We start from the raw sequence: 72,089 nt of genomic DNA on the forward strand, positions 1-72,089 counted from the left end.
TTCAACAAAGTACCCCTGGAAAGTGGAGTCTGACAAGCTTACATGCCAATGCTTTACTGAGAGGGTCTATCCTTGGCTAACAAGAGCGAGGTGGAGTGACACATAAGACACTGTGATTCTAGGTAGTCACTGCTACACTGCACCGGGTGTCAAGAAAGCAAGCACTGTTTGAGCAGCTCTGCATCTTTGGCCACGTGAGACGCTATCAGTGAGTTACATGGAGAAATCATGCCTTAGCACAAGCCAATGACAGAGCAATTCACAAAATCTGGGTAAGGTGTCACAAGCTTTTAATCTCAGCACCTGGAAGGTGGCAGAGGCAGACAGATTTAGTGAGTTCTAGGCCACTTGGGTCTATAGAGTGACACCCTTTAAAAAGCAGATGGAGGAACAAAAGAAAGAAAATTATCTTCTGCTTTTTATCAGTGTCTGCATCTCTGAAAGCTAACTCCCTTCTGTGTCTAGGTTGTTCTTTAACCTTAGCAGCTACCAGAGAAGTCAATTTCCTTGTGTGACAGGCACTTCTGAGTTTGGGAATGATGGATGGAACCAGACTCTGGGTGCTAGAATTGGGCTGCAGACCTTCATATAACATGGGATTCCCCCAGAGAAACAGTGGCAGTGGGGCAAGCAACTGAAGGTCTGAGAGCATATGAAGAAACATACAAGATAAGTCTGCTCCAGTACCACCAGACTTCTTATTACAGCTTATTAACAAGGTCTGTGTCACTGAGCCACCTTAGTGGAGAAAGCTTGCTTTAGAACTGTGTACATGATTGATTTTTCAGAAATCTGATTTGATTGAAAGGATGGTAGAGAAACTGGTATTGGTAAATAATAGTTGGGGCATACATTGACTGTACAAAACAATAGTGTTGACTCTAAATGTTTAGAGTTATCATTGCTGTGATGAGATACCATGAGTCAAAGCAACTTGGTGAGGAAAGCGTTTATTTCACTCACAGTTCCATATAACAGTTCATCATCAGAAGCAGTAAGGGCAGGAACTCAAGCAGGACAGGAACGTGGAGGCAGAGGCTGATGCAGAGGCCATGGAGAAGTGCTGCTTACTGGCTTGCTACTCATAGTTTTCTCAGCCTGCTCTCTTATAAAATCCAGGACCATCAGCCCAGGGATGGCACCACCCACAATGGACTGGGCCCTCCCACATTAAACATTAATTAATAAAATCCCCATGAGGCTTGTCTACAGCCCGATCTTCTGGAGGCATTTTCTCCATTGAGGCTCTCTCCTCTTCAGTGACTCTAGCCTGTGTCAAGTTGACATAAAAACCAGCTGGCACAAATGGTTTTCATTGTGGCTTTTTATCCATCCGTATAACATACTTTGTTCAAATTTACTCCCCATTACCACCCCCATCTCTAACAATCACTCTTCTGTTTCACCCCTCCCCTCTGCCTTCGGATTTCCCATAGGAGAGAAAACACTTATCTTTCAGAGTTCAGCTTGTTTTGCTTAACATGATGAACTCTAGTTCCATCAGTTTTCCTGTACACTGGATAGTCTCATTCCTCCTTGGCTCATTGTGTATATATATATATATATATCCCCTTTCTTATCCACTCATCCACTGATGGGCCTGGGCTAAGTCTATAACTCAGCTGACTCCCCTTCTTTGGGTGTATATCCAGATAGAGATAGCTGGATCACATGGCAGTTCTACTTTTAGTTTTTAGGAACATCAGTGCTGGCTTCTACCCTGATGGGGACACTTTCTTATCTACAGCAGTAACCAGTTTTCCAAATTAAGGGGGAAAGAAATCTGTTGGCAGAATAGCAGCTGTTCTGTGGCTTGACAGGAAGACTAAAGACAAGGTTATTGCTTATTTGTAGAAAAGGTGAGAACTATAGAAATCCAAGCAGGCAGAGCCACGTCAGAGTCAGGCCATATCCAGAGAGTAGTACAGTAATGCTCTTATTACTCCATCCCTTGACGTGGGATACGATGCTGTTACTGGTACCTGTGTGCTGCCATCCTTATCAGAGGGATGACTTACATGCTGAGTCACAGTTGGTCAGAGCTAAATTCCTAGCAAGAACATAGAACTACATGCTCACCCTCAGTGGATGGGCTGTGGAGAAAATCATTTGGTACTTTCAGGTTCCATCAAGCTGGACAAAAGCCTGGCTCCTCCCACTCCATGGTTGCTGCCATTCTACTCTTCCTGATGGCTTCACATCTTGAAGAGTCAAAGGATGTGAAAATTACTGTGGTGGTCTGTTAGTTTGACTATCCAGTATTCACTTTCATGCGACTCCAAACTAATCACATCCCTGAGTGTTCATAGTAAATTTGTCCCAAATAATCACACTCTGCTCTCAAGGGGAAGTATCCAAAGGCCAAACACAGGCCTGTAATCCCAGAACACAGAACTCTGAAACCAAAAGATATCTATGACTTTGAAGCCAGTTTGGGCTACATAGTGAGACCTTGTCTCTAAAAATTATATGTACAGTAAGAGTTCTCCTAGGCACCATGCCCCATCCAGGTCTGATACAGAACTGTTTCAGTAGTCTATGCCATATGGGCTATATCATAAATTATATACCTACTAATCTATCCTCCTGTGATATTTGTATGTGAAAGCATATACTCATATATTTGAATTTTGCTTTGATCCTGGTGGCTGGAACCATTTTTTTGGAAAGATTAGGAGGTGTGGCCTTGTTGAAGGAGGTGTGTCACTGGGGATGGAATTAGAGGTTTCAAAAGCCCATGCCAGTCCCAGGATCACTCTCTGCTTCCTGCTTGTGGACCAGGCATAAAATCTTAGCTACTGCTCCAGCACCATGCCTGCCTGCCTGCCTGCTGTGTGCCACCACACTCCCTGACATGGTGGCCATGGACTCACCTCTGAAACTGTAAGCAAGCCCCCAGTTGAATGCTGTCTTTTATAAATTGCCTTGGTCTTGATGTCTCTTCATAGTGACAGAACAAACAGTATGTAAGATACCATTTTATAGATGACATTTCTTTTGAATCTCTTTATATTCTCTTAATTTCAGGTCCCATTGGCCATATGCTTTGTCTTGATGTTTGCCTATCTGGGAGACAAACTGTGGGTGGGCGCAGTGAGTAGCATGTAGTGTAGGTCTATAGAGTTTCTGAGCATTGCCGAGTGGCATAGCTTATTGGTCAGAGACCTAAAGGGAATAAGAATAGGTCAGGTAAGAGGAGACCAGAGAGAGTGTTCATAAAAGCACATGGGTGTTTATGATTCATATTTAAATCCACAAGAGCATGCACAATAAAAGAGGCTCTCAAGCTTGACCATTCATTAGTTCTTTTTCACTGGAAATCTTAATGGGTTTATGTAAGGAGCCGTTACAAGCTAGTGCGCATGCGCACTAGGTAACTTTGTAACTTTCCAGCCCTTGGTCTCCGCCTCTCCCGTGACGTCATATGGTCCGATCAGCTGATGTCATATGGTTCGATGAGCTTCAGCCAGTCAGGGAGTAACACGTCCGAGGCGGTGGTTGCCAGCCTATATAAGGGATGGGTTTTTGGGTGTTCGGGGTCTCTGCTCTGTAAGCTTATGCTCTCCCTCTCAAGACGCATTAAAGCTTTACTGCAGAAGGATCCTGAGGAGTGTGCCGCGTCGTTTTTGCTGGCGAGACGGTAGCGCGGGACAGGTTTACCTTCAAATTACATTTAGATTCCAGTTACTTTTCATGCCTTCCTGTGACTACTCCAGTAAAAACAAACATAATTTCTCTCCTGGGCCATTTAATGGCTTAATGTATTAATGTATTAAATGTATTAAATCCTTAATGATATTAATGACCCCAAATGTGCCAGCTACTTTTATCCTTCAATAGAGTGGACAGTTGAACTTCATTGTAACATGCAAGTCAGATTTCACTTGCCTTCTCTTCAGAAACTTCTAGTGGCTTTTTATTCCAGCAAGAACCAGTCAGCAGGCTAACCCCAACCCCTAAGGCTCTGATGCTGGGCTCCCTCCTTCCCTTCTTTATCCCATGCCTTTTCCAAGTTCACTCTGCTGTTCCTCTGACATGCCTACTTTCCACCTCTGGGCTTCCACACTGCCCTTCCTGGGGTGTGCTGCTGGCTCTCTCCTTCTCCTTCAAGCTGTGATCAGAAAGTCAGCATTGCAGTGAAGTCCAGCCTGAATCTACTGTTGGAACTGGAATCCCTGCTGAGACAGCTGCCCTGTTTTCAGAGTTGCTAGCTCCTTCTGTACACTTTACCTGTTTGTGCATGGCAACGCAGATCCCTAAAACGGAGGGAGTTTTCTGTTTTACTGGTGCTGGGTCTTTGGCATTTAATGCCCAGTATGTAGTAAATGTCCGCAGGTATTTGTCAGAGGAATGAGTTTACTTCAAGGGGTTATAAACTTTCGGCAGCCCCCCTCGTGCTTGTGTAAGTGTATTGAATGAATGTCTCACAAGCTCAGTCACCTGCTTAGAGAAGTCATCAGTGAGCACTGCTGAGGCAGGTGTGGCCTGAGAAGACCCATGAAAGAGAGATAGGTGTGTGTGTGTGTGTGTGTGTGTGTGTGTGTGTGTGTGTGTGTGTGTGTGTGCACAGCCTCACTTTACTTGAAATTTGTTGAACTGTTACTGTAGAATCGGGGATACACAGTGGTTGTGGAAACTGAGTCCCGGAAAGTTGAGGGACTCTGGTCCATTACCCAGAGAAGTCAGAGCAGGAACTCAGCAGGGCAAGGACCTGGAGGCCATGGAAGAGTGGTGCTCACTGCTGTTTTCTTCTTGGCTTGCTCATCCTGCTTTCCTATAGCTCCTGGACCACCAGCCCAGGAGCCGCAGCACCCACATGGAGCCAGGCCCTCCCATATTAATCATCAACCAAGAAAATGCACCACCAGCTTGCCCATAGGCCACTCTGGGGTGGGGGATTTTCTCAGTTGAGGTTCCCTTTTCCAAAATGTCTCTAACTTGTGTCAAGCTGACACAAAACTAGGCGGCGCAAATGGAAAAATGAAAATGGTTTTAGAAATACATAAAGAGCCTGACATGTGGGTGTACATATTAAAAATCCCCTAAAACATCACATCCTCTACAGTTTCCAGGGTTATGCATTGCTGTCTTGTGAGTCTCACGACAAAATCAGATGGCTGTGGCAGCTAAGAAAAACAGAGGAGACACGAAGCATGGAAAAAAGACACCATCACAACTAAGGCTGACTTTCCTTATCAGTGTGAACCCACGAACCCACTGAGCACCCCCAAATCTCCATCGCTGATGATGCCATGAGTCACTCCATGACTCATGGCTCCTGACCACTACAAAACCAAAACATGAGGAATAATTTACTGCCTAGGCCAAAAGGACTTGAAAGAGTGTTCCCACCCACCACATGAGTGATATATCAAATTAGAGGAAGACGCCATCCTTTCTTCTTCTTGGAGTGGATTAGTTCTTCTTGGTGTATCTCCCCCAGAGACCCACAGCCAGATAAGCCTCTGGTTTCACTAATAAGCTCCCAGTGAACCGGTCTATTCCTGTACCTGTCTACTCAGGCTCCTTCTGCATAGCACAACCCGTAAGAATGCCTCAGCACACAAAAATGTACTTCATCACTCCTCAGAGCAAGATGGCTTCTTGGATCAATGTTTTATTTCTTCCCTCCCTTGGCCGTGACACTAAACAGACTCAGAATAAACTGTCTCCGACTGAACAAGCAAGAAATTATTCTCAGGCCAAGACACTTTGTTCTTCAAAGCTGTTTCACTCTTTTGCTTGTAAGAATCAAAGACTCAGAGACCACATTTAGGAGCATAAAGATGAGCGTTCAGGTTTGTGAAGGGAAAAAGCCTCTCCTTCCTCAATGCCTTTTCAGTGTGGCTTCTGTTTTAATAAATGATCCATGTGCATGGGATGGTGACGTTTCTGATCTCCTCAGGAGCATGGGGCACTGTTTCCGGTCACTGTTTGGCCTGCTCAGAAGCTGGAAAATTCCCACTTTTAAGTTCCTCCTACTCCTGGGCTATGCCAACACCTGTCCAGGTCATCTTTCAAAGTTAACCATGCCACAGTGTAAGACTCTGTCTGACTTCTGGATTTTCTCTCATTCTGTAGGCAGCACTGTGAAAAATGGTCTTTTACATTCCTCAGATGTGCCCCTCTTTATGTATCCACAGGAAGAAACTGAGAGGAATATTCTTCCCTTGTTAATCTGGGTCTGCCACACTAATAGCTCTTCATGGCACCAAGAAGGCATCTTCTGCATGGGGGCCCTAGTGCTGCAAAAAGATCAACTCACTGGCAATGAGGTAAAGTGGGAACTCTGAGACACCTTGGTTCCACTCATGCAGGGACTGCCCCGGTTCATATGCAGAGTCCTAGGTCATTTGACTGAACTCAGGGGTGGAGAACAATTATGTAGTCTGCATGACGAGAAGAACCCCAGGACAGGTGATGTGTTTCTTCCTTCATCGTGATTCTTTCCTCATAACTTCTTATGGAAGTGTCAATTGATTTCTTACTTTGAGCAGGAATTACGCTTGTCTTGTAGATAATAATACAGAGATAATTACTGTCTGAAATACCTAAAAAGAACCAAAGAGCCCAGGTAAGTCTACCTCTGTTGAGAGCAGACTGAATGCAAAAGGCAAAAGTTAAAAATAAACAACAACCAAAAATCCTAAAACAAAGCTCAAAAGGTGTGTGTGTGTGTGTGTGTGTGTGTGTGTGTGTGTGTGTGTGTGTGTGTGTAGGCACAGACGGAAGTCCCACACTCAGCGCTTCCTAAGGCTGGAACTGAGGTTTCTGGTTTGAGGTCTTCATTGGCATGGACAGTTTCCTGCTGAAAGATAAAATAGTGTCTGGGTTATGGTCAGCTCAGTGGGAACATTTTTAAAACACAGATTGTTATTTATTGTCATTTTTAATTGTCGAAAGACCTCCTTTCAAATTGGTAACATTTTATTCATAGTTTAAAATGGCATTCTTTTTTTTTCTTTTTTTAAAATTTGAATTACAAACAAAATTTAATTACATGAGAATCCCAGTTCTCTTCTCCCTCCCTTCCTCCCCTACCACCCTCCCAACAAAAATCCCTACCTATCACAAATCCTTTCTTCTAATCTACACCTGACTCAACCTTTCTGCTCCCTCATGACCTCTGCATCCTTCCTCTTCTTCCCTTCTCATTCTCCTAGCTCCCTCCCCCCTCTTCCCATGTTCTCAATTTGCTCAGGGGATGGTGACCCTTTCCCCTTCTCCAGGGGACAAAGTTTGTCTCTTGTAGGGTCCTCCTTGTTTACTAGTTTCTCTGGCAGTGTGGATTGTAGGCTGGTAATTCCTTACTCTATGTCTAAAATCCACATATGAGTGAGTACATATCATGTTTGTCTTTTTGTGATTGGGTTACCTTGCTCAGAATGGTTTCTTCGAGTTCCATCCATTTTCCTTCAAATTTCAAGATTCCATTTTTTTTTTCCACTGAGTAGTACTCCATTGTGTAAATGTACCACATTTTCTCTATCCATTCTTCTGTTGAGGGGCATCTAGGCTGCTTCCAGTTTCTGGCTATTACAAAAAATGCTGCTGTGAACATTGTTGAACAGATGTGCTTGTTGTATGAATGTGCTTCTTTTGGGTATATGCCTAGGAGTGGAATTGCTGGATCTTGTGGTAGACTCATTCCCATTTTCCTGAGGAGTCACCATACTGATTTCCAGAGTGGCTGTACAAGTTGGCACTCCCACCAGCAGTGGAGGAGTGTTCCCCTTTCTCCACATCCTCTCCAGGATAAACTGTCATTGGTGTTTTTGATTTTAGCCATTCTGATAGGAGTAAGATGGTATCTCAGAGTTGTTTTGATTTGCATTTCCCTGATGGCTAAGGATGTTGAACACTTTCTTATGTGTCTTTCAGCCATAAATTGGCATTCTTTTTAAAACCTAATTAATCTAAACTATCAACTGTTTTTCAACTGGAAAATTTGTTGTTTATGAAGTGATTTTTTTCAGGGTTTGTTTCAGAGTAACTTGATAGGAGGAAGAGATGGGGTGTGGATGGAGCAAAAGCAGCTTCCCACTGAGAACTGTCCAAGCTGAGCGCCATGAGGCTCCCTTGTTTCCTTCTGTCTGTTCCCTTAAGTATATGCTTGATAATGTTTATGCCTTTAGAAACTGGTCCCAAATATATCCAAGTCATGTGGCCATTTCAAAGGAGCCAAGTCTGGTTCTGCTATGATCTGATTGCATGAAACTGGATGAATTCTTAACTATTCTATGTCTGCATGTTGATTGTAATTGGTAATTAGTTGAGATTAATGCCTTGTAGACTTTGGGGGAAAATGTGGTATTCTAGAGCAATATTCTAATCAGTAATGGGATTCATATTTTACTTTACCTTGCCTTTTGTGTAGGCAAAATAAATAAAAGGATGTATTAAATATTCACTGTTAAGCAAAGGCTGGAGATATTTGCACGTCTGTGTGCATATGTGTTTGATCCAGAGCAGTAGGAGAACAGGAATAAAGCATGTGATGAAACATTGATGGCAATTCTAAAGCATTAGTAACTGAACAGACACCAAAGAATGATTTGGTGCACACTTTAGTGCACACTTACAAGGTGACTGTCTTAGTGTTTCTATTGCTGCAATGAAACACCATGACCAAAAAGCAAGTTGGGCAGGAAAGGGTTTATTTGGTTTACATTTCTGCATCACTGCTCGTCACTGAAGGAAGTCAGAGCAGGAACTCACACAGGGAAGGATCCTGGATGTAGGAGCTGATGCAGAGGCCATGGAAGAATGCTGCTTACTGGCTTGCTCCTCATGGCTTGCTCAGTCCACCATCTTATAGAACCCAGGGCCACCAGCCCAGAAACCAACTTACCACCGTGGACTGCCCACCCCCATTGGTCATTAATTGAGAAAACACCTTACAGCTGGATCTCAGGGAGGCATTTCCTTAGCTGAGGCTCCGTCTTCTGCTGACTCAACTTGAACCACAAAAGCAGTCAGGGTGACTTTGAATCAGGTAAAAACCATACAGAAAAAACACAAGCTAACAGCAAGGAGATGTTAAAAGTCTGCTGAATGAGACCCCGAGACAGAAAAATGAAATTGTGGGTTTTGGGGAGCAGGAAGTGATGTTCTCTTAGGACCTGGTGACAAGACCTGTCTTATGCAAGCAGTGAAGAAGGCAGGAGCTGACCTGGTTTCCATGGAGTCCCAGGACCTCTGGGGTGGTCCCCATGAGAGTCCTCTGAGTAGAGAGTGAATGAAAAGGTTCCAAGAATTATCCAGGGCTTAGATCCCCCCTACACACATTCTGATAAGCTAGTCATTCCTGTGCTTTGTAACTGTGTTCTCTTCAACAGAGACAAGCAGGTGGAGCCTTTGTCATAATTAAACTTGAAGTACTGTACAGAAAAATGGGAGGTTTAGATACTATTTGCCAATATTCTGAGCTCTCTCTCTTCCATCATGTACAAGAGCATTGGTTTGAACTATTCAAGAAGGAGATCAGAATCCCACCACTACACACACACACTCACAAAGACTCACACATGAATACAACTGTGTTAAGAAGAGATAGCTAAAGATATTTGAAATTTTAGTCATTTCAACAGCATAACAGGCCATAACACAGTTCAGCATAAGCAAGCCCACACTTGGAGGCTTTTAGTGCCCCTATTTTGAGCATGAATATTAATCAATGAATATCAGATAGATGAAGCTATGTATAGAAATCAAAATAAGCAGAAAAAACAATATTGAGGAAATATAAGTTTTGTTTTGGTTTTATGATTAGAAAAGTATTATATTATGAATTTGTTTGTGTGAAGTTTTGCCACATGGGGGCAGGCACCCAAGGAGGCCAGAAGGGGATGTTGGATGTCCTGGAGCTGGAGCGACAGGCAGTTGCAGTCTTCTGATGTGGGTGCTGGGAACTGAAATCAAGCGTTCCTAATGGCTGAGCCATTTCTTTAGCTCTAAAACAAGGGCCTTTAAAAAACTATAAACAGAATATTTAATACTTCTTAAATCAAAATTAAAAATCTAATTCTTCTGGTGCTAAATATGACTATAGTGTCTCTCTGAAGAAAGTGCCAGACTGTGTCTTAGGAAAAGGAATTCAGGCCAATGCTAGTGACTGCCCTCAAGAGGCAGAATGCAGGAGAGGAGGAGCTGCCCCTAAAGAGCACTGTGGGATGGTAATTGTTTAACAAAGCTTACTGGGAAAGACTAAAAGTCATAGGGAATCAGGTAGGCTTCAAGGATGGCTTTGCTCCAGGGGCAATACAAACTTAGCTGTCAGTCAAATGAGTCTATGGTATCATCTAGCAAAGTCCCAAAGCATAACCTGGAAGGATGCACTTGTTTCTAAGTCACTTTAATGAATCCTAGAGGGAAGTATGGCAAGAGAAATATTTGAATAAATAATGATTAAAATTTTCAGACGGGTTAAAAGTATAAACTGCCAAGTTCAGGAAGAGAAGTAAACTTCAAGAAAGAAAGACAGAAAGAAAACCACTATAACTAGTACACCTCAAGTTGAAATCTTAAATGGCTTAAAATTTAAAAGTAGCCAAAAAACCAAGATGCATGTGTAGAAGATTAAAGATAATGGAAAAATCATATTTGTTTAACAAATAACAAAAGCCACATAACAATGGAGCAGTGTTCTTAACTTATAAAAAGAAAAAAGTTGTCAGCTTGCCACTTGCCAGCAAAGATAGATTACAAAAGGGCCCAGGAGATGGCTCAACAGTCAAGAGCATGTACTACTCCCAGCACCCATACCAGGCAGCTCACAACCGCCAGTAACTCCAGCTCCAGGGGATATGACAAACTCTGCTGGCCTCTGCAGGTACTGCTCACACAACGAAGACTGAAATAATGAAAGTATTTTTAAGATCCTAATCCAAGCACTGAGTTAAATAATTGAGAGTTGTGGGCTAACTAGGAGAGACTATAAAAGAAAAAAAGAAAAAAAAACTCAATCCATACAGAAAGCAAAGAGAGAGAGAGAGAGAGAGAGAGAGAGAGAGAGAGAGAGAGAGAAACAAAGAAAGAGCAGAAAAAGATGGCATGGTCCTCTAGGCAAAAGGAACATGTTTGTTCTTTGTTTAAAGTCAATCATATAAAATGTATGTTTAAATATATGCATGCCTATATATATATATATATATATATATATATATATATATATATATATAGTACACATGTGTGTTTAAACCCATCCACATATAAAATTCACATTAAATATAAATGGTTTAAATACCTCAACTGAGAGGCAGAGATCACAGAAAAAGCAAGAGCCTAAAGATGAATATATTTGGTTTTCTCCAGCCTTGTACTCAACACTGTAATGGGATTTCTAACATTAGATACAGAAAACAAACAGAAGATATATAAATTGGAGAGGAGAAAGTAAAATCACTTTTATTTGCAGATGGCATGATTTATCATGTGAACAGTCGTAAAGAATTTCCTCAGAACCAATTAGATCTAATAAATGAGTTCTGCAGAATTTCAGGATACAAGAGCAATCTGAAATAAATCTATTCTATTTCTATACTCTAGCAATGAAAATCTAAAATGGAAATTACAAAAACAATTTAAAAGTGAATTAAATATATAGGAATGAATTTACATAAAAAGTGAAATAATTATCGAAACTATAACACATAATTGAATAAATTAAGGAAGCCTTAGGAAAATGGAAATGTACCACATGAAATGGATGCTTTAATATTGCCAATATGGTACTAATGCTAAAGTTATTGACAGATTCAGCACAAATTTCATAAATTTTTCTTCTGTTTATTAAATAAAAGTTGTCATACAGATCTCAAAACTCACAAGGCAATGAGGAAATCCAAGTAGCCAAAACAATTTTGAAAACAAAGAAGAGCATAGTTCTCATACCTACACTGGTGACCTGGTCCATTTTTAGACTAATACTGATCAAGGTTGTGGGTTAGAGTACTACTGACTGGGAAACACTTTGAGAATGTTTTGTGAGCTTTGCTTGGACAAAATACCACTAGATACTAATTGGATTAGTATTATGTTAATATAATAATTAATAATTTCTAGTTGTTATTCTTCATACCGGAACTTCTGAAAAGGATAAGAGCACCTTCCTCAGAAACTGGTATAGTTACCAGCCATTCTTACAGCTCTTAAGAGAAATAGGGCAAGGCAACCCACAGTACCAAAATGTGTACACTGCCATATTTGAGAGTTAATGTGACATCCTAGCATCTTCTTTTCCCAGATGATATTTGCAAGCAGCCACTGGGAAACCACAGGTAAAGATGAGGTACATACAGGCACAAATACCAGAGGGATAAAATACCTTTTAATAACAAAATACCTTTGGTCTCTGTGAACAGTATTTCCCCCAGATTTATAGACTTTCCAATTGGTATTTTCACAAGTTTCTTTAGCCTGAGGCTATCCCTATACATCATCATTTCCTTTTACTGAAGCACTACAGCTCTTTGCTATGCCTTAAAAGTCACATCTTTCTTTCTCTAGTCTTCGTTTTTATTTTGAAGCTGAACACAGTAAGTTGAGTCACGTTACTCACTGTCACAAGACCCTTCTCAGCATAGCCTTGAAGAAGAGGGGAGTGTGTCAGGTGAAATTTATAAACTAGAAAAGCACATCAACCGTAGCTAACCTAACCTTTGTGTTAGGCATATGCTTTCTTCACTTACCACAGCAGTTGGGGATTCTCCATGACTGTGTTGAAATTCCTCTGGTCCTTTGGTAAAGGCAGTTAGTTCATTAATGACAAGCTGGTGAGCTGGCTTTACTCAGAGTGGTAGAGACTGTTGGCTGAGAAAAGTGTGAATGTTGAAGCTAAGGAGAGAGTTGGCTCATGCAACATTTTATCTGTTTTCTGAGTTTCTTGTCCCAGTACATCATCAAATTTGTTTTTGCTTAAAGATTTTCCCACAAGAACATTTGCCAAATTCAGATGACACTTTTTTATCTTGATCTTGATTTCTTTGGAACCAGCGTTGAGATTATATAAGCTCGATTGGTCTCAGTGAGAAAACACTGGGAGATCCTATTTCTAAATACGTTAGTCTACATAGAGAAGAGAGGAAGACCTAGAATTCAGAGGATGTGGGAGGGGAAAACCTGAGAAAGGACATTTCACCCTGTCTCCTTTTCCCATTTGTTTGTCTCAGAGACCCTCTGGGTCATCTGGGAGTGAGGCACTTGGTACTCTGGCGTTTCATGTTGGGGAAAATTCTGGCACACCATCAATTGATTTGAATTAGTTCAGTTTGTTTAAAATGGTCATTAGGTTCTAGATTTTTTTAAGATAGGACTTTTTAAAAATTATTTTTATTTAGCTCTGGATGTCCTGGAATTCACTCTGTATACCTGGCTGGCCCAGAACTCATAGATATCTGCTTCCCCTTTCCTCCAGAGTGTTGGGATTAAAGGTTGTGCCACCAAACCTGCCTAGGTTCTTGATTTTTATTTTACTAATAGAAACATTGCCAATAGCCAAAGTAGCTCCATGATATACATTTGATCACGAAGACTTCTTTCCGTAGAGACGTGGAGAACACTCTATTGTGGAAAATCTCACCTGCCAGGACCCTTTGAAAGGAAAGGTCCCCTAAGGGAATGAATTCGTTGATTGTCATGTGCCTAGGGTTGGTTTATGGTCTCAGGCTATATGGCAGAAGAATAAAAGGATCCTAGAAGTTTATTTGAGATTGAATTTGGGGACAACTGCAGTGGCATCGTGAGTGTTAATTAACGCAAAGGCTTTCAGGAAGGAAATGAATGTCCACACCCACATTCCGATCACAGCATTATCTTACCCTAGCACCTCTGTCTGCACCAGTCCAGTGTCCAATAGTGCTGGTTTAGTTGGGAGCAGACCTGACAAAAACAGTTTCTTGGCTAATTTTATGACAAAGAAAAGTAAGTCATGGAAGCTAAAATGCCAGCTAGTAGCAGTGTTCTTGTACAGTTAAAAGAAGGGGGGGGCAATGGGTGAGTGTTAGCTGGGCGACCATGAAAAGGGAGGCAGAAGCATGAGCTGTGCTGGAAGTATGAGCTGGACAACCAGAAAGCATCCACAGCAGCAGCTTTCAGAACACCTTGGAAAGAGCACCTGTGTACCAGTCAGCCTCCAGTGCCATACATGATACCATGCAACCTCTGTAGCATCAGAACCACCTGCACCTAGAGGAGGCATCAATGGAGCCATAGCCCCCAACTACACCAATTGGAGGAAGAGGGACCTCTGACGAACAGGCTCTATCTGTACGGCGTGGAGGCAGAGGGGGGTAGACAACAGTGAAAGACCACACCAAACATAAAGAGCAATACAGCGCCATCAAAAAGTAGTGGATCTATAACAGCAAGACCTGAAATCCCAAAGCAGATGAAGCAACAGAAAATGACCTAGAAATAAGTTCATAAAAATGATTGAGGCCCTTAAAGAAGAAATGGAAAATCCGCTTAAAGAATTGATGGAAGAGACAACAAAAATTGCAAGAAATCAACAAATACCTTTTAGAAAAAGAAAAGAAAAAGCAATCAAACAGGTGAAATCAATGGTTCAAAACTTAAAAATTGAAATAGAGGCAATAAATAAAACACAAACCAAGAAAATTCTGGGGAAAATAAGGATAAACAATCAGGATGTACAGATGTGAGCATAAGCAACATAATACTAGAGATGGAAGAGAGACTCTCAGGAGCTGAAGACGCAATAGAGGCAATGAATTCATCGGCTCTCAGGAGCTGAAGACGCAATAGAGGTAATGAATTCATAGGTCAAAGAACATGCTAAATCCAACATTTTTAAAACAAAATCTGTCCAAGAAATCAGGGACACTATGAAAAGACCAAACCTAAGAATAATAGGGATAGAAGAAGGAGAAGAAATAGAGCTCAAAGGCACAGACAATATATTCAACAAAATCATAGAAGAAAACTTTCCTAACCTAAAGAAGGACATGCCGGAGCTCCCTGCGCCCCGAATCTGCTAGCACCCCACTCTTCCATTCTGCCACCGACCGACCCAGGAACTAGGTGAGTGAGTCTCTGCCTGCTCCCGTCTCCAGCCCAAAACAGCATACACCCCAAACCCCCCTCCCCCCCACCCATGCCCCCGCCCCCGCCCCCGCCTGCGCCTTCGGGCTTGGGCCAGACATGCCCAGGCAGGGAGGAGCTCCCTGTGCCCCGAATCTGCTAGCACCCACTCTTCCATTCCGCAGTTGACCCACCCAGGAACTAAGTGAGTGAGTCTCTGCCCGCTCCCGACTCCAGGCCAAAACAGCATATACCCCGACCACCCCCACTCGCCCCACCCCTGCCTGTGCCTGCGGGCTTGGGCTAGACACACCCAGGCAGGGAGGAGCTCCCTGTGCCCCGAATCTGCTAGCACCCCACTCTTCCATTCCGCCGACCTACCGAGGAACTAGGAACTAATGAGGAAACTACCAGGAGCGTCAAGACCATCCAGAGTTGTGGACATTGAATTCCTGGCCCCCACAGACCACTGGGCCACAAGAGGAGATAGAGAGACCCCACCTGCACCCACTAAAAGAAGATATGGGGAGAAGACAGAATAATATTTCACTCAACAACAGAAAGACCAATATGACACCACCAGAATCTAGGGACTCCACTCCAGCAAGATCTGAAAAGCCCAACACAGAGCATGAAGATGAGATGGACCTCAAAAATTATCTCAGCAAGTTGATAGAGACCTTTAAAGAGGAAACAAGAAAATCCCTTAAAGAAATAGAAGAAAAAGCAAACAAAAAATTAAACGAATTGGAGGAAAAGACAAACCAAAAAATTCAAGAAATAAATAAATCTCTTAAAGAATCTAAAGAAAGCCAAGAAAAAACATCCAAGCAAGTGAAGGAAGCTCTTGAAACAGTTCAAAGCATGAAAGCTGAAATAGACACAATAAAGAAAACACAGAATGAGACCATGCTGGAAATGGAAAGGCTGGATAAACGATTAGGAACTAAAGATGTAAGTATATCCAACAGAATTCAAGAGATGGAAGAGAGAATCTCAGCTACTGAAGACTTGCTAGAGGATATACATTTATCAACCAAAGAAAACCTCAAGTCCAACAAATCCCTAACACAAAATATCCAGGAAATATGGGACACTGTAAAAAGGCCAAACCTAAGAATAATAGGTGTAGAAGAAGGTGAAGAAACACTGCTCAAAGGTACAGAAAACATATTCAACAAAATCATAGAAGAAAACTTCCCCAACCTACAGAAGGATATGCCTATGAAAGTACAAGAAGCTTACGGGACACCAAACAGACTGGACCACAAAAAGAAGTCACCCCGACACATAATAATCAAAACACCAAATCTACAGAATAAAGAGAAAATATTAAGAGCAGCAAAGGAAAAAGGCCAAGTAACATATAAAGGCAAACCAATCAGAATCACACCTGACTTCTCAATGGAAACTCTGAAAGCCAGAAGGTCTTGGATAGATACCCTACAAGCACTAAGGGAGCATGGATGTCAACCCAGACTACTGTACCCAGCAAAACTTTCAATCACTATAGATGGAGAAAACAAGATATTCCACGACAAAAACAGATTTAAACAATACATATCCACAAATCCAGCACTACAGAAGGCTCTGGAAGGAAAACTCCAACCCAACGAACATAACTACACTCACAAAAACACTGGCCATAGATAATCTAATTTTACCAAACACAAAAAGAAACAGGAGGGCAAAATCCACATGCAATGATACCACCAACAATAAATCCAAAACAAAGAAGAACCAACGAACAATGGACATTAATATCCCTAAATGTCAATGGTCTTAACTTACGCATAAAAAGATATAGGCTAACAGAATGGATACAAAGACAGAATCCATCCTTCTGCTGTTTACAAGAAACACACCTCAACTTCAAAGACAGGCGATACCTCAGAGTAAAAGGATGGGAAAAGATTTTCCAATCAAATGGGCTCAAGAAACAAGCTGGGGTAGCAATCCTAATATCTAACAAATTAGACTTTAAACTGAAAGCAATCAAAAGAGATGAAGAAGGGCATTTCATACTCATCACAGGAAAAGTCCATCAAGATGAAGTCTCAATCCTGAACATCTATGCCCCAAATACGAAAGCACCCACATTTGTAAAAGAAACATTACTAAAGCTCAAACCACACATAAAACCACACACACTTATAGTAGGAGACTTCAACACCCCCCTTACACCATTGGACAGACCACTAGACAGAAACTTAACAAAGAAACAAAGGATCTGACAGAAGTTATGACACAACAGGGTTTAACAGATATCTATAGAACATTTCATCCAAACACAAAAGAATATACCTTCTTCTCAGCGCCACATTGAACCTTCTAAAAAATTGACCACATAGTTGGCAGCAAAGCAAACCTCCACAGTTACAAAAGAATTGAAATAACCCCCTGTATCTTATCAGACCACCATGCATTAAAGCTAGAATTCAACAGCAATACGAATTGCAGAAAACCTACATTTGCATGGAAAATAAATAACACCCAATTGCACCATTCCTGTGTTGAGGAAGAAATAAAAAAGAAATTAAAGACTTCCTAGAATTTAATGAGAATGTAGACACAACATACCCGAACTTATGGGACACCCTGAAAGCAGTGCTAAGAGGGAAGTTCATAGCACTAAGTGCTCACATGAAGAAACTGGAGGAAAGTCACATTAGAGAATTGACAGAACAACTGAAAGCTTTAGAGCAAAAGGAAGCAAACACACCAAGGAGGAGTAGACGCCAGGAAATAATCAACCTGAGAGCCGAAATCAACAAAGTAGAAACTAGGAAAACAGTACAAAGAATCAATGAAACAAAGAGTTGGTTCTTTGAGAAGATCAATAAGATAGACAAACCTCTAGCCAAACTAACCAAAAGGCAGAGAGAGAGCATGCTAATTAACAAAATCAGAAATGAAAAGGGGGATATAACAACGGACACTGAGGAAATCCAGAGAATCTTTAGGTCATACTTTGAAAACCTGTATTCCACAAAATTGGAAAATCTAAAGGAAATGGACAGCTTTCTGGATAAATATCACTTACCAAAATTAAATCAAGATCAGATAAACAGTTTAAATCGACCTATAACCCCTAATGAGATAGAAGCAATAATCAAAAGCCTCCCAACCAAAAAAAACCCAGGGCCAGATGGCTTCACTGCAGAATTCTACCAGAAATTGAAACAAGAGCTAATTCCAGTACTCCTCAAACTGTTCCGCACAATTGAAGCAGATGGGATATTGCCAAACTCTTTCTACGAGGCTATAATCACTTTGATACCCAAGCCACACAAAGATATGACTAAGAAAGAGAACTACAGACCGATATCCCTCATGAACATCGATGCTAAAATACTCAATAAAATATTGGCCAACCGAATCCAAGAACATATCAGAAAAACCATCCACCACGATCAAGTAGGCTACATCCTAGGGATGCAAGGATGGTTCAACATACGAAAATCCATCAATGTAATCCACTATATAAACAAACTGAAAAAGAAAAACCACATGATCATCTCACTAGATGCTGAAAAAGCCTTTGACAAAATCCAACATCCCTTCATGATAAAGATCTTGGAGAGAACAGGAATAACAGGAACATATCTAAACATGATCAACGCAATATACAGCAAACCAATAGCCAACATAAAAGTAAATAGAGAGAAACTCAAAGCGTTTCCTCTAAAATCAGGAACAAGACAAGGCTGTCCACCTGCCAGTTCCCGAATAACCATTCAGAGGCCTATAATAATTATAAATGACCCGGGCTTTTACTAACTAGCTCTTACATCTTAAATTAACTCATTTCTATTAATCTGTATTTCACCACGAGGCCTGTGACTTATTATGTCACATCTTACTCCTCTGGTGGCTGCTGGTATCTTCCAGACTCTGACTTCTTTTCCCTGTGTCTTTGCTTAGATTTCCTGCTGGGCTCTATTCTGCCAGGCTATTGGCCAAATCAGCTTCTTTATTAACCAGTGGTAATAAAATGTATTCAAAGCAGAGAGAAACTCAAAGCAATTCCGCTAAAATCAGGAACAAGACAAGGCTGGCACTCTCTCCATATCTCTTCAATGTTGTACTTGAAGTTGTAGTCTAGAGCAATAAGACAAGAAAAGGAGATCAAAGGAATACAAATTGGAAAGGATGAAGTCAAGCTTTCACTATTTGCAGACGACATGATAGTCTACATTAGTGACCCGAAAAACTCTACCAAGGAACTCCTACGGCTGATAAACACCTTCAGCAAGGTAGCAGGATACAAAATTAACTCAAAAAAAATCAGTAGCCCTACTATATACAGATGATAAATCCAATGAGAAAGAAATCAGGGAAACATCACCTTTCACAATATCCACAAGCAACATAAAATATCTTGGGGTAACACTAACCAAAAAAGTGAAAGATCTGTACAATAAGAACTTTGAGACTTTAAAGAAAGAAAATAAAGAAGATACCAGAAAATGGAATGATCTCCCATGCTCTTGGATAGGTAGAATTAACATAGTAAAAATGGCAATCCCACCAAAAGCAATCTACAGATTCAATGCAATCCCCATCAAAATCCCAACACAGTTTTCACAGACATTGAAAGAACAATACTCAACTTTATATGGAAAAATAAAAAGCCCAGGATAGCCAAAACAACTCTTTACAATAAAGGATCTTCTGGAGGCATCACCATCCCCGACTTCAAGCTCTACTATAGAGCCATAGTTCTGAAAACAGCTTGGTATTGGCACAAAAATAGACTGATAGACCAATGGAATCGAATTGAAAACCCTGATATCGACCCACGCACCTATGGATACCTTATTTTTGACAAAGGTGCTAAATCTATACAATGGAAAAAAGATAGCATCTTCAACAAATGGTGCTGGTACAATTGGATTCGGACATGCAGAAAATTGCAGATAGATCCATACCTGTCACCATGCACAAAACTTAAGTGCAAATGGATCAAAGATCTCAGCATAAATCCAGCCACACTGAATCTTCTAGAAGAGAAAGTGGGAACTACCCTTGAACAAATTGGCACAGGAGACCACTTCCTGAACATTATGCCAGTAGCACAGACACTGAGGTCTGCAATTAATAAATGGGACCTCCTGAAACTGAGAAGCTTCTGCAAGGCAAAGGAAACAGTCAGTAGGATAAAACGACCACCCACAGAATGGGAAAAGATCTTCACCGATCCCACATCTGACAGAGGACTGATTTCCAAAATATATAAGGAGCTCAAGAAGCTAGCCACCAAAACACCAAACAATGAAATTAAAAAGTGGGGTGCAGAACTAAATAGAGAATTCTCAACAGAGGAAACTGAAATGGCTGAAAGCCACTTAACAAAGTGCTCAAAATCCTTGGCCATCAGAGAAATACAACTCAAAACAACTCTGAGATACCATCTCACGCCTGTCAGAATGGCTAAAATAAAAAATACCAATGACAATCTATGCTGGAGAGGATGTGGAGAAAAAGGAACACTCCTCCATTGGGAGTGCGAACTTGTAAGACCACTCTGGAAATCAGTATGGTGGTTGCTCAGAAAAATGGGAATCAGTCTACCTCAAGATCCAGCCATTCCTCTCTTGGGTATATACCCAAATAGGGCATGTACTTACAACAAGGACATATGTTCAACCATGTTCATAGCAGCATTGTTTGTAATAGCCAGAACCTGGAAGCAACCTAGATGCCCCTCAACTGAAGAATGGATGGAGAAAATGTGGCACATCTACACAATGGAGTACTACTCAGCAGAAAAAAACAATGGAATCTTGAAATTCGCAGGCAAATGGATGGAACTAGAGGAAACCATCCTGAGTGAGGTAACCCAGTCACAAAAAGACAAACATGGTATGTACTCACTGATATATGAATTTTAGACATAGAGCAAAGGATTACCAGTCTATAATGCTCTTCACCAAAGAAACTAGGAAACATGAAGGACTCTAAGGGATAAATGGTCCCAAGGAATGGAAGTGGCATGAACTCCCGAACTAATTGTGGGCATGAGGGTGGGGGGAAAGGAGCTGCTACAATAAGAGCAAGAGAAGAGGAGAAGAGGAGAGGAAATGGAGGGGCAGAAACATTGAGTTGGGGGAAGAATAGAGGAAAGAGAGCAGGATGAGAGATACCATATCAGAGGGAGCCACTATAGACCCGAGAAGGGATCTGGAACCAGGGAGATCTCCAGAGACCTACAAGGATGACACAATTTGACAATCCAGGCAACGGTGGAGAGGATAACCTAAAAACCCTCCCCCTAAAATGAGATTGATGACTTCTCTTTATGCCATCCTAGAGCCCTCATCCAGTGGCTGATGGAAACAGAGACAGACATCCACAGATATACAATGAGCTGAAATCGGGAATTTAGTTGAAGAGAGGAAGGAATGAAGAACAAAGGGGTCTGTACCAGGTTGGAGAAACCCACAGGAACAGTTGACCTGAACAAGGGAGAGCACATCGACCCCAGATGCTGTCGGAGAGGCCAGTACAAGACTGATCCAGATCCCTGAACATGGATGTCAATAAGGAGGCCTCTGCACTCTAGGGAGCCTCTGGTGGTGGATTAGTATTTTTCCCTGGTGCAAGAAGGGACTTTGAGAGCCCATCCCATATGAAGGGTTACACTCTGGCCTTGGACACATGGGGAAGGGCCCAGGATCAGCATAGGAAGACTTGGTGGACTTTGCAGAGCCCCAGCTGAGGGCCCTACCCTGCCTGGGGAGTGGTGGGTGGATGGGGTGGGGGGTAGGCTGGGGTGGGGGAGGAGGGTTGGGGGTGAGGGGAGGGAGAGGGAGAAGGAACTTGAAATAAGCTTGTTCCCTAACTAGAACTAATAAAATAAAATAAAATAAAAAAAAGAAGGACATGCCAAAAGGTCCTGGTCAGGCATTATGCAGACACTAAGAAACCACTGATGGTAGCACAGACTACTTTACCCAGCAAAACTTTCAGTCACCATAGATGGAGAAAACAAGATATTCCATGACTAAATCAGATTTAAACAATACCTACCCACAAATTCAGCCCTACAGAAAGTACTAGAAGGAAAACTCCAAACCAAGCAAGATACCTACATCCACAAAAACACAGGTAATAGATAATTCCTAAGAAGAGAAATGCACACAGAATACCAACACCACCAATGGAAAAAAAAAACAATAGGAACTAGAAATCACCTGTCATTATTATCCCTTAATATCAATGAACTCAATTCACCTATAAAAAGACACAGGCTAACAGTTTGGATACAAAAACAGGACCCATCCTTCTGCTGCATATGAGAAATACACCTCAACTACAAAGACAGACATTATGCCAGAGAAAAAGGTTGGGAAAGGATTTTCCAATCAAATGGACTTAAGAAACAAGCTGGTGTAGTTATCCAAATATGTAACAAAATAGACTTCAAACTAAAAGTAATTAAAAGAGATGAAAAAGGACATTTTATATTTGTCAAAGGAGAAATCCATCAAGGTGAAGTCTCAATTCTGAACATCTATGTCACAAATACATGGGCACCCACATTTGTAAAGAAACATTACTAATGCTTAAATCATACATCAAGCCCCACACACCAACAGTGGGAGATGTCAGCACCCCACTATCTCCATTGAACAGGTCTTCCAGACAGAAGCTTAACAGAGAAATAAAGAAACTAACAGATTTTGACTCAAATGGGTCTAACACACATCTATAGAACATTCCACCCAAGCACAAAAGAATGTACCTTCTTCTCAGCACCCCATGGAACCTTCTCTAAAGTTGACCACATACTCAGTAACAAAGCAAACCTCAACAGATACAAAAATTGAAATAAATCCTGTATCTTATAGGATTACCATAGCTTAAAGTTAGAATTCAACAACAACACTAATTGCAGAAAGCCCATAAACTCATGGAAATTAAACAATACTCAACTGAATTACCACTGGGTCAAGGAAGAAATACAGAAAGAAATTAAATGAAATTTCTTTCCTAAATGAAAATTCATTCCTAAAATTCAATGAAAATGACAGCACAACATAACCAAATTTATGGGACACAATGAAAGCAGTGCTAAGAGGAAATTCATAGCACAAAGTGCTAAATGCAGAAGCTAGAGAAATTCCACACTAGTGAACTAACAGAACAACTGAAACCTCTAGGACAAAAAGAAGCAAACTCACCCAAGAGGAGTAGATGGCTGGAAGTAATCAATCTGAGGACTGAAATCAATAAATAGGAACAAAGGAAATAATACAAAGAATCAATGAGACAAAGAGTTGGTACTTCGAGAAAACCAACAAGATAGACAAACCTTTATCTAAAGTAACCAAAAGACAGAGAGAGAATATCCAAATTAACAAAATCAGAAATGAAAAGGGGGACATTGTAGTGGTATCTTGCCTGAGAACCTGTAACAGTGGCCACGCCTTTTGGGCGTGGTTACAGGTAGGGACATGACCCATTAAAGGGGAGATTGGGGGAGGGCAAGAGCCCCTTGGGTCTCAGAGAGCATTGGAGAGGCAGTGTCTGTATCCTTCCAGCAGGGATGTTGACAGTCACTCACTGTTGCCTGTGTAAGTCCATCCCCAATAAGACACCATTTATCATTTATACTGAGTCTGGTGAATTCATAATTTCCATGCCTTCAGCATATAACAACAGACACTGAGGAAATCCAGAGAATCATCGGGTCATATTTAAAAAATCTGTACTCCACAGTGTTAAAAAATTTAAAGAAAATGGACAATTTTCTGAACAAGTACCACATACCAAAATTAAATCAAGACCAGATAAACAAATTAAGTATACCTATACCCACTGAGGAAATAGGAACAGTCATCAAAATTCTCCCAACCAGAAAAAAAAGAAAGCCCAGGGTCAGATGGTTTCAATGCAGAATTCTACCAGAACTTCAAGGTAGAGCTAATACCAATACTCCTCAAGTTGTTCCACACAATAGAAACAATAGGACCATTGCCAAACTTTTTAAGAGGCTACAATTACCCTGATACCCAAAACCTCACAAGGACACAGCTAAGAAAGAGAATTACAGACCAATCTCCCTCATGAATATTGATGTGAAATACTCAATAAAATATTGGCAAACCAGATCCAAGAATACATCAGAAAAATCATCCAACATGATCAAGTAGGCTTCATCCCAGAGATGCAGGGATAGTTCAGCATACAAAAATCTGTCAATGTAATCCATCATATAAACAAACAGAAAGAAAAAATTGTCATATCATTAGATGCCTGTGACAAAATTCAACACCCTTTCATGATAAGTGTCTTGGAGAGAGCAGCAATACATGGGGAATAATAAAGACAACATACAGCTAGCCAACAGCAAACATCAAACTAAATGGAGCAATCTCACTGAAATCAGGAACAAGACAAGGCTGTCCACTGTCTCCATATCAATTCAATATAGTCCCAGCTACAGCAATAAGATATACAAAAGGGTATCTGGAGGATACAAATTGGAAAAGAAGAAGTCAAACTTTTTCTCTTTGCTGATTATATGACAGTATACATAAATGACCCCAAAAATTCTACCAGGGAATTCCTGTAACTGATAAACATCTTCAGTAATGTAGCAGGATACAAAATTAACTAAAAAATATCAGTAGCTTTCCTATATACAGATGATGAATGGAATGAAAAAGAAATCAGAGAAACACCACCCTTTACAATAGTTTACAATACGAACAACATAAAATATCTTGGGATAACTCTAACCAAACCAAAGCGAAAGATCTGTGTGACAAGAACTTTAAGCCTTTGAAGAATGAAATTGAAGAAGACATCAGAAAATGGAAAGATCTATGCTTTTGGATAGGTAGTATTAACATAGTAAAAATGGCAATCTTGCCAAAAGTAATCTACAGATTCGATGCAATCCCCATCAAAATCCCAGCAAAATTCTTCACAGATCTCAAAAGGATAATACTCAACTTCATATGCAAAAACAAAAAACCCAGGATAGTCAAAACAATCCTGTACAATAAAGGAACTTCTGGAGGCATCACCATCCCTAACTTCAAGCTCTATTACAGAGCTATAGTCCTGAAAACTTCTTGGTATTGACACAAAAATAGACAGGTAGACCAATGGAATAGACTTGAAAACCCTGATATTAACCCACACACTTACGAACATCTGATTTTTGACAAACAAGCTAAATTTATACGATGGAATAAAGAGAGAATCTTCAATGAATTTGGTGCTGGCATAACTGGATGGCCACATGTAGAAGAATGCAAATACATCCATATTTATCACCATGCACAAAACTCAAGTGAAAATGGATGGATTAAAGACCCCAACATAAATCCAACACACTGAACCCCTTAGAAGAGAAAGTGGGAAGTAGTTTTGAATGCATTGGCACAGGAGACCACTTCCTAAATATAACACCAGTAGCATAGACACTGAGAGCAACAATGAATAAATGGTACCTCTTAAAACTGAGAAACTTCTGTAAAGCAAAGGACATGATCACTAAGACAAAATGCAGCCTACAGAATAGGAAAAGATCTTCACCAACTCCACATCTGACACAGGGCTGATCTCCAAAAATATACAAAGAACTCAAGAAACTAGACATCAAAAGACCAAATAATCCAATAAAAATGGTGTACAGATCTAAACAGAGAACTCTCAACAAAGGAATCTCAAATGGCCGAAAGACACTTAAGGAAATACTCAACATCCTTAGTCATCAGAGAAATGCAAATCAAAACAACTCTGAGATTCCATCTTACACATGTCAGGATGGCCAAGCTCAAAAACTCTGATGACAGCTTATGCTGGAGATGTCAGTTAGAGGAACACTCCTCCATTGCTGGTGGGAGTCTAAACTTGTAGAGCTGTTTTGGAAATCAGTATGGCAGTTTCTCAGAAAATTGAGTATCAATCTACCTCAAGACCCAGCAATACTACTATTGTGCATATACCCAAAGGATGCACACTCACATCACAAGGACATTTGTTCAACTATGTTCATAGCAGCATTATTCATAGTAGCTAGAACCTGAAAACAACCTAGATGCCCCTCAACTGAAGAATGGATAAGGAAAATGTGTTATATTTATTTGCACAATGGAGTACTACTTCATGGCAGAAAACAATGACATCTTGAAATTTGCAGGCAAATAAATGGACAGAACTAGAGAATACCATCCTGAGACCCAGAGAATGTAACCCAGACACAGAAAGACAAACACAATGTGCACTCACTCATAAGTGGATATGGGACGTAAAGTAAAGGACAACCAGCCTACAAGCTACAACCCCAGAGAACTTAGGTAGTAAAGAGGTCCCTAAGAGAGACATAAATGGAGCCACCTAGGAAGGGAAAAAAGACAAGATCTCCCTAGTAAATTGGGAGCATGTGGGGCAGGGGGAGGTGGAAGGAGAGAGGAGAGATTGGGATTGGGGAAATGTACAGCTCAATAAGAAAAGGAAAAATATGAAAATTATGGAAAAAATTAATATCTTACAAATGGAAATAAGAAAGGGTGCAATCTTAATAGTTAATTCCTGAAATCAGACTGCCCACATGTGCAGATCTGATGGATCCTGGCCTTCTGTACGGAACATGCTGCATAGTACCTGCTCCTAAAGGAGAGAGAGAATACTGAGAAAATGCTGCTGTGTGTTGACCAACTCCTGTCTCAGTCTCATCAGGCCAAGAGTCAGACTGGATAGAAATGCTTAGGGAGAAATCGCTAAGAAATCAGAGGCATGTAGTAGACAGTGTCCTTCTTCATAGCTAGGTTCAAAAGAAATTTATTTATTTTATGTGTTTGAGTGTCTTGTTTTCATATATACCTGTTCATTTTATAGTACCTGATACCCTTGGAGGCCAGAAGAGGATATCAAATCCCCTGGGACTGGAGTTACAGATATTTATTAATCACTGTGTGGGTGCTGGGAATCAAATCCTGGGTCCTCCGGAAGAGTGGACAGTATTTTTAACAACTGGGCCATCTCTCCAGCCCTGGGTTTTCTTAGTATAGACATTATAACTTTCCTAACTGGCACCATCAGAAAGAGCATTATGGCTTTTCGGGCAACCATGGGAGACAAGAGCATATCAGGGGAGAAGCAAACACTTAACAAATACTCATTTCCTCACTCTGCTCAGTGCTCTTAAGTTTCAGTGCCAAGAACCTTCTGGCTACATTATCTCATTAACGTGCTATATGGTATGGTTTGAAAAAAGAGAATAAAGTTATTTTTAATCAGATAAATCCATGTATAGTAATAATCAAATAATTCAGGTTGGTCAGTTTGAGACACATGTAAAATTGTCATAATTTTAAAAAATAAAACTATATTAGCAAAGCCAAAAATTTTTATAACTTTTCTACTAGAAAAGACAAAAGTCCTTTGATATAGGAAATGCAGTTTGTTTCAAATAAAAACTTTTAGTACTATGAGAATTAATGATTTTATGGGTGAGTAGAGTTCAAGAGAGGTTTATAAAGAAAATGACTCAGTCTATAATAATGAGGAGATCAGGGACGTGGGAGTAGTGGCCATATGGCAAAAACCTATAGAGCTGTGCTTGGGAGTCTGTCTGTCTCTGATGTCATCCAGGCTTGAACATGAAATATGATGATGGTGGTGCTATTGTTGATGGGAAGAGGAGGAATGCTGTGACAGACGCCCACAGAGGTTTTGGCAGAAAGTGGGATTCCATTTAGTATGATGCATCTGAAGGGAGCGACCCACAGCATCAAGCAGATGCCGCATGGTTTGGGCTCACCGTCTAACTTTGGAGTCTGGGATCTGTATGGAAGGTATCAGTCTGAAATACCTTACAGTGACTCTCATCCAGAGCAACTGACAAGTCAAAGTGGCAACACTTCCCCATGGTTGAAGTAATGAAAACACTCCCCAATACCAGGAAGCACTTCCTTCAACAAAGGGAAATGCGAGAAGCATTTGAACATATAGTAAAATCTTCTGACATGACTCCTACTTTTTCTAGACCAAAGTACAATGCAGTTTCTTTGATGTGGTCAGAGGGTTATTGTGCACTTGTTGCCTGAAGTCCCAGTGACAGTGAGGATTAATGAGATGCCCAAACTCGCTGCTGGAGTCCTGATCTCACCCCTCTCCCACCAGGGAACACCCTAATGCACATGCTTGCTCTTTACTCTTGCACTTCTTTTCCTTTTAATTTTTCTACGTATACTTCCTGATAAATATTCCCATAATAATTACTTTGTACAAATTTGCAGTGTAGTTTGTAATGGTTCTTAATTCTAAGACTCGGTCATTAAAGCGGACCATTTCACCACATGAATTCTTCAGTGAGGGCAGTCTACTTTACTCATTGCTTAAACATCTCTCTCATCTTTCCATCCAGTAGGTCTTTACACTCCCTACTTTCTCTTGTGCCCTGCTTTCTAAATCTTTTCCAGAAGTATAAGGTCAGCTGAAATCCACAGTGAGCTGGACATTCTGCCTAAATACTGCAGTGTGGGTTTTTGTTGTTTTAAGTTTTATTCTTTATGTATGTTACAGCTGCCTGCAGTTTCTCCTATCCACTCCTCCTAGTCCCCTGCTACCTCCCCTCTCCCCTAGATCCTCCATTTCCCTTAAAAAACAAACAAGGAGCAGTCCTCTCAGGGTTATCAACCAAACATATCATAACAATTACAATAAGACTAGGTACGAACCCTCATATCAAGGCTTGATGAGGTGAGTTTGTAGGAGGAAAATGGTCCCAAGCACAGGCAAAAGAGTGAAAGAAACCCCCATTCCCACTGTTAAGAGTCCCACCAGCACACCAAGCTACACAAACATACATACATGTAGAGGACCTAGCTCAGACCCATATGGGCTCGACGACTGTTGCTTCAGTCTCTGTGAGCCCCTGTGAGCCCCGCTTAATTGGACCCGTGGTTGTGTTCTCGTGGTGTCCTCTACCCCTCTGGGTCCGAGAATCTTTCTTCCCCCTCTTCTGTGGGGTTCCCCTGGCTTCACCTAGTGTTTTTCTGTGTGTCTGTTCCCATCAGTTGCTGGACAATGAGTCCCTGGTGACAACTGGACTAAGCACCGATCTATGAGTATAGCAGAGTATCATTAGGAATCATTTCATTGATGTTTGTGTATGTATGTATGTATGTATGTATGTATGTATGTATGTATGTATGTATGTACATATGTATTGCCAGTCATGTTTGGTTCTATCCTGGATCTCTGGGCTGTCCAGTCTCTGGTCCCACTCTTGGGCATATAACCAAAGGATGCCACACCATCCTGCCACTTGCTCAACTATGTTTATAGCTTCTTTATTTATAATAACCAGAAACTGGAAAAAACCTAGATGTCCCTCAATTGAAGAATGGATAAAGAAAATGTGGTACATTTACACAATGGAGTGTTACTCAGCTGTAAAAAATCAATGACACCATGCAATTTGCAGGCAAATGGATGGAACTAGAAAAGAAATCCTCAGTGAGCTAACCCAGATGCAGAAAGACAAACATGGTATGTACTCACATATATGTAGCTATTAGCTGTAAAGTAAAGGATAACCATACTACAATCCACAGACCCAGAGAGGCTAAGTAACTAGGAGGGCCCTGGGAGATGGGAGGAATGCATGGATCTTCTTGGGAAGGAGAAATAAATTAGATTCTGTGGGTAAACTATGCGTGGATGGGAATGAGAACAGGAGGGTCCAGCTGAGGGGTGGGGGATGGAAGGGGAGAGTACTGGGAGAAACAACTGGAATTGGGGGCATTTGGGGAGTGATGTTGAAACCTAGTGCAATATAAACTCCCTGGAATTGATGAGGTGACTCTAGTGAAGTTTCTCAGTAATGGCAGATACAGAGTCAGAAGTGGCCATCTTCTATTACCAGGAAAGGCTCCAGTTGTAGGTCTGAGTCATCAACCCAGCCACAAAATCTTTGACCTACAATCTGTCCTGCCTACAAGATGTGCTGGGGTTCTGGTGGTGCAGAACTTGTGGGAGTGGCCAACCCATGACTGGTCCATCTTGAGGCCCACACCATAAGAGGGAGCCCATGCCTGACACTGTGGATTGTAGTCTGGGTATTTTTCTCTTAAGTTATCTGTTAATTTACCTTTATCCCTTCTTTTCCTGTATCTACCTTCTACCTGCCTAATCAGAGCCCCCCCCCCCCGTTTCCCATTTTCCCATCAGATCATTGGTACCCAGCCATCCCCCTACAGGCTACTGCAGCAGTGGTTCCTTTTTACTTTCCTGGTTTCTAAAGTTACTCCAGGTTATGTATTCACATCTGAAGATTTTGAGCTAGGAGCCTCTGATGAGAGAGAGCATGCAATGTCTGTCTTTCTGGAGTTGGATTACCTCACTCAATATGCATTTTCCTAGTTCCAGCCATTTATCTGCTGAGTTCATGTTTTCATTTTTCTTTATGGCTAAATAGTATTCTAAAGTCTTAAAGAATCATACTCTCAATTCATGTATCTAACAAATACCTGTAATACCTGTGAGTTGGTATACAAATAAGTAGTTTAAATGAAATTTCCCATCTGGGTACACAAGATGGCCCCCCAAAAGAGCCAAAGACCATTTGAAAAATCCCAATACCAATTTGAGAAGCCTTCCTTTGAGTTGTTAGATTGCCCAAATGTTCTAGGCTTTTCTTATTGCCCTTACTTGCCCCCCAGAGGTGGAAGGTAAGTCCCTATTGCTGAAGGCACCATGCATTTCAGGCACAGAACCCAGAGATTCCTGAGCTGGAACTGATCTGAAAGCCTCCTTCTTGATTAGCTTTCATGGTCCAGAAGGCACATACAAGCTCCCAAAATAGGCAAGCAACCCGCAGTCCTACGAAGCTATGATGCCTATGAACCACAGCAACGACCAGCATGACATGATAACCCTGAGGGTACAGTAGTGGCACACATACCTTTGTGGTAACCAATAGTTCTCTAATACTTCTCAACAAGAGGGAAACCAGGCCTGGTACTAGAAACCTAGCCAACTACCGAGGGCAAGTGAAGTCATGAATCTTAGAGGAGACCCCATAATTGCCTGCTTCACTAAACTAGCATAAATCCTTAAGTACATTCTAAATATCTGTCCTTATACCCACAGATAAGTGTAGCTCTCACCCCTTGTCCAGAAAAGTTCTCTTCCAACAGACAGCAACCATTACAGACAGTGCAGAGTCGCGGAGTCCAGGCCCACCTGCCACATCTACAACACAGCTCCTGTACCTAAGGCTCAAGGGTCACTCCAGAAGAGGGGGTGAAAGACGATAAGAGCCTGAGGAACAGGAAATTTGCTGTAAAATTGTGTGTCCTAGGAATGTCAGAAGCTACACACATAAAGTCTCACCAACATGACTGCTCAAACATAAGCTGAATGAAGACAACACTGATAAACCTTCTAAGGATTATGGGGAAATCCCAGGAGGCCTCAACCCTATACAAAGAACTACAGGCAACTGAGGAATGCAGAGAGTGGGGGAAATAGTCTTCCTCAGGAAGGAGCACATCTCTTTGTTATGCAATACCAGTTAGATATTCAATACATATGTGCAGCATTACACATGCTGAGCTTGTTTGTTTGTGTATTTAGAGTACTGTGTGTGTGTGTGTGTGTGTGTGTGTGTGTGTGTGTGTGTGTGTGTAAACAATTAATGAAAAAAATAGGTCATTAATTTGAAAGAGCAAGGAGAGGTATATATGGAGGTTTAGATGGAGGAAAGGGAAGTGGAATGATGTAAGTATAATCTCAGAAAAATAAAAGAAATAATACAAATGTTTTCTGTGCCACTGGTGTGTTATTTATCATTTTACAAGGATACAGGTGATGTTGCCTTACTGCCAGTAGGCCTTACTGTTGAAGAAAGATTCTTTTTTATTTTTTTATTTTATTAGTTCAAATTAGGAACAAGCTTGCTTCAGATGTCAATCCCTTTCCCCTCTCCCTCCCCTCCCTCCTAACATCCCACCTGCCCCTAGCCATCCCCCCTCCACTCCCCAGGCAGGGTAAGGCCCCCAAAAGGGGCTCCCCAAAGTCTACCACATCATCCTGGGCCAGGCCTAGGCCCTTCCCATGTGTCCAGGTCAAGAGAGCATCCATTCACATGGGATGGGCTCTCAAAATCCTGAAGAAAGATTCTTACAGGCAGAAATTTTTTGTAACTTTTCTGTGTCTAGGTTCAAACTCCTGTCTTGTAATAGGTTCCAATGATTAAAAAGACTTTTTTTCTTTTTCAGAAAAGAGGGAAGTGAAGGTCCATACTAGAGGAGTCAGGAAAGATTTCTAAGACAATAAAGCACTTTTGAATTAAATGATAATGAAAGGATAGCATCAAATATTGAGGACTATAGCTACAGTTCAGGAAGGGAAATTATTCTCTTAAATGACTACATTGGAAAATAGAAAAATCCTAAAAATCAATAATCCTTTCTTTCTAAAATTAGCAAAACAATTATAAAGTGAAACCAAAGAAAGTAGAAAAGGAGGTGATAAAGATAAGAAAATAAAATTAGAAAAGGGAAAGGAAGCAAAATTCTCTTCTAAGGGGTAACATTGCTGTATTTGAAAAAGCTAATAAAGTTGTTAAAGTTTTGGGGAAAATGATCAAGAATTATGTAGAAAGCAAAACAGTATTGAAATCAGCTAGAGTGATGTCTCCCAGCTAGCTGGAGAATGCCACATTACAGCAATAGCAATGCCACGGCTTTGAAAATTCAATGAAATAGGTTTCTAGAGAAGTTCAAAATATCTGCAAGAAAATCAGCAAGGTTTTTCTGTCTTTAGAAACCAAACTGGTATACTGCCCACCTCTGTGGACAACTGCCACTACACATCTGAATTCCAGGACTTTTGTCTCAGTTGCTGTACTTCCTGGTAGACACAGCTATCAAGCAGACCTCGTGTAAGAACTTACTGGAGCTGTCGTGCTTTGCTGAATTATGATCTCATGCAGGATATCTAATAAGAAAAGGAAGACAGCAGACAGCAAGGAGTCCACAGCCATTCTGGAAAGTGCAGTTTGAAGACAACCGCAGAGAATGTATCTTCTTACTCATGCACATGCATTGGATGGAACAGTTCTATTTCTCTGAATGTGAGCCGGGATGTTAACTCTCTGTTGTTATAGCAACAGTATCCACACACACTGCAGCATCTTTAAAAAGAAGTCTGGTAGGGCAATGACCTTATAGGTGTTCGCAGACACTTGCCAGAAGACTTTGCAAAACTATTTAGGGAAATAACATACAGTGATGTTTAGATTTTGTTAGTGAAAGTAATAGTTTCATGAAACCTTACATTCCAATGAGAAAAGAACATAGTTTGGGTTGTGGGTCAAGTTTGGGATATCTGATGAATGAAGAGAATGATTTCTCAGTGAGACATACTTCATGAGAAGAAAAAATATGCCTTGTTTCCCAGAATATTTGCTAGGGAAAAGTGGAAGAAAAGGGGGAACTGCCCCCACAAAATCTGCTGGCTTGCACTTGGTATCCTATTATCATGCCTAAGAGGTGACTTATGCCCTTCACAGTTCCTGTTAGAATTTTATTTATAAGTGACTTTTGGTGATTCAGGAAAGAGAGAAAGGGAGAGGGAGGGGAAGGGAAAAAAAGAGTAAGAGCCTAAAAATTATTCCTACTTGGGTTTAACAACTGCTTTGTAATTTGACAATGCGATTTTCTGGATCCTTTTGTGGTGTTACTAATCCATTTGGTTACTAATGGTCTACCACATCGCTACACATATCTCTTGTCTACTATTCGACATTTCAATTTAAAATGATTGTGATGAACCATTTATGTTGGCATGTAGAAATTACTTCAGTTTTGATTGCCCAATATTACTTACTTGTCTTAATTACGAAATAACCTAATCAGCTAGAGGCCTACCAGTAAACATTTTTGTAACAATTATGTTGGTGTAAAAAAATAACAGAATGGATGTTCCTGTATATATTCTAGTTTGGTCACCTATATTTTATTGTATAAATTCAAAAGAACAGAATTGTTCCATCCAATGTCTGTCCCACCCCACCCCTTTTACATATTTTAGATTTTCTTTTGTTTTGGGGGCAAGGCATTATTATATAGTTCAGGCTGGCCTTGAATTTGAACTTCTGCTTCTGCCTTCTGGGATTACAGGCCTGTGCTACCATCCTCACCTATGTATGAACATTTGAAATTTTACTTGGGGCTTCAAATTACTCTCCATTTTTTTAATCAATTAATATATAGCCCAATACTATGTGTTCATGCCAGGTTAACATAGCTTGTCATAACTTATCATTGTTAGTCTGCTTTATAATAAAATAAGTCAGTGTATTTTAAAAGCAATTTAAGCCAGGAGTGATGGTTTTATCTTTAATCACAGTCTTCAAAAGATAGAGGCAGGTGGCTCTTTACAGTGTTACGAGCTAGCCAAGGCTAAATAGTGAGACCATTTTCTTTTCTATGAACTATTTATATGAACTTTTCTATGTACTTTGTGTTTGGGGGGTAGATTATTTTTAATTGATTTGTAGGGTCTATTTTAAAGGTTCATTTTTTTATTATTTCCATAATGTGTATGTATTCCACATGGGTTCCAGGAACCAAAGTTGGATCCTCTGTAAGAACAGTACACATTTTCAACCTCTTGAGACATGTCTCTAGCCCAACTCTTCATATAGTAAGGATATTGCCCTTTATTCCTGCGCTACATTCCAGTCTAGTGTGAACTTTAGATATCAGTTTTTCTAGTCTCCACATCCTTTCCCCCTACAAACAGCAAGCAAACAAACAAAACAAACACAGATCCACCTACTGGTATTTTGGGTTGGGATTTTATGAAACTTACATTGACTTGGTGAATGTCCTCTACTCATTTTTTTTTACATGCTCAAACATGCCATGCTGTAGGTCTTTTCTCTCTTTGAGACAGGGTCTCACAGTGAATCCCAGATGGCCCAGGACTTGTGACCTCTTGCCTCTGCTCCCCAACTGCAGATTGACTGAGGTTTGTTAAAGTCACGCAGTGAGCTTCATGGACTTTCTGAGCGCCTGGGCCTTCTGTCCATTCCCTCTTGTTCCTACTTTTGAAATGACAACTGATTGTAGTTCGTGCTGAATTCAGATTCCAAATCCTGAGGGTGTTAGAGGAAGGGGGCAAGTACTGGCCAAGTGGCAGAGTGCTCACCTAGTTGAGTTTGATCTGGCACTGAAAAATAAAAGAAGGACTATGACATGCGTTTTTCTTCTCGCCTCTGTTGTCCTGCCTGCTCTGTTTCCTTGTCTGTCTGTCTGTGCTTCACCCTAATGGGGGGTAGGGGAGAGGATGCTCATCTTTCCTTTAGACAGCTTCCATGCCTGAGATAGCCAACATTTTGTCACCAGGCATACAGGTTTTTTGATGTCACGCTTTGAAATAAATAGCTTTCCCTATTAAGCTAGTTTTTAAAAAGAATTATTTTCTCCCAATAATGGACTCATCAAAATCATGTGTTACATGAGACAAAGCTTCAGGAAAGCCTGAGACAAGTGGTTCCTCAAGACCAGGATAAAATCCCAAACCAAAGACGGCAGACAGCTAGCCCATCACAGCCTTTCCGGGAACCTTGAAAGTCTCAAAGACTCCTTGATATGTTGTACTCTCCCCCAAATGCCCTCAATGAAGGCTGCAGGTCTGAGTACCTCAAGTTTTGGAATTACTTGATCTTCAAGGAAATTAAGAGTAAAAAAAAGGGCAAAGTCTAGATTGGTGGGGATGAAGGGACGAATAGCTGACTTCCACTGTGGTGTCCTCTTCAAGATTTAAACTAGATTAGAACAAGAAGAATTATTGGAGGAAATCAGCTAACTGCAAAAAGTAGCTCAATTCTTGTTTTTAGTTTAGCATGTGTCTTTATGTATGTGTGGAAGGATGCATGTGTACATGTATATATGCACGTTGAGTGCACACACACACACACACACACACACACACACACACACACACACAAGGCCTCTGAGTTTCAGTAAAACCTATGTCTGTTAGGAGGTACTCATGAAGTGCCTTCAATAAAAAAGTCACCGTGTGTTCTGTGATAACATTGAACAGACTGCAGACAGCCTCTTATCTTAGATATACAGTAACAACACAGCATAACTCAAGCCCAAGGAGAACCTAAGGCATTATGTAACAGTGGCCACAGTAGCACGTCAGTGGAGTAATAAGTCTCCTGGAGCATAAGCCAGGATGGTTTTATTGAATTCGGTTTACTTAGCTGGAATAAACCCAGATAGGCATCACATTTACAAGAAGGTGCTAGCAAGAAGGAGGCCATTACAAGCACATTTAGAAGATAAGCAACAGAAAATGGAATAAAATCAGAGATCAGAAGGGAGGCACAAGTGGCTCCTGGCTTGGTTTCTGACCTTGAATAGGCTACACGCAATTTGACTAAGAAAAAGAATTATTTTTCACATATGCAGAGAGGATTAGCATATTAGTTCTCTTAGGAACCTGCATCACAGTTATTAATGAGCATTTTAATACCTAATTGAGGGTCTGCCTTTTTGCAGATAAATGGATTTTCTTTTCTTCTATGATTCTTAGGAAGTTAAAACATATTAATAAACATTTCTTCTTGATAATTATTTTACAATGTGTTATAAACATAGCCATCTCTTAGTTGCCTTGGCTTCCCACACAAATAAACCCACTGCATTTCCTTGAAGTGGTGCTATTTTCTCACCTTTGCTTTTCAAAATGTATGTTTAAATGTATATGTAGTTATTTCCGTATGTGAGGCTTTGTCTAGGCTCTGATGACTGATCGACTCTCCTGCTTCTGGAATGCTTCTCTGTGTCTTCACCCAGGACATGACATTAACTGTGTGGCTAGTGTAAATTCTGTCTTGACCATCTTAGCAGCTGACTTTGATCCTTTAAAGACCGTATCTCTGCTGAGTTATCTTTCCAGTAAAACACCATGCCTTTTGAACTATGACTTATTCACTGACGCATACTGGTCAGGAGATGCGTCCTTCTATACAATGTCTTATAACAATGTTCTATTCTCAGAGTTTGCTACAGTGGCTACCACCGCTAGTGGTGTTTTGGAACCATTACCGTCACAGCTGCCATCTTCACCAAAACCATGAACTTCAAAGTCTTTCTCAGGGTTTACCCAATATTCTTACTTGTATGCATGGTTTCTGATGCATCCTAAATCTCTCAATCCTCTTACCTGTGTGTGTATGTGTGCATGCATCTGTATTGTATGTGCATGCATGTGTGTGTGTGTGTGCGTGTGTGTGTGTGTGTGTGTGTGTGTGTGTGTGTGTGTGTGTGTGTAATGTTGGCACCACACTTGGTCTTAGCCGAAGGGCCAAGAAGCAATGTGTTATGATGGTGATAGTGGGACCAGTTTTTGTGCCAGTGGAGAGATAATGCTGTGTGATACATAAGCAGATAAACCTTTGTTCCTGGTATCTCATTTCATTCAGATTCTTATCTTCCTTTTGCTAATGACTTGGGTTCTTTCTGAATATATCTTCATTAATAGATCTTGACTTGCAAGTGGGCTTTCTAGAGAAAACCAGCCTATTTATGTGGTCTGTGACAACTTTGAATTCTTTTCGCTTGTCCACATGCAGTTTTGTTCCTATTCGTACATAGCTGATTTTAAAGCAGAAAATATTCACTGGGCATGTGCCTGGCACTGGAAGAAAGATGAAGGCAAGCCTGCAACTTGTTCTGTCTTCTATGATGGAGCAGAGAGGGCCAGGCACAAGTAAATTACTCCAACATGGGGCAGACCATGAAAAACAGAGAAAAAAGTCAGTAGTTGAACTAGGAACAGATCTATTAAAGGACTTTAAAGGAGGAAATCATGTTTGTTTGTTTTGGATTTTGAGACAGGGTTTCTCTGTGTAACCCTAGCTATCCTGGAACTCACTCTGTATACCAGACTCACAGAGACATGCCTGCCTCTGCCTCCTGAGTGCTGGGATTAAAGACATGTTCTACCATTGCCCAGCTGTTTTCATATTTTAAGAAGTCTCTTTCCTTACAAGAGGAGCATCCTACAGTACCATACTTCTGTTGCCATCCATTCACATTTTAGATTTCAGTTAATTCATTCTTTCTCTTGCTCTTAACCACCTCCCCTACACCCTGCAAAGGCTACTACCAAAGACTGACTCGAACACATCTGGTGAGCTGCTTTAGATACTGGTAGCCATTGAGGCTGTGCAGAGTTGGGGTGCAGGATGGGGGTGGGTAAATTTCTCCTCATTTTTGGTTTCAATATGGAAGTTAAGAATGAGACGGATGCTCAGAGGTGAGTGTCCCAGCCTGGAGGAACGTCAGAGGCAAGCAGGCCCGGGAAGCCTCAAGTGATCTGGAAGCATCAACAGTAGCAGCTTCGAGAAGCTATCTAAGAAGTTCCTCTGGGAAAGAGCACCCATGCTCCAGCCGACATTCAGTGCCATTCTTTGTATAAGATAACCTGCTGCATCAGTGACCACACCAGAGACTGCACTTGGAGGAGAGATCATCAGAGGCTCTGCTCTGCCTGCACCTGGAGGAGCAATCAGTGGAGCTGCAGGCCCCAAATACAAGAGGAAGAGGAATCTCTGGAAGCACAGGCTCCACTTGTACTGATTGGAGGAAGAGATGGGTAGACAACAGGATAAGAACACACTCAACAACACAAAGAGCAATACAGCACCACCAGAAACTAGTGGTTCTACAACACCAAGACCTGAACATCCCAAAGCAGATGAAGCAGAAGAAAATGTCCTAAAAAATAACTTTACGAAGATGATTGAGGCCCTTAAAGAAGAAATGAAAAATTCCCTTAAAGAAATGGAGGAAAAGACAAACAAAAAATTGGAAGGAATCAACAAATACCTTTAAAGAAACAAGAAAAAGCAATCAAACAGGCAAAGGAAATGGTTCAAGACTTAAAACTGAAATAGAGGCAATAAAGAAAACACAAACTGACAGAACTCCAGAAACAGAAAATCTGGGTAAGTGATCAGGAACTACAGATGCAAGCATAAACAACAGAAAACAAGAGATGGATGAGAGAATCTCAGGTGTTAAAGATACAATAGAGGAAATAGATACATCAGTCAAAGGAAATGTTAAGTCCAACAAATTCTTACACCAAAATATCCAGGAAATCTAAGACACTGTGAAAAGATCATACCTAAAAATAATAGGGATAGAAGGAGAAGTCCAATTTTGAGTTCTGTGCCTTTGAGGCACAGAAAATTTACTCAACAAAAACTTTCCCAACCTAAAAAAGGACATGCCTATGAAAGTACAAGAAACTAACAGAAAACCAAATAGACTGGATAAAAAAGTCCTTTCCACCCATAATAATCAAAACATTAAACATACAGAATAAAGAATGAGTATTAGGAGCTACAAAGGGAAAAGGCCAAGTAACATATAAAGGCTGACCTATCAGAATTATACCTGACTTCTTAATGGAAACAATTAAAGGCAGAAGATCCTGGAAGAGCATTATTCAGACACTAAAAGACCACAGATGCCAGCCCAGACTACTATATCCAGGAAAGCATTCAATCACTACAGACTGAGAAAACATGATATGCCATGACAAAACCATATTTTAAAAATACCTATCCCTAAATTCAGCCCTACTGAAAATACTAGAAGGAAAAACTCCAACCCAAGAAACTCAACTACACACACACAAACACAGGCAAAAGATAATCCCATTCCAGCAAATCCCAAGGAAAGGAAATGAGTGTACAATACCACCACCACCAACAAAAACAAAAAGAATAAGAACTAGCAATCACTGGTCATTAATATTCATTAGTACCAATGGACTCAATTTGCCTGTAAAAAGACACAGACTAACAGAATGGATAAGAAAACAGGATCCATCCTTCTGCTGCATACAAAAAACACACCTCAACTTCAAAGAAAGACATTACTTCAGAGTAAAGGATTGGATAAAGATTTGCCAATCAAATGGACCTAAGAGGCGTGTTTAATATCTAACAAAATAAACCTCAAACTAAAAGTAATCAAAAGAGATGAAGAAGGACTTTTTTATTTGTCAAAGGAAAAAAAATCCATCATGATGAAGTCTCAATTCTGCTCATCTATGTCCCAAATACTTGGTCACGCACATTTGTAAAAGAAACATTACTAAAGCTTAAATCGCACATCAAGGCCTACACACTAATAGTGGGAGCCTTCAACACACCACTCTCACCACTGGACAGGTCTGCCAGACAAAAGCTTAAAAGAGAAATAAAGAAACTAACAGATTTTGACTGAAACGGGCCTAACACACATCTATAGAAGATTCCATCCAAGCACAAAAGAATGTACTTTCTTCTCAGCACCCCATGGAACCTTCTCTAAAGTTGACCACATCCTTGGTAACAAAGCAATCCTCAACAGATACAAAATAATTGGAATAACCCCATTTATCTTACAGGAACACCATGGCTTAAAGTTAGAATTCAACAATAAAACTAATTTCAGAAAGCCTATAAACTCATGGAAATTGAACAATACTCAACTAAATCACCACTGGGTCAAGGAAGAAATAAAGAAAGAAATTAAAGACTTCCTAAAATTCAATGAAAATGACAATACAGCATACCCAAACTTATGGAACACAATGAAAGCAGTGATAAGAGGCAAATTCATAGCACTAAATGCCTACATGAAGAAGCTAGAGAAACCCCACATTATCAAATTAATAGAGCTCTAGAACAAAAAGAAGCAAACTCACCCAGGAGGAGTTGATGGCTAGAAATAATCAAATTGAGGGCTGAAATCAATAAATTGAAACAAAGAAAACAATACAAAGAACCAATGAGACAAACAGTTGGTTATTCAAGAAAAGTCATCAAGATAGACAAACTTATCCAAACTAACCAAAAGACAAAGATAGAATATCCAAATTAACAAAATCAGAAATGAAAAGAGGGACATAACAGACACTGAGGAAATCCAGAGAATCATCAGGTTGTACTTCAAAAACCTGAACTCCACAAAATTAAAAAAAATAATGGAAATGGATAATTTTTGGATAAGTACCACATACCAAAATTAAATCAAAACCAGATAAACAAATTAAATAGACCTATAACCCCTATGGAAATAGAAACAGTCATCAAAAGTCTCCAAACCAAGAAAAGCCCAGGGCCAGATAGTTTCAGTGCAGAATTCTACCATAACTTCAATGAAGAGCTAATATTAATACTTCTCAAATTGGTTCACACAATAAACAATAAGACTATTGTCAAAGTCTACAAGGCTACAATACCCTGATGCCCAAACCACACAAGAACACAACCAAGAAAGGGAATTACAGACCAATCTCTCTCATGGACATTGATGCAAAAATATTCAATAATATGCTAGCAAACCAGATCCAAGAACACATCAGAAAAGTCATCCACAGTGATCAAGTAGGCTTCATCCCAGAGATGCAGGAATGGTTCAACATACAGAAACCCGTCAATGCAATTCACCATATAAACAAACTGAAAGAAAAAAAAAAACATGATCATCTCAAAAAAAAAAACCAACATCCTTTCATGATAAAGGTCTTGGAGAGAACAGGAATACAACAAACATAACCTAAACGTAATAAGCACAACATACAGCAAGCCAACAGCCAACATGAAACTAAATGGAGAGAGACTCAAAGAGATTCCACTAGAATCAGGAACAAGACAAGGCTGTCCACTCCATATCTATTCAATATAGTACTCAAAAATTTTAGCTAGAGCAATAAGAAAACAAAAGGAGATCAAGGGGATACAAATTGGAAAGGAAGAAGTCAAGCTTTCATTGTTTGCAGATGATATGATAGTCTACATAAGTGACCCCAAAAATCCTACCAGGGCTCTCCTACAACTGATAAACACCTTCAGTAATGTGGCAGGATATAAGATTAACTAAAAAAATCAGTAGCACTCCTATATACAAATGATACACAGGCTGAAAAAGAAATCAGGGAAATATTATCCTTTACAATAGCCACAAATAACATAAAATATCTATGGATAACTCTAACCAAATAAGTGAAAGACCTGTATGCCAAGAACTTTAAATTGTTGAAGAATGAAATTAAAAAAGACATAATATGAGAGATCTCCCATGATCTTGGATAGGCAGGTTTAACATAGTAAAAATGGTAATTTTTCCAAAAGCAATCTACATATTCAATACAATGTTCATCAAAATCCCAGCACAGTTCTTTGCAGACCTGGAAAAGACAATGCTCAGTTTCATACAGACAAATAAAAACCCAGGATAGTCAAAATAATTCTGTACAATAAAGGAACTTCTGAGGGCATCAGCATTATTGACTCCAAGCTCCATTATAGAGCTACTGTAATGAAAACAGTTTGGTATTGGCATAAAAACAAACAGGTAGACTAAAGAAATCGAATCAAAGACTCTGATACTAATCCACACACTTATGAACATCTGATTTTTGACAAAGAAGCTAAAATTATAAAATGGAAAAAAGAAAGCATCTTTAGCATATGGTGTTGGCATAACTGAATGTTGACATGTAGAGGAATGCAAATAGATCCATATCTACCACTATGCAGGAAGCTCAAGCACAAATGGATCAAAGACTTCAACATAAATCCAGCCACACTAAACCTTATAGAAGAGAAAGTAGGAAGTAGCCTTGAACATATTGACACAGGAGACCACTTTGTAAATATAGCACAGACATTGAGAGAAGCAATGAATAAATGGGACCTCCTGAAACTGAGAGCTTCTGTAAAACAAAAGATACAGTCAACAAGACAAAATGGTTCTCTATAGAATGGGAAAAGATCCTCACCATCCCCACATCTGAAAGAGGGCTGATCACCAAAATATATAAAGAACTCAAGAAACTGAATGCCAAAATATCAAATAATCCAAGTAAAAAATGAGTATAGATATAAAGAGAGAACAGAAAAAACTCAAACAGATGAAAGACATTTAAGGAATTACTCAAAATCCTTATCCATCAGGGAAATGCAAATCAAAACAACTCTGAGATACCATCTTATATCTGTCAAAATGCCAACCATCAAAAACACTGATGACACCCTATGCTGAAGAGGATGTGGAGTAAGGGGAACACTCTTCCATTGCTGGTGGGAGTGCAAGCTTTTGCAGCCACTTTGGAAATCAGTATGGAGATTTCTCAGAAATTTGGGAATCAATCTACCTCAAGATCCATCAGTACCACTATTGGGCAAATACCCAAAGGATGCACACTCATACCATAGGAATATTTGCTCAACTATGTTCATACAGCATTATTAGTAACAGCCAGAACCTGGAAACAATTTAGATATCCCTCAACCGAAGAATGGATAAGGAAAATGTGGAACATTTATACAATGGAGTACTACTCAGTGGTAAAACAAACAAACAAACAAATGATATCTTGAAATTTGCAAATGGATGGATCTAGAGAATGCTATCCTGAGACCCAGAGGATGTATCCCAGACTCAGAAAGACAAATTTGGTATGTCCTCACTCATAAGTAGATATTAGGCATAAAGCAAAGGATAACCAGTCTAAAGTCAACGACCCCAGGGAAGCTAGGTAGCAAAGAGGACCCTAGAGAGACATACATGGATCCACCTAGGAAGTGGAAATCTATTCCAAGAGCTCCTAAGCAAATTTGGAGCATGGGAGGGACGGGAAATAGGGAGGAGGTCATGAGGGAACCGGAAAGTCAAGTTGGGGGGAGGGGAGACCAGAGAGGGAGAGCAAGGAAAGAAATACCTTGATAGAGGGAACCATTTGGGGATTAGCAAGAAACCTCGCACGAGGGAAGTTCCCAAGAATACACAGGGATGACCGTAGATAAAACTCAAGCAGGAGTGGAGAGGGGACTGAACTGGTCCTCCCCTGTAATCAGATTGAGGACTTACAGCAATTGTCATCATAGAACTGTCATCCAGCAATTGATGGAAGCAGATGCACAACTAACCAGTAGGTCAAGCTCCTGAAGACCAGTCGAAGAGGGAGCAACAGCAATATGAGCAAAGTGATCAAAACCACGATGGGGAAACCCACAGACCTGACAGCTGTCAGTGAGAGCTCACCAACCCCAGACTGACAGCTGGGGAACCTGCACAGGACCAAACTAGTGTGGGTGACAGTGGGTGGATTGGGCAGTTTATGAGGCTACTGGCAGTGGAACCAGGATCTATCCCTAGTGCAAGAACTGGCTTTTTGAGAAATACCTTGCTCAGTCTAGACACAGGGGGAAGGGCCTTGGTCAGACCTCAAGGTTTTGATGGGCCAGACTTCACTGACTCCCCGTGGGAGGCTGTATGCTCTCTGAGGAGTGGGTGGGGTGGAGTAAGGGAAAGGTAGGAATAGCGGCATGAGTGGAGGGAGAGCTGGGGTTGATATATAAAATTTAAAAATAAAGTAAATACATTTAAAAAAGAGACTGATTCTAATGACGGGTTGACCTCTTATGTAGATGAACCCAGCCTGACTGCCACAAAATGAATGGCCCTGGAAGTCACTAGAAGATGATCTGGGCATTTGAAGTGCTGGACTGGTCACTTTACAGAGACCGCCATGCCCACTGTGGGCAGGATTCCAGTGTTGTGGTATGTGGTATGCACTCAAGATTTTAAGGTGTCAGAAACATTCCCGTCTTTCAGTGTGAGGCAGGGTGGAGCCAGCATCTCTGAAAGGTAAATAGAAACCCCCTCTCCTCCTGTGCAGGAGAGTTCTCCAGCTGTTTACAGACCATCGCCTTTGTCTGCACTCTGCATATTTCACATTCTCTTAAAGGTAACGGGCTACTTGCCAGAGACATTGCTCGGCTCTTGGGTTGCACAGTTTCTTCAGGAACATAATTTTTCATATGATTCACCCTGTACCTTTGAGTTTATGTTTCCTCCTGGCTGTGTACCATGCACCAACCAACACATACTCAGGCAACTGCTCATTTCTTCTTCATGAAATGAGGCTGACACTCTTCGTTCTCCAGTTCACCACCACTTAGATGGAAGCTTCTTCAAGAGGTGAACTTGACTGACCAGCCCAATAGCACTGAGAGGAATGTGTCAGGACCTTATATGGTACACTGGGGAAGCATGGCTGGGTGCTGTTTTGCTCTGTGTTTTTCTCCCTCCTGTCCGTAACACCCTTTATGTTTTTCATATTAAAGAACAAAAACCAAGGATATGAACAGCTTGAAATGAACTAAACATTGTCATTAGAGGAAAACTGGGCCCAGCATTTGCACACGACTTCACTTAGATAGATCCACTGCTGTCTCTTCCATAGCATGGGACTTTCCTCACTCTCCTTAGCTTGGGAACCTACCTGTTGCAACTCATCAGATGAAGTCCTCTCCATTTCCTTTTACTCTGTTGCCCTGGATGTGGGTCCCAGCACAGGACACAGGTTTGCAGGGCCCTTTGACTGGTAACTGATGCAGAGGGAGCTCTTGGGGCAAGCATGTGGCCCTCTTACTGGATATTACTAGAAAGGGGAGAGTGGTGACAACAAGGAAACATATTTCGCCTGGGTCACCCCATGGTAAGATTGATCCCAGCAAAGTTTAGGCAGCTATCCAGCAGATTCCATTTATTGAGGATGTTTCAAGCTATATGAAAGCCAAGTACTGAGCCCTTTAGTGAACACAGAGTTCCCTAGTCCCATGTTAATTCTCCAAGCGCTCCCTTGAAGACAGCTTAGCGAGCTGAGTAGCGTCTGGGTGTATCACGTCCTTCACTTGTAGAGGCAAGTGGACTTTTTTCAATTTTCCTAAACTTTCTACTTCAAAAGCTCCTCCTGCCTAGGTTTGTGATGAAGTTAGTAACAGTGACTTTGGAAGACATCTCATGAACATGGACAAACAACCTGTATAGCTGGAATTGGCAGAGTGAAGCCAAGGCTTTGAAGTGCAGCTCTCTCTGGCTTGAAGAGCTCTTAAGGAGCCAGAAAAGATGGAGAGCACTTGTGATATTTTAATGAACATTTTACAATTTCTCATCTGTCCTTAGTGTGCAAAGGATATGATCCAGTCTGCCCACAGCTCCCTGTTCTCAGAATTGCTTTTTTAACTTTAGTGAAATCTTCCTGATACTTTTACTACCAACTAGAACCCAGAAACATTTAGCAACAACTAATTTAGCAGTTGAATGAAGTCAGGCTAATTTATTCCAACTATTTTTAGTTGCATTTATTTATGTGCTATGTACACACATGTCCTATGGCACACACGCAGAGGCCGTAGGACAGCTTTTAGGAGTCAGTTCTCTCCTTTCACCAGATGTATTCCCGAGGGATCAAACTTAGATCTTCAGGTTTGGTGACAAGCATTGTCACCTACTGAACCATCTCACTGCCCAATCATTTTAAAGTCTTTGTTGTAGACAAGCCACTGAGGTGGGTATCATGGAAGACAAAAAGATCAGTGAGAAAGGAATACTTCCCTCTGGGAAGCAGGAGGACCATTTAGTGATCTAAGATAAGCACATAGCATCTCTATTTATTATGGAATAAATTCTTCTCGCCTACAATACATCCCAACCAGTTCCCCCCACATGCCCAGCTCCCTACCACCTCTCCTCTTCCCCAGATCCACTCCCCCTCAATTCTTCTTCAGAAAAGACAGACTTCCAAAAGATGACAGTCAAACTGGACAAAACAAGATACATTAAGATAAGGCGCCGAGTGGTGGTGGCACTTGCCTTTAATCCCAGCACTCGGGAGGCAGAGGCAGAGGCAGAGGCAGGTGGATCTCTGTGAGACAGACCAGTCTGGTCTACAAGAGTTAGTTCCAGGACAGCCTCCAAAGCCACAGAGGAACCCTGTCTTACAGAAAAAAAATAAGGCAAAAACCTTCATATCAAGACTGGGCAAGGCAACCCAATAGGAGGAAAGGAGTCCCAGGAGCAGGCAAAAGAGTCATAGACACACCCTCTCGCATTGTTAATACTCCCACAAAACCACCAAGCTAACAGCCATAACATAAGTAGAGGACCTGGTGCGGACCCATAGTGTTTCAGTCTCTGTGAGACAGTATGAGCCCTGCTTAGTTGATTCATTGGGCCATGATCTCCTGGTTTCCTCCATCCCCTCTGACTCCTACAATCTTTCCTCTCCCTCCTCTCCCTTTCCATGGGTTTCTCCACTCTTGGGCATATACCCAAAGGTCACTCCATCCTACCACAAGGACACTTGCTCAACTATGTTCATGGCAGCTTTTTTCATAATAGCAGAAACTGGAAACAACCTAGATGTTCCTCAAATGAAGAATGGATAAAGAAAATGTGGTATGTTTAACACATAGCATTTCAACCCAGAACATTTTAAAGGAATAAATTAAGTACAAGGGTTCTGTTTATACTAGTGTAGGAAACACAAAAACAAAAGAGATGTTCCAGAACCACTAGCTTATAAATTAAAATTATCTAAGATAAGTGTCTAGTCTATTTGCTCTGTCAGCCTGGAGAGAGCAAGCCCCTTTCTCTCCTGATACCTTTCTCATGGCAAGCTCTTGGATTACCATAGGATTTAGCCATTGTTTATAAGCACCACACAAGGGGGCTGTGATTCATCATTCTTTATGGAGTATAAAATTCAAACATTTTTGTGTGGCTTAAGTGTGAGCTCATTAGCATGACGTTTGAGAGTGAGTGCTGTGGTGGAAGGGACCAGAGGTCTTCAGACATGGGAGAACTGGGTCAAATAGGCACATGTCTATGTTGAAAGTAGGCACAGCTTATTCCTCATTGGGGCACTGTTGAAGTTAAATGTGTCATCTGAAATTACATTGCTATAAGTTCAGGAAGGTAGATCCTTGGTCCTTTGCCTCCCAGGGGAGGGCTGCTCCATCTTATTCTTGTAAGGAGAAAGTCACATCACAAAATCATGTCAGTTAGAAGGTAACTGTTATCCCCCCATCGTTTCAAACTTCAATCTAAGAACTAAACTTTATGGTCCTTCACTACTTTCAAGTTCATGTTTATGTCAAGTATACCTATGTTGTTTGTTTTTGTTTTAAAAAAAAAAAACACTTTAAACACATTGCAACCTGACACACTCTACAGAATAAAACATCTAAAAATGAAACAAAACTTTGCACCTAAACCAGAGAAGTCATTAGTAGATACCTAGAAACACGTGTTCTTTCCTGGAGAGAACTTGGCTTTCAGCTTCTTGGTGTGAGAGGTAACTTTGAAGAGTGTGGAACTGTTATATCATCTCCAGTCAGCCTTAAACTGGATTCCCAATCCCAGCAGCAGGCAGAAAAGGAAGTACTTGAGTCTATATTTTAATTAATTTTTGAGAATTTCATATCTGAGTACTGTATTTATATCATTTCCTTTCCCTCTTCTCCTTCCGAGACCTCACCCTAGGTCATCCCCCCGAATTCCTCCCAAATCCATGGTCTCTTTCTTTAATTAATGTGTATACACAAACATAAATGTGTGAATACAGCATGCTGAGTCTGTTTGGTGTGTGTATGTATGTTAGAACTTGTCAGTTGGTGTGGGTTGGCCACTAAGAGAGCTTTTCCCTGAGGAAGACTGATTCCCATTCTTATTAGTAATTGATTGCTGTAGTTCTTCATATAGAGGTGAGACTTCCCTCTCCTGTGTGTTATGTCAGCTGGTATTGTCATTGTTCAGATCTTGTTTCGGGACTTATCAATGAGATCTCAGGACTGCAGCTTCCCTTTACAACCAGAAGACACAATCTCGCTGGTCATGTCTTGGTCCTCTGTATCTTCTGTGATATTTCCTGAGACTTAAGTCTAATTTCATAGGACATTTGGATAACATATATCAAGACAATTGTCTTTGGAGATAGTTTGGGTGTTATAGGAAGAAGAGATAACGAGGGATTTTCTTAACCTGAAGCAGTATTGGGAAATTCCCTCTCTGTGAGAAATGCCAAATTTGACTTATTTTTTAGTAAGACTCAGTGCTAGCTGCTTTCAAGCCCAAAGCTATGAGAAAGGGACTTGGATTATGGTAAGGATCCTATCAAAATGCAGAAGATAGGCTGGCAGATGAGTTGGCTCAGTGGGTGAAGGGCCCTCTGCCTAAGACCCGGATTTGAGCTTTGGAAACCCCATGGTGGAAGGAGAGAACCAACTCTACAAATTTGATCTCTGATTGCCACACAGTCACTGCAGCATACATTCTCTTTCTCTCTCTCTCTCTGTAAATAAATGTTATAAAAAGACTAAGACATGCTGTGTATGAAGGTGTGTTGAGCGCCAAATGCTGTGGAAGTACAAGACACTGTGGCTACATCAACTCTTGGCTCCCTCAGTATCCACCTAAGGGCTGCACTGGTTTTATTTTCTCCACTTGCAGTTCTTTTGGTTGCAGTATACGCTCGGCTGGCTTCAGCACCCTGAGGTGGAACACTGAGACCTGTGACGGTTAGTCCCCAGCCTCCCTTCTGCCTCTACCTATTTGGAATCTGTTCTGGAAATGGGCATGGGTGACTTGTGGGACTTCAGTCCTGGCAGCCCTGGTCACAGACTGGCTTTCTTCTCTGGAGAGGAGCATCTTCCACTGCTTTAGGATTGAGTGACAAAATTCAGCCTGCACCTAAGCTCAGAAAGCTCTGTTTCATAATCAGCTTTCTGCAAAAGAGAGCTCCCAGTCACCCAGTGTTCTGAATGGTTGGTGGAGACCCAGAGATACAACAGAAGCAAAAGAACCCGAAGTCTCTTGGTATTTATGAATCAACTCAACTTTGTTTCAGACTTCGAAGGTCACAGTAGGGAACTTTCCCCTTTCCATAAGTCACCTGTCTGCTGGCTTTCCCCAGTTAGACCTAGTGTTTTGCAGAAAGTGGACAATGGCTCACATTTTTCAGAGGTTCTTGACTAAAACAGGTCACCATGAGAGCTTCCTTGCAAGTTCCTGGAAGGGAAGCAACAGTGACAACCAGAGCAGGACTCTGTGCAGCTCAGGGAACCCTGGCACTACCCTTCTTGGTCACATGCTCAAGAATTCTGCTGGCCTTGGGAAAAAACAAAGGAAGAGGGGCTGCCACCTGTTTGTCCAATGAGCCAGGGCATGTCATGTCTGGGATGGGGCTCTGGGCACAGAACTGGGTTTGTTTAAGAAGTGAGTCATGAATCTTAAGTCTTAGACACATGCAGGAAGGTAACAGAAGAAGAAAGAATGGCATTATTTTCTAGAAATTTGTTCTTGAGCTCTTCTGTTCTTGCCACAGTGGGACCTTTAGACAATGGAGCAAGGGTCTGAGTATATGGTTTGGTGTACAACATGCACATACAGAACGAGATTTTTTGCCCCTTTTTCTTTCCTTCACATCATCTAGCACACTTATCACTTTGCTGTTAAGTTAGTAATTCCTATTGTTAGTTCACAATGTAAATAATTTTACTGGGTATGTGCCTTTCTACAGAACTTAATGAATACCAAAGTTTCTTTTCTTCCTTGTTATGCAATCCCCCAAGCTTTTATTTTCTGGGTTTTATATTCAAATGGTATATATTCTTGCCTACGTTTTTTGTTGTTGCTTATGTGTGTGGGTGCTTGTCATTGTTGTTCAAAGAAAGCCATGCCCAATGGCTCATACCAGCCACTCAGGAAACTGAGGCAAGAGGGTTGCTTGGACCTACAAGTTTGGAGATCAGCTTGAGTAATAGGTGGACTGTCTCAGAAAACAGAGAAACAAACAAGGTCTGAGTAAGTTGTGTGTAGAATATGTCAGTTAGTGTAGAGGGCCCTGATCTAATGGTACTAGTTCTTCATGCTGGCTTTCCACTTGTTCATCGAGGATAAGTGTTTCTGCTTCCTATGCAGGAAAGCGGCCTCTCCACTAGCAGTGCTGACTTGAACTCACTCTGTTCCAAATTCATTATCCCTCCCTCAGCAGAAGGCACAGAAGGCTCAGGCTGCACTGGCCATCCAGAAAGCTGGAACAAGAACCTAGCTCAGTGCTCCACTCTGACTTAGTTACCTTAGGAGCACCTGAGGAAGGAGAACCTTCTGCCGCACGAAGACAAGACCAGTGTCAGGCAAGACAGATGGTTAGGTTCAGGATGCAGAACTAGGTCAACCCTCCCCTGCCTGCTCTCCAGGAAACTGCTTCCTGAATTTTTCTAGGGACCAGGGAGCCTCCCAGTAGTGGATGTTAATTGTGTCCTTGAAAAGGGTCTTGGTATTTGTGTGTTTGTTTGGAGGACAGAAGTGGGACAGATAGAGGGCCCCAAGCAGGGGAGAACTACAGACCCCAGGAGAGGGCCCAGCCTGAAGAAGTGTACCTGGCAAGTTGTTCTTGCAATGGGACAGGGGGTCTGAGAGAAGATGGACAGCTTAGTGTTCCTTGAAAGTGTCCTGACTCCTGGAGTAGAAGGAAGTTGGGTGTTTTGTGTAAATGTATGAGTCATTTGCTCAGCAGAACCGTGCGCTAGTGTTACTATGTATGCGTGCACAGAAGCCTGGAGTCAAGTTCCTAGACTACCAGGTCCAGGTGTCTATAGAATATTGTTATGGGATTATGCCACCTGAAACAACTAATATCCCTAACAGATGTTCAAATCCCCTAGCCCCAACAGCACAGATCCTTCCTTGTCTTGGCTTGTTACTCCAATGAGAGCCACAGACAGGTGCATCGACTTAATGGAATTGAATACTTGACACAAAGCAGCCATCCCAACTTGACTATCAGACAGTACCCAGACAGCCAGAAGCTGGTGGGAGCTGAGTTGGGGAGCTGTCAGGTAGCCATGAAACAGCCCCATGGAGGCGTGGCCGGAAGACTTGGTGTGAAAGAGCACACTCCATCCAGGGCATTCACCATCTTAGGGTGCAGTCCCTGGGAAGCGTGAATTGCCCCTCAGCAGTGCTCAGTGATCATAGCTTCCCAGGTCCCCCAGCTCCTCCCCAGGCTTGGTCTTGACAGCTGCATTCAATGTGCTGACGGTCAATCCAGTCCAAGAGCCTGTGAAGTGAGCTCTCGACATGCCCTAGGGGCTAAGCAGGTATGGTTTCTATGGACAGGCGTTGTCTATGTCATCTATGTGAGAATAAAAGAAAGTTCTAGGAGGTCTGTGAGCTAGAGCATTACTATTAGCTGGAAAAGGACTTCTGGGTAATCCATAAAAGGAATAAGGGCATAACAGAAACTGGGACCTCAATTTCAGCACTCAGTAGAATTCTGGGTAGCCTGTGGGCCTTGGACTTGAATTCTGGTTCCATCCTTGACACTAGGTGACCTCAAGCAATTGAAAACGTATCTCAATTTCTTCCCATTAGTAAACCAGGCAAACACCCCAGGAGGTTTTAGTGATGGTCGCACTTGAGTGAGTGTATGAGTACTGGTAAAGCAAGCCTTATATGTGTTTGTCATTGCAAGACACCTTCTGCTTAGCTCACTGCAGTTCATCACTGGGCAGCAGTCTTCGGCAGCATACCGCTGCACTTTGCAGGTTGTAACAAATCACTTGTGACTTCTGTCACTTTTTCCTCCCTGGGGACATTTTCATGGCTGTCAGCTTTGCCAAATGACTGGCTTTTTCTTCCAAAGGTCAGTGAGGGTGACCTTCCATTCTCCCGGAGTCCCACACCTCTGTTTTTCTGAGGAAAAGCCCTTTGACCTGCCTTTCCTTTTGCTTCCCTCCCTCATCTGGCTGGGCCTCAGTTTGGAGCCTAGGATGGAGGTAGTGGTGGGCATGCAGGCTTGAGAGAGACCCGATGGGGAAGGAGGAGGGGAGTGTCTGGGTCTCCAGTTCTAGGGGTGTGGTTTCCACAGAGAGCCAGCAGCTCTGACACACAGATTGAAGTCATTCGGCTCTGAAGACTTCCTGTGCATCTTCAGGCTGCCCATGACGACATTCTGCCGCTCAGCCCAGAACAATAGGTGGGGGTGGGGTGAAATGAGTCAATCTACCAAGTGACAGGAACAGAAGGTAATAATAATAAGAACCAGCCACAGTCTGGTTCTGTGTCACTAGGAAAGGGCTGCCCTCCCTCCCCAACCTGAAATCTCCACCATGATCTGAGGGCACGCCCTCAGTCTCCCAGGTCCTTCCCCCCAGCCCACGTAGAGCCCCCAGCTCCTTGTTCTTCCATGGTGACCTCTGTGTTGCAGGGCACAGCGGCAGCAGACAGTCAGGGAAAGTCATGTGACTTCCAAAGGGTTTCCTCTTCCAAGTTCAATAGATTAGCAGCCAAAATTTTTAATCAGATATTTAATCTTTCCTCACTGTGAGGGAGATGCGGTTTACTGTGGCTCTAGGCCAGCCTAATCTCAGAGAAGACAGCTGTTGCATCCTGGGTGCTGGGAGGGCCTGAAAAAGAGGCTTTGCCTGTGGAGGCCTCTTCATCTGGGAAGTAGTCCTTGTCCATTGATACTTTCTTCAGTTTAGTGTCAGAGATAAGTGAGGAGGACAGGATTTCCATGCCTTACAAACACATCCAGATAGGGGACAGCAGAGCAAGGTCTTCCAGGTCACCACACTATGGCTGATGACTCCTGATGTGCTCAGCCCTTCTGGAGGATTCTACACCCTCTGACTGCCGGAAGCTCAGGGCTTCCCGTGCAGAGGGCCAGAGGCAGTCGTGCCAAGGACTCCTGAGTTGTTTGACTGGATTTACCCAATCTGTGGATTATCAAATGTATTGTTGACTGTGTTTAAAGTTTAGTAATTCATTTGTCAAACAGTGACAGAACCATGTGCTCTTCTTGGCTCTTAGAGGGAAAAAAAAAGAAAAAAAAAATCTAAGCCTTGGAGTAGACCTAGCTAGGTAATTTGCTTATATAATGCTTGGGTTCAATCCTCATAGCTTAAAAACCAAACAAACAAAAGCTCCTGTCTTCCCATAACTGATGCCACCAATAGGAAACAGCTATGTGTGCAACACACATTGAAATTAGGTGATAACTGCAGTGAGCTAGGTGAGCAAGCTACATGATATGTGTGGGATATTAATTGCAAGATAACTCACTGCGATACTCCCATGGCTCTCATTGCTTTTCTCTGTGAACACCACTTGATTTGCCTGTTAATGGCACCATCACCATGGGAGAAGAAACCCGTTTCATAGTTAGGGCGTGTGAGCTTGAGTCAAGGGAGAGAGAGAGAGAGAGAGAGAGAGAGAGAGAGAGAGAGAGAGAGAGAGAGAGAGAGAGAGAGAGACTGGAGGCTGTTGCAGTAGCTATGAAAGCAGAGTGGGTGGACATGGAATGGAAAGACCAGGCCCCAGAAACATGGAAGGGGACAAAGGTGAAGAGCCCAGCCCTGGTTGCACAGAGTGGAAGCTACAGAGAGGTGAAACGACCTGGGAATCTAGACTTTTCAATGGTTCTAGTTTAGAGATGGGTGACTATGAGTAAGAATGAATTTTAGGCAAAACGTGGGAGCCAAGGAGGTGGATTTTTGGGTGCCTTTGATTTCAAAGGCAGGTGCTCAGGTATGGGAAACCCCTGTTGGTGATCATAGGGCACAACTCACGAGTGGCAGAAGGTAACAAGTGGCAGAGAGAAGGAGTGCAGAAGAGTGCTGTCTGTCAGGGATGCATCTAGTATCTGGTTTGAAAGCCAAGGTCATGTACTGCCTCCTAATAGGATCATCTTAGGAGCCACAAACACTGCAGCTCCCAGGCTGCACCCCATCAAATCACACCAGACTCTCTGAGTGTGGGATGCCAATATGTTCTTACCGTTCTCCACATGGTGACAATTTGCCTTCAGGACAGAGAACTGGTGTAAAGTGGGAAGAATGCATGATAGCTGCAGAGAGATCAAGACGGTTAAGGGGTACGAAAGATGGTCATATTTGAGATTGGGAGGACATAGAAGATCTTTCTGGAATGATGTAGTCTGTTGTTGCTGTTTTATAGGCAGTTATTTAAGTAAAAATAGGTCTATTTGGTAACTTCCCCTGCACTCTCTACCATGCTGTAGTGGGATTAGGAAAAATGAGTTTTGATAGGCAATTTACTTATTCTAGGTTGGACATGTTGAAATGAAAATGCCTCACTTGAAAGGCCAGGACACAGGTAAGTTAAGGTGGGTTAAGGAGTTGGAGTACTCATTTTTTGGTTTATAGTTATATAAAGTCATAGTTACCTTTTTGAGTAACTATGGGTTGACTTCATATCTTCCTATTCCATTTCTCTGTTTATACAATAAAAGGACTTAGCTTTCTGGTCTCTAGGGTCCCAAGTGCATACATGATCTAAAGATCTTGTGAGTGTGGAGTGCAGTGGAATTCCCTATCACCGAAAGTAAGGCCTTGGAAGTGAATCTTAGCCGTCATTTAGAAATGCTTCCTTTAGCTGGTTTTTTAAGTGTGGCATTAAAGCATGCCATATTGAAAGAAACATGTTTTTAAACTTTTTGATAAAAATAAATGACAAAGGCTGGTTGTCTGGAGATAAGTAGGTCATATTTATGTTTAAGACAATGGATCCATAACCTTAAATTAAAATGTTGGGCCAGGTATAGTAGCATACAACTTTAATTCTATCACTTGGTGGAGATAGAGCAAACAGATCTCTGTGAATTCTAGGTTAGCCTAGTATACATAGAGAGATAGAGGCTAGCCAGGACTACATAGTGAGATCCTGTCTCATAAAAACATTGCAATTTTTACAGATATATATGCATATATATGGTAATCTCTCTCTTCTCTTAAGCATAGTTTCCCAGATCTTTGACTGTCAGAACCTAACTTTGTTTGCTCATATGACTTAATTAGGATGATGAATATCATTGTCAGTAGACATTTTCTCACTGTGACACTAAAATAACAGTGGCGACTGAGAAAAGTGTAAGGTGTAATAGATTTCCTTCTTCCATGGACTTACCTGATGCAGAGTGACAAGACCATCAAGTCCAGTACTCCAGCTATTATCATGGAGATTTCCTCATCAGGATTACCTCTGAAAACCTCCCGTGGAAAAAGCATTTAGTCTGAGTCCTCATGGTTCATAGAGAAGAAAGACATCAAAATTACCTTACCCATCAAAATTGCATTAGTACATCTGCCATCTAGGGTGAAAAGATGGGGAACCAAGTGACATTAGGAACATTTGACCTATGACTTAGCCACACAGAAGATGGCTACTCTTAAGGAGTCTTCTGTTTTCAAAGGTTAGGTTTTGGTTAATTTGTTTTGTCTTCACCTTCTTCTCTCTGCCTCATCCCGCTATTGGTTATTTGGTTAATTATTATAGGCTTCTATTAATTTATTCATCGGTTATTTGTTGATCTCTGCCCTCCAGGTGAAGACACTAGAGATTTGATTTAGCAGATACAGTGAGAAATGTTGGCACTTTCCTTGGATCTGTCTGATGAAAAAAAAAAAAACAAAACAGATTTTGAAGAAGTAATGATGTGATTAGAGCCCTTGTTTAGGCAGATTCAGGGTGCTATGAGATAATAGTAACTCTACGTTTGCAGAGGGACTTTTACAAAGAAGTAGCATATAAATTAGTTATAAAGATAAGTAGGTATTAGCCAAAGATAGAGCATGTGAAGGGCAGAGAATATTTTCAGTAATGGAAACATGAAAAAGAACATGGAAATGATTTAGTAATGGTGGAATATACAAGGGAAATTGAGCAACACTGAGGAATGATGCTGAGAAGTTGGTGGGAAGGAATTGTTCAAGGCCCTCTGCCCTCCTCCCTGTTCGGGGCTGATATGAGCAGATCTGTATTGGGAGAATCACACTTAGTTGTGGAGAGACTCATTCTGGGAGCATGGGTTGTCAAAGACCGAGCAACGAGACTTGCGTATCCAGCATGGGGAATAAGTAGGACCTAGGATTTTCTTTCTATTTGTAAATGATGAAGGAAGAAAGCTCAAGTACTATAGAAAACAACGAATTTTGGATATTGTGCAGCAGAACATAGGATTCTAAACCATGAAAATTATATAAATTCTGTCATCATTAAGCCTTATGTCTGCAGGCAATTTCTATTTTGGGCTAGATGAAGTAGAAAGTCAAAATTCAGCTATTTTTCTTATTTTAGTAAAAGTGATCAAAGTTTTAGCAAGCCAGGATCAGGTAAAACCCATGAAGACAATAAAGAATAAATACCAAGGAAAGAATGAAGCAAATTGTCCTAACTTCCTTTGAACAGAGAGCAAGGGCTTCATTAAAAAATTACATACTTTTTATGCACTCTTCAAATCATGTATTCTATAATAAAGAAGGAAGATGTTAGAAAATAAATATCACAAACATTGGAAAATGAAATTTTTGTTTTTATTTTGAAAATAAGAAAATTAAAGCAGAAAAGATGTTTTTCAAAATCCTAAAAATATACTTTTGAAGTAATATACTAAAACTGTACACTGACCTCAAAAATGGAAAATTGATATGTTTTTTAATGATAAATGGGTATTTTATTGGGGAACAATTTTCACAGATAACAGTAAAGAACCACCTCGGTGTTCCTGCTCCAGAAGATGCAGTCTCTGCCCCTCCGATGCCATCCAGCAACCCAATAGAGAGAACCCTCCTGCTTCCCTACCTTTTGGTCAAGTCCCCACCTGAAGCCACGCCCAAGGGGTGTGGCCACCAACACAAATTCACTGGCAAGGTGAGATGATATGATAGTAAATGTTCTCACCATGCAAAAAGAAGTCTATTATTGAGGGATGTCAGATTATATGTTTAGTTATCTCACTCATAGTAATGACCTTATAGTGTCTATAAATATCTCAAAGTTTATATCACACACACATATATGTGTGAAAAAAAATATGCTAGAAGAGAACCGTCTGGAAAAACACCAGATCTTGGGGAAAACTTGCTGAGGGTGGCTGGAAAACAGATATGTTAATTATGCACACGAATGGGTTTTCCTATGACATTTTCATGCCTATGTATAATGTACTCCTGTCGTATTCACACCCCCCATTTCCCTCTCTGTACCCCATTCCTGTTGGTTTACCTTCTTTATTTTCATGTCTTGTTGTGTGTGTCCCAGTGAGTTTAATTAGGTGGCCCACGGGACCCTAAGGGATTGCTTATGGGAAAATGGGCACCTTACCAGTGCCTACACTGAAGAAACTGCTTTGTATTCCCCAGCAACAATTACCTGCCTATGGATCCCTAGCAAAGGGAGGGTCCTCATAAGCTTTTGCCAGCTCCTCAGTGGAACCTGGACCTGACTCACTGATCGCTTAGGCTGGTGACCTGGGAGTTCCAGAGACCCTCTTGCCTCTGACACGAGTACTAAAATCACAGACACACCACAGCACCCATGTTGACACACTCAGGTCCTCCTGCTTATGTGGTTAACACTTTATCAATCAAACCATCTCCCTAACCCTGATTATGTTTTTCTCAAAATTACTTATTCCTCATTAGCAGGTCCTTGCTGTTGTCTTATTTGTTTCTTCCTTTTTTTTTTTTTTTTCTTTTTTAAGAGAGGTTCTCACAAGCAGTCCAGGATGGCCTGGAACTTGCTGTGTAGCTCAGGTTGACCTCGAACTTTTGATCTTTCTCCATTCTTTCTCCATTAGCTTCCCAGGTAGTAGAATTACAGGTAAGAGCCACCGTTCGTGGCTATTGTTCGTTATAACTTCCCTAACTTAATACCAAAGTCAGAAAAGCCATCTTAAAACGCATCTTACTGTGCAGATGAAGTCGAAACTCCATTAGCAGATTTTCCCATAAGATCCACTTTCCTAGAACTGTTTCCTGGTGTTCCCTCAGGAGCCAAGTATTTGTGGTAGAGAATTATTTTAAAATTAAGATAAATTAATATAATCAACTGTTTCAAAACTTAACTCTCTTCAACATGTGTTTTTTCTACATTCTACTGTGCTCACTATTCTGGTTGATAAATCTGCTTTTTTCTGCATTTTCTCTAAGTTACTCCAGTTAGACAAAGCAACGTTTTCTAAGAAAAAGATAGAGCTAGGATGCAACTTATCAGGCTTCACAGTTTACATCACCCTTTGGTGTGTTGACCAAAAAGATAAGGTTTATTTCAAAGAGCTGACAGAGCTTCCAGAATGGCAAAGGGGCACACACTGAGACTTGGTGATTGTGATTGCTTGGCCAGACATTGTTTCATTCTGTAGAGACTGTGTTAGATTAAGCTTAAGATCATTGGTGTGTGAAAATTTCTCTTAGAAATTCAAACACATGTAAGTCATATTCTATTGACCCTTCCCACCAAACGGGAAAGTATATCAGGGACTCGTACTGTCTGGGCACCACTGCTTCGTGTAGTTCATTTCTTTCTGACATTCTGTTTGGTTTTTGAGACATATTCTCATTCTTGAAACCAGGCTGGCCTCCAAGTCATGGCAATGCTTAGATTGCAGGTATGCTACACCAATCTGTCTCTTGCATTTAAACTGCCCACTTCTGTTTACAGGCTCCTTAAGGGGAACAAGATTGTGACTTCTTCCCTCCCATTGAGTACACTTAATGTCATGTTTTCTGGTTCTTTCTCTTTCTCCAGTTTCTCCCTGAAAGACACTCAAAATTGGGACTACTACCATATCACACAACTCTAAATTTCTCACCAAATGTGTATTCAATGAAAAGCCAACAAATCCTTCCATCTAGTTAAAAGTCACCCCTAGGAGTCCCCCTTGCAGATACATTAATACATGAGTACATTCAAGTTTGCTTTATTTATAGTAAGGTGAAATCCTCATATCCAGGCTACCATCGCTCTATTGAATACATACACTTTCCCTTCTTGTCTTTTCCTGTGTGTGTTTTTTTTTGTGAAAAGATAGAGCAGCGGCAGTTTGCAGTTCACTGTGTTCTTTCTTTTCAGTGGGTAGTATGGTGTAGTTCGTGCTGCTCATCAGAACTGACTTCCAGAACTAGTCTTCTCCCATATAATGGAGCCTTTAGCGTCTTCTCCATGCCCTGACTTGTCATCCACTGGACACAGTAATTGACTCTCACAGACTTGTTACAAGAACAAAGGGAAAAGCATATGCCAAAAGGACTGGATCATCCCGTTGTCTTTCAGTATCAGTTCCTTACGTTCTTTTTCATTCCCATTCTTTTCTTTTCTCAGCAGTGAAAGGTTTCATATCTGGACACATTGTGACTGAATACTAAAATTCAACTGGGGCTACAGCATGGCTTGGTCAAAGTGCTTTACTCTCAGGTCTGCTTTCCAAACACTCAAAACAGGAGGTCTTTTCCAGGGTTGTCTTTAAAGCTGCTCACTAACCAGTGTCACTTTGTTTGCTCAGTTTCTGGCTCTTTCTAGCTTGATACCCCAACAAGCCTGGCAGTCACCTGATGGGAGCATGAACTGTGTATTGGCCATCTCACGTGTCTACGTGCTGATGCTTGTATCTGAACACTGCCATGGCTTTCTTCTGTCCTTCCGGGTCCATCTCCAAGGCCCTCGCTAAATCTTCACTAACTGTGATTCTCTGCATGTGAAGTTTTTGTAATGAGTCTTTTTCTGTCCCACCATTTTTAATAATGAAAGCTCAGTCTACAGCTTATGCTTGTTTCTAACTAATTCTTATAACTTAAATTAATCCATTTATATTAATCTACCGTCTGCCACGTGGCTTGTGGCTCTTACCTCTCTTCTTGCACACCCTGCTTCCGCTGTGTCTGGCTGGTGACTCCGCCTTGCTTCCTCCCATAGACCTCCCTGTCCTAAAGTTCCACCCATACCTCCTGCCTACCTATGGCCATCCAGTTTTTTATTACACCAATACGTCTTCACACAGTTCACAAATAACTCATAACAGGTTTTAGTGAGAGTATTGTTTGTCTGTTTTCCACTTTAACTGGATTCTTAATAATTTTTATTCCACCTTGTCTATTAATAAAAAATATTGAAGTATTGATAAAAAATAAATACTTAGTATTTAAGTACTAGCTTAGATTTGCACACTGAATCAAGTGTGTGCTGTTTTCATTATTTTGGGGACAAATTCAGGTTCGATTTTTTTTTATTCTAACATTGGTTTAAGAGATAAAAAACCTCCTGGGTTGGGGCTGGAGAGATGTCTCAGTGGTAACAGTGCTTATTATTCTTTCAGCACCCGTGTTGAATGGCTCACAACTGCCTTCAACTCCAGCTCCAGAGGCATTGCCACCTCTGGCCTCCCTGGCATGCATACTCATGAGCCCATACCCACACACAGACCCACACATAATATTAAAAATAACAAGATAAATTTTAAAAGATTTTGGTGGCAGAGAAGACTGTGTTTCAGTACTGTTTCTAGTTTTATTGCATTGTGGTTAGAAATTGTATGATCTCTATCTGGGGAGGTTTGTTTTGTGACATCTCCATGAAGTCTTGAGGAAAAATATGCATTTTCTGTTTTCAGAGTTAATTTTACAACAAGATGCCATTGACAATACATATATAGATTTCCATCTGCATTATACTTATAGAACATTATATTATAAATGTTGTCTGTCAATTATTGTTGTATACTTACCAATAAAGTTTAGAATAAAAACATAACAAAATTTTGCCCATATGGTATCTTTTATGGCCATGAATTATAATAGCATTATTCTCAAAAAGCAGGTCTATTTTTAAACAAGGTATTTCTAAACAAGAAATATACATCGTTAATTTTTAATCTTTTCACTCTTAACTATGAGCTAACTTTGTAAAGCTGAATTACTTAATTAAATAAATTAACTCATTTTCAATTTGTAATTTGATTTCAGATGTAACACAATCAGTTTGCTTTGTTCATTCCACATCTTGAATTGTCTTGTCTCTACAGCATCTGTGCACCTGAGCTCATTATTGGGTGATTCAGCAAATACTGATCAAGAACATATCTGACCCCAACGTGCAGTAGTGGCTACAGAGACAGGACATGCATGGTACCTGTCCTCATAGAGTTGGGTTTCATGGAGGGAAAGAGACAATAAGGAAATCGGTGTGCAAACCTTTTTCAATCATAGTGATTGCTATTAAGAAAAAAAATGTGTTGGAGAGATAAGACTTCAAGCAGTGGAGTGAAGAAATCTACATTGTTTTAGGTGATTGAAGAGGTTCTTCTCAGGTGGTCGCCTTAAAGCTGAACTTAGAATAATTTCCAAAGAATGAGAGAAAGCCGGGCATAATTGCCATTAGAAGTTGATTCGAGACTGAGGCAATCTATGGGCAATGAGCCTGTTTTGAAAAGTGTTCAGTATATTTGAAGGTACTTAAATAAAGTCTATGTAATGATCATACAAGGTAGAGTGGGGAGGGGCTAGATAATTCAGGTCCTTGAAGACCAAGCTACAAATGATCAATTTTACTTGTGTATAAGGGAAGTTACTGAGGAATTCTAAGAATGTTGGGAGAGGGTTGGGTTGGGGGAATGAGGTATTTTATATTTTTAGCAAACTGCGCTAGCCTGCCTAAGAGCATAGTTTAGGGCCAGCACAGTGGATGGTGTTCAAGAATGACTACAGAAATGCTGGCTAGGAGGCACACAGACTCAGACTAAGGTGATAGAAACCGACAAGGAAAAAAGTAGATAGATTTGAGAAACTTTAGACACAGTTGTCAGAACTTGCTGGTGGAATATGTGTCAGACAGAGGAGGGAAAGACAGACGGCAATGAAGGAAGACTGCAAAGGCCCAGCTTTCTGCTTGGAGCACTTTTATAAAGTGAAGACCAATGGGAGCTCAGAGGGTTTTATTTGTTTGTTTGTTTGGTTTAACGCTTCTATATGGGGAGTTAGGAATTCAGTTTGGGTCATTTAAAGCCTGAGATGCCCATGTGACTTCTAGTAGAGAGTGAATCCTCTTGAATTTAAAAGAGGGGTGATAAATCTAATTTCAGTAAAGGAGTGGAAAAAAGAGACCTAATAAGAAATTCAAGAGAAGATACGAAAACACTCTGTCTTAAAAAGTATAAAGCATACTGAGAAGATTTCATAGGAATGGGGATAAATTAAGGAATATATGGTATTTATTGGCTGTAATTCTCTTCTCTTTTGTTAAAATTGTAATTCCCCTCAAGTTGACCTATGGATTCAGTAAAATCCCACTTTTCACTAAGGGGAGTGGTGTAAAGTGTCAGTGAAGATGCAGAAGTCCAAGGATATTCAAAACAAGCATCAATCAATGAATGGAAAAATCCCACATGACTCGATACCAAGGCATGTCCTACAGCAAGCGAGCTTTAGAAGCTCTGAGGGCAGACAGTTTTGGCTGCTCCACTCAGGGGACAGCTTGATATACAGCATGGGCTAGGCTTTGGGTTTTCAATGTAGGGAGCATAACAAGGGTTCCCCGTTTGTATATGGTGTGATCTGCTTCAGCCAGGCATCTGTGTGTGACTCCCTTTAGAAGGAGTGTTTTGTCATTGTCTCTGCCGGCTTTCAGTGACTTACACAAGCCTGTCATGTGTTTCTGTTAGCTATATAACTCCCATAGAAGTGTATTATCCTAGGCCAATTCCATACCTAACATCCAGTGTGGTAGTTAGTGCTGTAATATGTAATTGTTCTCACTCCTATCAGGGACAAATCAAAGACCACGTTTATCAGTTATATTTCCTGAAAGCTATAGCTAATGGAAGGTACAAGAGTTTTTCAAAGTTATTACTGGAAATCAAAAGTCAAGCCTAACATTTTCTGATAGTGTGATAGTAACACACACTCCAGCCAATTATAAGTGCACAACTAATGAAATAGCATAATGAATAGGCTATAAAGAATGTAATTATTTTATAATAAGTCATCATGTCACATATCATCACAATCTCTGAATAAGCAATAAAATAAGAAGACTGTATCCACAACAGTAACAAAAATTCGAAAATACAAAGAATGTGTGGGGACATTATGAAGAAAACTACAAAAGTTTATTGAGAGATACAAAGTAATAATTGAATAAGTGGGTACGCATGTTAGATTTCTGAAAAACTGTAAAAATGTCAGTTGTTTGCATCTGAATTTATGGTTTTAATGTAATCCCAATAAAAACTCTAGAGGACTTTTCTTAGTTTGAGAAAAATTTAAATAAAATGCATATGGGAATGTAAACCAAGCAAGGGTAGAGAAATGTCCTAAAAACTGTTTAAAATAAAACAATTCTAAGTAACTTTTCCCTAGTAATTTCACTTGTAGCAATGTGTTAAAATAAATTTAAATAGGGTGACTCACACTCTCTTTCTTCCTGTCTGGCTGGAAGGGCCGTGTGGTGGGGAAGGGCAAAGGCAAAGGCGGCTCTGGAAACTCAGCCTTGAAGCAGGTACAGATCCCCGGCCTGGTAGTGTTAAAGATAATCAAGCGTTACCAAGAAGAAAGACAGGGAACTGAGCTTGTTCAAGGAGTGCTCGCTCCTGGGTCTGGTTGTAGATGAACTAGAGATTACCAACTGTTTCCCATTCCCCCAGCACACAGAAGATGATGCTGACTTTGATGAAGTCTCGGCCAAGTCAACATCTATCACCTCCACGCGGGCTGGTATCAGTCCACGTGTTATGGCTCGTTTGCTAGCTGGACACTTCTGGATTCTCAGTTCAGTTACCAGCACGCCATTGAAGAATCTGTCTTTCTCATTTACCACCCCACAAAAACTGTCCAAGGGTCTCTCTCACCGAAGGCATACAGACTGACTCCTAAACTGGTGGAAGTTTGTAAAGAGAAGGACCCTCCCCCGCCCCCGAAGCGTTGAAAAAGGCAAGCAGCACCTTTGAGCACATGCTTGAGGAAGTGCCAATTGTAATTAAAATTTCCCATCTCGTCGATGTCCTAATGTGGGAACTTGAGAAGAAGTCAGATAAACATGAACTGCTCAGCTTTGCGAGCAGCAATCATTTGGGGAAGAATCTCCAGTTGCTGATGGGCCGGTTGGATGAGATGAGCCAGGGCGTAATCAATACAACAGTACATGAAGAGCACCAGCAAGCAGCAGCAGCAGCAGCAGCAGCAGCAGCAGCAGCAGCAGCAGCAGCAGCAGCAGCAGCAGCAGCAGCAGAAACATCAGTATCAGCAGCGTCTGTGGCCAACAGGAAAATATGCAGCGCCAGAGCTGAGGGGAGCCCTCGCTCCCTGAGGAGGACCTCTCCAAACTCTTCACGCCCCACCAGGCCCCTGTCAGGAAGGATTCCTAGCTCATTGCAGGCCAGATTAACACTTAATGCCAGAACATGAAAGAGTTCACTGCCCCAAACTTAGGCAAGCTCTTCACGGCCCAGGCTCTTCAAGAATACAATAACTAAGAAAAGGAAGTTTGCAAGAAAAGTTGAGAAGACTGTTGAGACGCCATCAGAATGACTCTTGGAAAAATATATTTCTGTGCTGCAAAAAGTGGAGCGAGATTTCCACTGTCACTGCTGCAATGTTTTTCTAGCCAATAATAAAACTGTGATTGATTGTTCACTTGAAAAAACAAACAAAAAGTTTAAATAAAGAAGTTTGAAATTTGAATAAACACTTGTTTATAAGATGATTAGTGTTTATACTATGGAGAAATTAGGCTCATTGAAGCACCTGCTCCACAATATGGAAATGGTGAAAGTGGGTCATGCACATGCCAGACTTCTGGACAATCATTAAATATCATGTTTATGAAGCACTTTTAGCGATGTGGCATAGTAATAATAGTGATCAATGCCATACGAAAAGGGGAATTGTAAACACATTGAGCATGATTCTATTTTAAAAATTCTTGGGTGACATAAATTTTCTAATTGATTTTTTTGTTTTCTATGTTTCATGTATTTCTAAATTTATAAAGTGGAAATGCATTTCATAATTAGAAAACAGTAAAACGACTCTGTCTTTTTAAAAGGAAATAGTAGCATCCTTCCTTTGAAGAGGAACACCCTTTAGTGGTGCAGGGCTTTGAGACAGACAAACTCCATTCGTCTGATTGCCTGAGTTTCCTCCCTGTGTGACCTGCCCTGTGAGGTCATTTGTGTAAGAAATAGTTGTCTCTTGCCAAAGAAACTTCCTTTACCTTTGGTGGTCTGGTGAGAAGGTACTGTTTATATACAATGCAAGTTCCCGTGCCAGCATGTCCATACTTTAGTAGATCAGCTCCAACTTTTGTATTTTTAATAAGATCTTATCTCCTTCGTAGGCCAGCAACTGCTGGATCATTTAGAGACCATCCTGTAGTGTTTATGACAGCACCAGTGGTTGCCATGGAAAGAACTGACCTGTCCCCAATCCCATAACAAATGTGGGTTCAAAGCAGTTGATCTGGCTGAATTTACAGCCTCTGTGAACCTTGGGAGTTCCAAGTTCCAGTTTGCTTGAACTACTGGAAGTTTGTTTGTTTATTGGTAGCAACACAAAACTCTGTTTTGTTTCATTTTTCTTTCATTTATTTTTCAGAAAGGCTGTTGCTTTTAAAAACTGAGAATTGTGTTTATAGACCATCTTATTCTATCACAGTGGATTTGGGTGATTTTTAAAATTATATCATATTCATATTTTATATACAATTTTATATCTTTATATTCATAAGACTATGTACACATCCACATTCATATGTAAAATGAAAGTAAGGCTGTTCAAACATGTCATTTCCCAAAACTTGTGGTCTAGAACCCTGATAAAGGCAGACAGTTTTTAATTTTGATAGTTGCATGCAAGTGGAAAGGAAAATATGGGAGTACACAATTTATTATTAAGATTTGAACATTACTGAGAGTGGAAGGCACTGTCAATAATTAAGTAGGGATAGCATTGTTGTGATCAATGTAGGGTTAAGGGTGACCCTAATTGGAAGAAATTAAATATGGGTATTATAGGTAGAATTGTGCCATCCAAATGTTCATATGTTTAAGTTTTAACCCCTACTGTTGCAGATTGTGACCTTTGAAAAGAAATTGTTTGAGACACAGTAAGTTAAAATGAGGTCATAATAGAGAGGTGTGGGCCCTGCCTCAGTTAGTTTTCTATTGCTGTGATGAAACATTGTGACCAAGGTAATTTATATATGTTTACTTGGACTTATGGTTCTAGAGCACTGGTTCTTAAGCTTCCTAATGGTGACCATAACCATAAAATTATTTTTGTTGCTACTTCATAACTGTAATTTTGCTTCTGATATGAATCAGAATGTAAATTTCTGACATGCAGGATATCTGATATGTAAACCCTATGGAAAAAGTCATTTGAGTCCCAGGGGTCATGACCCACAGGTTGAGAACCCTCTAGAATGTAGAGGGTTAAAGCCCAAAGAAGCAGAGTGAAATTAGAGTATGAGCAGGTAGCTGAGAGCTCACATCTTGAACCATACGAAGCCAAGAATGTGAGCTATAAATGCCCTAAGTGTTTTAAGCTTTCAAAGCCCACCTCCAGTAACACACTTCCTCCAACAAGACCAAACCTCTTAATCCTCACCAAACAGCACCACAAAGTGGGGACCAAGACTTCAAACATCTGAGCCTGTGGGGGACATTCCCATTCAAATGGCCACAGCATCTGATCCAATATGATGGTATCCTAATTGAAAGGAGAAATAATGTAAACACAATGGAGATGAAGGCAGAGAAGAAAGTGATACATTCCAAGCCGAGAAAGCCCAAGATGGCCAGAAATGCATGAACACCAGAAGACCAAGGTTGAGTAGTCCTTAGAGCCCTTGCAAGAAAACACCTGATGTTGTATTTTCAGCTTCCAGTACCAAAAATGAGTGTGAACACAATCCTGTGTTTCAGCCTACTCTATGAAGTCTATCTTCCCTGGCAAAGGAGAGGCAGAAATGCAAGCCAGAGTGTTTGCAGTGTCCATGCTTATTAGACAGGGCAGTTTGCCCTACAGCACCAGAGAAAAGCTGGGGAGAACACCACCAGGTTCTGATAAGTTTGGTAGAAAGTGATAAAAATACAGGTCCTTTTAAAGTCCACAAGAGGATCTGTAGATGCTAAAATTCCTTCTGCTAGTGCCAGTAGCTAGATGAATGGTCCCCTCCCTACTTGCTACTCCAACAGGAGACAAGGGGTTCAGACTCTCAGGAACTGAATCAGAAAGGTTCTAACTTTGAAGCCAATGGGCACGGGCACCAAACCAGCAGAGAGCAGCTGAGGGAAAGTTGGAGCTAAAATAAAAGCCATAACCAGCTCTCTGCTCCCAAGCTTAGAATGCAGTCAGGTCTTAACTTACAGGTAAGACGGAACAGCATTCTCTGTGCACATGGGATTGTCTGAAGATACAGACACACAGGATGGCCCATTACTCTACAAATAAGGTGCAAATATATTTTAGTTTTTAGTCTGTGTGTGTGTGTGTGTGTGTGTGTGTGTGTGTGTGTGTGTGTGTGTAAGTGCCAGTGCCCGTGGAGCCTAAAGGAGTTATAGATTAACGTGAACCAGCTGATGTGGGTTCTGGGAATAAAATAGAACTGGGCAGTCCACAACACTTGGTAATTGAGAAGTAAATTTCTAAGAAGCCAATCATTATCAATACTATCAGATAATATATGCATGAAAAATATAACTGAAATTAATTAAAATATGATGGTAGAGTAAAAAGTTAGAAGGTCCAATCACAAAGCAGAGGAACCAGAAAGTAGAATCCAAACACAAAGATGGAAAATCTAAAAATATGGGAAGAAGTAAAGAAGCAATCTGATAGCTTATTAATAATCATTACAGAAAAGGGGCACATTATTTCCATGCACCATTTATTTTCAGAAGTTGGAAAGAAGAGACTACCAGTGTCAAGCCAATGACCTCAGGTTTCAAGAAGATTCACTCTATGGCACAGCATAGAATGCAAGGAGTAAAAGTGATACTTTAAAATCTTTCAAAGATAGAGGGCTTTTCAGAATTGCAGGAACAAGGATGGCAATGAACTTGCAAATTCCTGAGCTGGAAGAACAGTGATCAGCAATGACTTCATGCTCAGTAAAAAATAATATTTTAACTTAAATATGATACTCAGGGAAATTGTCAATCAAGAATAGTGGTTGAATAAATGTATTTTCATATAAGTAAGGTCTTAGAAAAGGTCACCTCTCTTGTATCTTTTCTTAGGAAGCTCAGGAAGGATGTTACGATATAGTACAGGAGTCCAAGGAGAAAGACCCAAAATTCTACAATAATGCAGAGGTGAGAACTGCACAGGGTCTAGAGAAGCCAGGAGCATGGGCAGGTAGACCTGTAGTATCTCCAGGGAAAGCTCAGGAAATAGAAGACTGTCTACCTTTTATTGTGGAAGATTGCATCAAGGGATTGGCAAAGCTCTTGGATAATGTAGGAGCCCAGGACATTAAAGATAATTAAATAAGTGAAAATATGAGGTAAGACAGAAAGTTTGGTCAAAGAACAGTTCTTGAGTTTGCTGTTTGACGTCTGAGAGCCCTCCTGTACTTCAGTCCCAACATTCCACTGCCATCTCAGGTCAGTGTTGCTTACACTACATTCAGCCTTCAACACAGTAGGTGACAGTTATGCAAAAATCCATTACCGATCCAGGTGTCTAAAATAAGTAAGCAGGATGCCTGTGTCACTCAAGGCTCAGGGAACGTCACAGAATAGGAGAGGGGAAGAATGTAAGAGCCAGAGGATGCAGAGATACGTAGCATAAAGACATCTTCTGGACACAACAGAGCTGTTGATTCACGAACTTGCTGCAGTTGTGATTATTTGCACAAGACCTCTATAAGATTGGCTTTTCAAGATGTCACCATGGATGCCTCCCTGAAAGTCTTCTGTCAATTAAGGGTTGTTTAATTTTGTTCATCGGTGTAGCCACTAGAGGGTAAGTTCACCAATAACTTCTTAAAGTTACACTTGTGGGTTTATCTATTGAAACATTGCCCTTTAGAGCAATAGATAGAAATATCAGCTTCTTTATGTACTTTTTTCCCCCTTCTCTTTCCCACCTCCCAACTTTTGGTTAATTTAATAACCAGTAGTTTCATTGTTAACACTGAAAACATTGTTTACTGACCTCGCAGCAAAAGTGATTTCTCCTATCATTGTTTGGTAGTTTTATACATGTGTGTAATACTTTCAGTCACTTTCACGCCCCCTTTCCAAATTCTCTCACCTCCCTCCCCCCCCCCGGAACTGGTCCTCCCACCAAGTCCCCATTCCTTTTTGTGTGTGACCCACTGAGTTTAACTAGAGTTTCTGGCCTGAGCATGAGTAAGAAGTTAATGAAATTTGATTGTTAAAACAATTTGTGAGTTGTACTGATGCTTTTTTTTTTTAAGAAACCAAAATCATCCCTGGGAGAAGTTAACTCTCCTCTCTTTGTCCAGGAGTGTGACTGGCAGGTTTACACCTTTCCAAGTCAGCACACTGAACTCCCCATGCTTAGCTGATGTCCACATTGTTGCCAGTTGATGCTGAGTGGTAGCTACATTTATCTGTTTGTATAAGATTTAGAATCTAGTTAGGAGTTATGCTGGTCTAGCAGAGTGTAGTAGCAGATTTTTTTCTGAGATCCATGTCCTCATCAGCCCTTGGAAGTGGCCTCCTAATTGTTTGTCCAATACAAAGTGATCAGCATTATATACACAAACAACAAAACTGACTCAGTGGGTTGTTTTAGTAATATATATAATATATATATATATATATATATATATATATATATATTTTGTGTGCATATGTATGTATGTACACACACATACATATTAAGAATCAGGGAAGAAGAGGCTGTCAATTTGAGAGTAAATGACCATCATAGAAGAAATTGGAGAGGGGACTTTGGAGAAGAAATTGGAGAGTGGGGACTTTAGAGGGGACTGGAGTACATTTTAATTAAAATGTATAATCTCTTGTTAGCTGAGTGTGAATGCCTATGTGCCATCCCACAGGAATACTGAGTAACCACTGGCATCAAGAGGAGGAAACACCAGCAAAGACCCATTATCATCGTTCCAATGAAAGTGAATAGTTGCTTTAATTTACAAGTAATTGTGATACATTGTGAATTTTCATTGTTACTTGTACAAAGAGAATTTCATGCAAAAGAGCTTTTCTTAAAAAAAAAAATCTGCCCCAATCTCTGGGTATCTCCTTCCCAGTTTCTAAGAACAATGCGTTTGATTGGCAGCCCAACTCTAAGCATGATTTTGAATGCAGTAAATACTTCAACATTCTCCTTATGATTATTAGAGAAAAATAACTTTTATGAACAATAAATTAACTCATATATAACCATAACCATGAGGTTTTGTTTTTTGTCTATTTCTCTTCTTCCATAAGAGAAATATAAGGCTGGTAATATAAACTCTTTCCTAGAACTTCACAACTAGTGAACTTGTGAACTTGGGGCCTGGAATGTAGTTGGCTTGTGTTGTGTCTATGACTGGGTTATCATTCTGGTTCATTTGCTAGCTGGGCTGCATCAGTCAAGTTTATGACTGAACACTCTTCAGTCTCTACCTGTGGGCAAATTAGAGGTGAAAATGTTGCATACAGCAGATAGTGTCTTTGCACTTACCAATGCTGTGTGAAGAGTAGACTCTTTCTTATAAATAAAATTGACAGGTAATAATTACATGTGTATATTGGTATAGTATGAAGCATTGATTTAAATCCACATTATGAAACTACCCCATCAAGCTAATTGGAATATCCATCACCTCAGATATTTATAAAACTTTGCAATGAGACCATTTGAAACCCCCTTTTCTTTAGATTAAAATATACTATTGTGTATATAGCAATGACACATAATTGTTAGGTAATTCACCACACTGCAGTAGACCAGAATCTATGGCTCCTGTTCTAACTGAAACTGTGAGGTCACTGCTCCAGGCTTCCCCTTACTTGTTTCACTTTCCTCTCCAGCTTCTGATAACCACCATCCCACTGTACTTCTATGAATTCCAGACCTCTGTTTAAGAATTATGAGACTGTATATGTTTGGTTTGGTTTGAAATTGCTGAAATTGATTACTTCTGTCTGCCTTGGCCAGATATGAGAAAAGTGCCCGTTCTTACCCAATGTATTTGTCAGCCCCAGAATTTGATGATCTGAAAGATTTATTTCAAGTTAAACATCACCCTATTGCAACCCACATTTTTATTTTCCACTTTAGCCTACTCAGTAAAACTCTCCATGCTTTCCCTTTCTCCATAGTGCATATATTAGATTATGGAGATTTTAAAAGTAAAATTTATATAGTGCACTTA

General features: G+C 40.8%; 1 long non-coding RNA gene and 1 pseudogene across 1 annotated transcript; both read left to right on the forward strand.

The window, feature by feature from the left end:
- Positions 1-5,079: 5,079 nt before the first annotated feature.
- On the forward strand, positions 5,080-34,382 carry LOC118238348. The gene is made up of 3 exons (XR_004768378.1): positions 5,080-5,798; positions 6,144-6,275; positions 32,833-34,382. It is a non-coding gene; the product is annotated as an uncharacterized LOC118238348 (long non-coding RNA).
- A 29,778-nt stretch (positions 34,383-64,160) lies between these two features.
- LOC113834542 lies at positions 64,161-65,327 on the forward strand (annotated as a pseudogene).
- The last annotated feature ends 6,762 nt before the right edge of the window (positions 65,328-72,089 follow it).

This window comes from Cricetulus griseus, chromosome 2 (assembly GCF_003668045.3).
Source record: "Cricetulus griseus strain 17A/GY chromosome 2, alternate assembly CriGri-PICRH-1.0, whole genome shotgun sequence".
Classification (NCBI taxonomy): domain Eukaryota; kingdom Metazoa; phylum Chordata; class Mammalia; order Rodentia; family Cricetidae; genus Cricetulus; species Cricetulus griseus.